This window comes from Eumetopias jubatus, unplaced genomic scaffold (genome assembly GCF_037043125.1).
Source record: "Eumetopias jubatus isolate StellerSeaLion01/CBP00866 unplaced genomic scaffold, mEumJub1_p1.0 scaffold_7, whole genome shotgun sequence".
NCBI classification, from domain to species: Eukaryota; Metazoa; Chordata; class Mammalia; order Carnivora; family Otariidae; genus Eumetopias; species Eumetopias jubatus.
In genome coordinates, this window is record NW_028274813.1 from 117,479,510 (window position 1) to 117,548,180 (window position 68,671).

A 68,671-nucleotide genomic window follows, 5' to 3' on the forward strand; every position below is an offset into this window, starting at 1 on the left:
AACGTTTAAAAAAATGCTTAGAGTTGAGCAGCAACCATATAATCTAGGGTGCATAATTTAAAAGTCTAGCGGAAATCATTTTAGCATTTAAGATTAAGTTCTCTTTAGCAACTACGAAAGTGTGGAATTTTGGTTAACAATCCCTAAAATAATAGGTTACAGGAAGTAACGGTATCACATCAAGTGAGCACAATGCTTGAATCCAATTGCTAGAATACCAGGTGAGGCCGGCCAGTGGGCACAGGAGCAAATGAGTGAGCGCGGTGGGCTGTGTGTGTTCACTGTTCAGACATCATGTGACCCAAGCCCCCTGCCGCGTGTGAAGGGCCTGGGCCAGACAGGGCACTAGGACGACCCCGGCTTACACTACAAGCTGTGAACGCCAACCAAGTCCAGCTCAGGTCTGAAAGTCCATTTGTAAATCAGATTCCAACTTCCACAATTTTAGAGTCTAACCTGGCTTCTTACATTCCAACCTGCTAGTCTTAAACCAACAAACAGTGGTATACAGTTTTATGGGTGCCAAACCAAACAAACTTCAAGAAGATTATTCATGTAAGAATCTTCAACACAAGTTCAAATTCTGCCTTTATTTACAAAATGGTCCGTTAAAATACCCGGTACTTACAGGCCTCTCCCACAGCACACCTCACACGTTGATTTGAGCAATGTTAATAGCACCATTCGTAGATTATTTAAAATCAGAAAGATTTCATTTCAGTCACTATGTTGATTCATAATCATTTACACCCATGGTGAGATCGGTGAGTGCACAGGACCGTCTGCAGCTCCAGGGCGAGGCTCCCTGGATCCAGCATAAAAGGCGTTACTCGCAGTTACCAGTTCTCAAAAGGTATCCGTGTGGAGTAGATACTATGAGAATTTTCGTGCCACAAAGTTTAATAATCCTCCATGTTTGTACAACGTTACTTCCACGTCATTTTCAAACGAAGCAATCACGCTGAATACTTTCCCAGTGTTTGTCTTTAAACAAACAGAAACATGTCATGTGAGTGATAAAATCGTCCAAGTGTCCCCAGTGTTCAGACCATCTGTCTTCATACCCCATGACACCACCTGCCAGACTCTGCAAAACCCTTCTCCTGCTGGAAAAGACCTGCTATATCTAAACACAGGCTTCACAGCCAAGTAGAAAAACGGGTATTTTCATCCCTACTTCTTATAGGCTCCACACCCAGTGCAGAGCCCAATGCGGGGCTCGAGCTCACGACCTGCACTGAGATCAAGGGTCGGATGCTTCACTGACCGAGCCGCCCAACACCCCTTCGTCCCCATTTCTGAATGACAAGTCCCGTATCACCTATGACGCTAAACCAGGTGCTGCAGACTCTGACTGACTAGTTAGGGACGTTACACCCACTGCTCACGTCCACTCTGTATTAACCATTCAGCGTGCGTAATGTCTGCTCCCCTGTCCCTGCGCTCCGCCCAGCGCCCACTCCACTCTGCGCCACCACCCCCCCCCCCCGCGGCTGTGTGCCTGGCTGGATTCCAATCCCACGGGCAAGGCAACAACGGGCAGCCAGGCAAAGGCCGTGGGTGCATGCCAGCGGGCAGCCGTGTGTCGTCTCGTTCTCTGGACTAGCTAGCGCTCTGTGTTTCCTCAGAGTCTCCGCTGCATTAAGTCGGGCGTCACAGGAAACAGCCACCTTAAACCACAATGTATGTTCACTAAGTCACGCTAGTGTGCAACGGACGATCATTTCTCTCCAGCTTCCACCTAGCTGGGTAAAGAGTGTGCAATCGCACACTTGAGAATCGGAGAGGTACCTTTATAGTTAACGTAACTCCAGGAGACAGTTCTTCAGGAAACGCTAAAGAAAACGTTTCTCTGCCGGAGAGGCCCAGGGAATCTGCATTTTCTCCCGGAAGGAACTGAAGTGGAGCTATGCCAATTCCAATCAAGTGATCTTTGTGAATTTTTTCGTAACTTTCAGCCAAAACAGCTTTCACACCCTGTAACAAATGTGCATTTTATTTCTTCCACTCAGCTCTTCAAAGTTGCTTTATTGGACGATTTTCAAGGGAAAAAAATTCTACTTTTGGCTCCTTCTATAAAACTTGTTAGCCTAATACCACACACTAAAGGTCCGTGCTGTGTCGAAGTATGTACAGATGATTTTTCTGTATTTTCAGGCAGCTCCCTAACTTCTTCTACCCGCCCCTGTGCCCTGCAGTGCTGAGTCAGCAGCACCGGCCAGGTAAGAGCACCCTGGGGGGGCGGCGGCCTGGCTCCAACGGGGCTCAGCAGGGTCTGTGATCCTGGCAGACCCACATATGTGCTCAGCAGCACTCTCCCTTGGCCTGCCACACGAACACAGAAACAGAGAAGGGCATCCCACAGTGACAGAGGAAACAGGAGACGTGGATTCTACAAATATTTAGAAGCTAAGTGACCCTGAGCAGACATCCAACAACAGAAACCATCAAGTGAATGTAGAAAGCGACACCAGTAAGGTTTGAGTCCATTTGCAACAACAAAACCCTGTCCTCTGGAGAAAACAAGCCAGAGAGGCTCCAGACCCATGATTGTCAAGTTTCCCTATGTCCTCCTATGGAACCTTTCCCGGACCTTCTCCTCCAGCCATAAAATTTCCCCCTGCTGCTTGCCCTAAAATTTTAACGCCACACACACAGACCGTGCATCTTTTTAAGTACTACGTGTTCATCTGTACTCCATTTACAAAGAGAGTGACATGTTGTTACCACCCAGGAATCAATTCTCAGCCCTGTGAGTGCCATCGCCTGACAAGAATGGAATGGATGCCCTGGACTGAGGGGCACTGGGCACGGGGAGGTGGGGGGGAGCACGCCATCGGAAATGCGCATTAAGTGCTGCTCTGCGTCCCTGGAAGTACTCCCAGACACGGCACATGGGGCTCTCCTAGTCCAACAGGTGGGTTACCGTCCACTCATCTACATAAGGCCCATCAACGGACAAAACCCAGCCGACACCCCCAGCCTGGAAGCAGTGTTTCAACGTCTAACTGAATAGACAGTTTAGGAACAAGTATGAGCGAAGCCTCCAACATAAAAAACAAAGACAAAACTGTGAGAAAAAAGGGAACCTGTACCTGTAATTAATATTCACAACAGGGATAATTGTCATCTCAGGAAGACGGGAGAATCTGGCTTATTCCTACAGCTCCTCTGAGTATTTACATTCTGGGGAGGCTAAGGACTCGACAATGGAGTGTGCACGATCCTGAGAGCTGGGAGGGCGGCTGACCGGCCGCTCTGAGCGTCTGTGAACAAGCACCGGGGCAGAGAGCAGGAGCGCACGTGCCTGACGACCCTCTCCAGCAGCCCCCACCCCTTACCACACTTTAGCAAGGATGCAGGGGCCAGACGAGCCTTCCTGACAGGCGGCCAGGCACCATCAGCTCCTACCCCTTGGCCCACCTCTGAGTCTGTTAACCCCAAAAGAGAAAGCTAAAGGCAGGGGGGCAAGTAAAACTCTCAGTGGGCACAGAGAATCAGCATTCCGGAGGGTCCGTTTAAGACAGGGGCCTCCTTTCCCTCCACTGTACTGATTTCTGCAAGTAAGACCGATGGAGATCTAATCTAATCCAGAGTATTAAAACGCAACTAGATCAGTACAAAATATTGTATGTGATCTCACCAAAAGGAGTCCCAAATAAGCAAAAAAAATCCAAATGAGCAAACTAAACTCTGACAGGATGTTACTGACAAAAGGGAACATTTAAAACTCAATTTTAAGAAGATAAAATTGAAGTATCAATACCAGCAGATATGGTCCTTTGGCAGCCCAGTCTCTGGAATTTCCAGAACCATATTTTTTCCCTGCTAAAATGATCAGCGGGACCCCTTCCTTCTGGTACAGCTCTGCAGCCTCAAACACATCCAGCTGTGGAGAAAAGACAAACAGAACATCTTCAGTATGAACCCGGATCCAGGCAGCGACTGCCCAACGGCTCTGTGCGCATCCTTACCGTCTGTCCTGATGGGAAATGGATTGTTTTGGGAGCTGGTTTTCCAAGGAACTTATTAAACAGTTTGATATTCGCAAACGTGCCTCTTGTCATCACAGCGTCGTTGCCTCTGCGGGCCCCGTAGGAGTTGAATTCACGAGGAGTAAGGCTGCGAGAAATCGTGAAGCTGGTTTCATTTCAGACGGAAAACCATCACACATTACTGAATCATAAAACTTACTCAGAAACACTTTTTATAATGGAAAATTTTGAGCACGTACAAACATGGAGAAAACAGGGGAACAGTGAATGCCCAACTGCCCGTTTCTTCTAGAATCATCCCCCAGTGGGTGATTTTGAAGCAAACGCAGGTAACATATTTTCCAGTGCATGTATCTATGTTTCTCTAAAACACCAGCCAAATCTGGAATCAGTCATCTCTCCAAGAAGCACTGGTTGTCTGTACAGGTTTCCGCTGAGGACAGAGCACCCCAGGAAACCTCTCCCACGTCGAAACAGCATTAAGGGAAGAGTAACCACCCCTTTCCAGAAATTCACATTGTGCTGTCTGGCTTTCACCAAAACCCCATGCGACACGAGGATCCTTAGATTTCTTTCAGTTAGTGCGAACATAAAGGTGCAGCATGAGGTGACCTCGCCAGTGGGAGTTACAGCGGCAGCACCGTAACCTGGGCGGGGGAGGGTGCTCGTTGCTGCCTGGTCACAATACGCGTGACCTTTTAGGGACAAGAAACAACGGAGCATAAGCAAGAATCAGCAAACAAAGCGGATCAGTTTCTAAGTCGGTCTTTTACATAAAAAGGCACTAAGTTTTCTAAACTTGTATGTTTAAACTTCTTACTTCAGGACAGACGTGATGAGGAGTTTAAAGGACCCCAAAAAAATCCTGACTGATGAAAACTAAGAAATCTGTATTTATATGTTAGAATGTAGTATACAGCAGTTACATATTTGAGAAAAGTGGGGACATTTTTTGGTGGATACTAGGTCACAATTATGACCAAGATAAAAATCACGACCAAAAAGATTTTATTTCTCACCACCACAAGTAAAAGCCGTGTGTTTCAAGTTCTAGCAAATGGAACTGCTATTAGCAACTTCCACCAAAAGGTGTTTTAAATTCATACCAGACTAGTTAACCAGAAAAAAAATTCCAACACAAATTCCACAACAGCACCAATGAGACTGTGAGCGGAGCCAGGAGCATCATTACGCGAGCAACCACGCCACGTGCACCGAAGCGACCGTGATGCAAAGTCGTCGCCCGAACAGCTCTGGCATCTGAATGCTGTCCTAACTCCGCCTCTGGTGTCCACACAGCTTTTGACAACAGAGCAACTCCACATCAATCACGTAGAAACGAGATAAAATCTTTCTAGGCTTAGAGTTCTATCTCCCACATCAATGATGTTTACATTCTCTTCTATTATTCTTGTAAAAGTTTAGGCTCAATGGGCAGAAATTCATTGTCTTCTGATTGGCACAGATCGAGCCTACCTCACACACACTCGCTTTATTGTCCACAAAACACACATTTAAACTCTGCACTCCAAAGACAGGAGGAGCCATCAGGGTTCACTTGGAAGGTCAAACAAAGCTGACTTCTCAATAAAGTCATATTGGGGAAAAAAAAAAAATCTTGTTTCCAATCAGTTGTTTATTTAGACTACCAAGGGCTCGATTTAAAATAGCAATTTCCATTTCTAAAGTTACAGGCAAAAGCAGGTACACCAGGTACCCTGGCTACTGCTGACGTCAGATTCAGTGGTGATCAGGTCCCTGTGACGGCGGCCTACATAGCCGAACCCCAAATGACACGGGGTACAGGCGCCAACCCAGCACACCATCGAAAATCTGGGTATAACTTCTGACTCCCAAAACTGAATACCCTTCTGATGACCAGAAACCTTACCGAGAACATAAAGTCAACTTAACACGTATTCTGTATCATACGTATTACATCCTCTATTCCTACAAGTCAGCCAGAGAAGACAAAGTGCTGAGAACATCACAGGAAGAAAAACTATACTTATGGTCCTGGACTGGGTTTATCAAAATAAATCAGTGTATCAAAATAAATCAGTGTAAGTGGGTCCAGGCGGTTCAAACTCGTGCTGTTCAAGGGGTCAAATCCATTTACTGGGCAGGGAGCGTGACCAGGAGGAGACTCTGAATCCAGGAGGAAGGGGACATGCGCACCCCGGGGCTGCATACCCACCCTCTGTTTGTCAAGTACTTGGCAGCGGCGCTGCTCCTGGCGATGCTCCCCGCGGGCGATATGTGGTCTGTGGTGACCGAGTCCCCCAGATACAGGAGGACATGTGCATTTTCAATGGGCTGCAGGGCAACTGGCTCTTTGGTCTAAAAGGCAGAAACAGTGAAAGGCATTTACTCTTCATGAGGTTTTTTTGTTCAATAACAACCTTGAAAATATCAAAGAGTGAAATCATACTTACAAGCTTATCAAAAAATGAAGGACATCTGATGTACGTGGACTTTAAGTCCCATGGAAACAACACAGAATCCGGTGCTTCTAGGGAATTCCAACGCTTATTTCCCATCTGTGAATGTGAGTTCAGTTGATGAACAAAAAGAAAAGATAAAATGGAGTCAGACAAAAGAGGCTTATGAATGTGTTCAAGGGAATTGAATTAAAAAGTCCTTACGTTAGAAGGACCTATAAAAAGGCCTTCTTCATTGGGAAAGGAAGCTAAGATAGTGCCATTCTAGAACATGGCATTTTTGGACATTTGCTCATCAAACTCCAGCACACTAGATTTTCATGAATACTCTGAGATTAAGTTTTAATATAAACTGAACATGAAAGACTTTAAAAAATCCAATAAAAGGGTTAAGGGTTTAGAAAAAGTGATTCATGTAGTAAAGAAACCGTGCTGGGGGACGCGCTGCTCACCTTCAAGAGCATGGCTGAGAGAAAACCCTCTGCTGCTGTGAGGGTGCGTGTTTTCCCCACACGGTCCCCCCTCAAACCCCACACGACGTCTCGCCGTGGTTCTGCATGGCCACCACGACCAGCGGTCCTGTGCCATGACCACCTCGCAAACGGGACTGCTCCAACCCACCAGCCCAACTCTGTGCATCCTTTTTATTTAAATTTAATTTTTCAAATTTTATTTTAAATAGACTCCACACTCAACGTGGGGCTTGAACTCACGAACGAGATGAAGACTCCCCCACGCCGACTGCGTGGGCCAGACGCCCCTGCTTCTGTCCCTCCCGTACAGCCCTCCCCCGCCATGTTCTCCACATGGACACAGAGCAGCCCTCCTGAGTTAGCAGGCCTCTGTGCACAACCTCGCAAAGGCTCCCGTCACTTCCTTCAAGACTCCATCCACGTTAATCACGGCCTAAAACCTCCTCTGTAATCTCAGTCCCCGCGTCTCCCTAACACCAGTTCCCACCACGGCCCTCACTTCCTGTGGGTCAGACACCCTGGCACCCTCATCAACGGTCCCTCTGTGAGGCCTTCACACATTCGCTCTGCCCGGAAAGCCCTGCTCTTGGTCCAGATGTACGGAAACTTGGTCACCTCCTGCAGAACTGTGCTCAAGACACATCCTGTTTTCGACCACTCTAAGTAACTCTACTCCTCAGACTGTGGTCAGCTGGCTCTCTTGACCCTGCTCTGCGGCTCTCCACACCACCTACCACTTTTTAACGTATTGTGTGATTTGCCTCACAATTCTGTTTACAATTCCCTGCCCACCTCTCCCCATGAGAATTTTGTGTTTTGTTCATGTATCTATTCCAAAACATCTAAGAGTGCCTGGCATGTAGTAGGGGCTCAATAAATACTTGTTCAGTGAATACCTTTGCAATCTCATTATCTATATTCTCAGTTTTGTTTTTAAAAAGTGTGAATATATGTATTTGCTTGTAGGTGCACAAAACCTCTCTGGAAAGATGCCTGAGCAAGTGACGTGCCTCATGGCCCCTGAGGAGGCAACACAGGCAGCCAGGGGGCAGGAGGGAGACTCCATGCTTGCTCTTACTTCTTCTGAACGTTGAGTCATCATCTAATGGGAACAACAAACAAGGTCCGTTTCTATGAATTCTGCCCATATTCAGGATGCTTGCTACCCATTTCTAATAAGTAAATAAGACCATTTTTTTTCCTAAAGATTTTATTTGAGGGAGAGAGTGAGCGAGAGCACAGCTGGAGGAGGGGCAGAGGAAGAGGGAGCAGCAGACTCCCCGCTGAGCAGGGAGCCTGATGTGGGACTCGATCCCAGGACCCTGGGATCATGACCTGAGCCGAAGGCAGACGCTTCACCGACTCAGCCACCCAGGTGACCTAAGATCGGTTTAATACTCTAAGCTATTCTCCCAGATATTAGAGATTCCAAATACAAAACGATTATCACTTATTATAACCTGCATGTTCAAAATAATGTGATCAATTTTTATTAAATCCAGAAAGACCCATGAAATAAACACTGCCATTTATTGAACTACTTAAGAAACAAGTGAGCCTCTTACCTCCATTTTCTCTTTCAGTGCTTTAAACATGGACAGTACGACACGCTCTTCCTCCATCTGGTGGACCTCCTCTCGGCTGGGCCAGATGTCCTGCAGGTAAATGCTCTTGCCAGTAGCGTCGGTGCCTGGAGAGAGCATTGTAACATCAAAGTCAGTATAAAAGTAATTCCCTCCAGGGGCACCTGGAGGGCTCAGGTGGTGATCCTGGGGTCCTGGGATGGAGCCCTGCGTTGGGCTCCCTGCTCAGCCCGCTTCTCCCTCTGCCTCTCCCCCCTGCTTGTGCTCGCTCTCACCCCCCCCCAGATAAATAAAATCTTTAAAAAAAAAAAGTAATTCCCTCAAGGTGTTCACATCTTTTCAAAAACCTATCCCAGAAACCAAGTAAACCACTCAATACCAGACTGCTTCAGGCATAAGCAGCTAAAAAAACAAAGCCTTTGTACACTTTATATTCTTCATATGAATACAGAAATGAATGACTGCATGACAAGATTTCCTGAACTAATTCAAAGAGTGGACAGTCTAAGAAGCATTTCAGAAATACAACAACTTCTGGAGCAAAAAGCGTGTGCGGGTACGTTTGTGTGATAAACGAATGGTACCTAACGGCTCCGTCTGGAAGTCTATATTCACTGTGCCTGCTATGGCGTAGGCTACCACCAACGGTGGGGAGGCAAGGTAATTGGCACGAACACAGTCACAAAGACGACCTTCAAAATTTTTGTTTCCAGATAAAACTCCACAAGTAACCAAATCACCCTGAAAAAAAATACATATACTCAATTTAAGAGATGGTACAAATTCGGATAATCACATGTATGCAATCTCAAATATTCTATGTCTGAGGGCAAGATAGCCAAAGAGCATACTTCTAATTATTAGACATAAAACTATCAAATCCTATGAATGAACTAATTCACTACATCTTTAAGGGATTATTTCAAGGATCTAAAAATGATTCTTTTAATCATTTTAAGATTCACTCTTCCTAAGAGGTGTAAGAACCACAGAAATATAAATACATCAATATGTATTTTCTACCATTTAACAACACAATATATGGTTAAGAAAACCCCTTACCTGTTTGACTGCATTTAAAACTGCTTCTGATACGGGTGCTGTATTTCCCACGCAGGTTGAACAGCCATAGCCAACTATTTCGAATCTGTATTTGGATAAATACACGTGATTGAGTGGAAGGTCGTTAACGACTGTAAAGAAAGGGCCAGCCGGGTCCCTCACTGCCATCCCAGGGATGAGCTGCCTGAGCGCACACACCCACCACGCGGATTAACCCCCCTCAGTCTGTCTGTCTGACCGTCAGGCGTGCTGTCTGTACTGAGCGCAGGAACTCTGACAGAGCATCCCCAAGTGCGATGTGGCTGCCTAAATCCAACACAAAACCTGTACGCCGCACAGGATAGCTCCCCACATACAGCTGGAAGATGACCGTTCAAGAAACGGATACAGAGCTTCCATCCAGGGGTAACCCGGCGGCAACGGTGAAGCCTACGCCTCAGACAGATGGGGCGGCAGCTGGGAACGCCAACGCCAGCAGATCTCTTAATTCTCAACCCGCCAAAAACCCAGAGAAAGCCCCTGACAGAAATCCCACGACGGTACAACTAAGAAATTGCAGGTATAACTCTCAAAATTACTTGCAGCCCCTCTTCTAAAAGCAAAAAAAGTTTTCTTAATTTACCAGTCTTGCAAAGGAATTGATTTTTCTAAGATAACAGGCTCCAAAATACACAGCCGGCACCAATTATTTCTTTTGAGTCCATGAGAAATGGTAAAGTTAGTTTCTACAAAGTTTGGGGACAACTTAACCCATGCTTCACAAACCCAGTAACCTCACAAAAAGTCAATTAAGACAATTTGGTCCATTAATGATGCAGCCATTTTGCTCTTGATGCTGTCACATTTTGCTCTTTCTGCAAACTGACCTCCCCGATCAGAAACCACGCACCCCCTGGAGCCGCTCCTGAGGCACATCTGTCTTTACATCCGCACGCTAGAGGCCGCGCTGGGCCCTGCTGCTCCAATCTGCTCAGTCCATGACCATGGAGGGCTGAGCCTCACACTGCGACATAGTGGAAAGGTAACAAGTACAACAAAGCCTATGTTTCCCATCTTGTCTCTGCATGTGAAAAGGCTCTGACAGGGGCTTCCCTCCCTGCGGAATCCCAACATCCACGTCAACAGCAGTGACCCGCACTTACCCGAGCTGACTGAGATACGGTAACACGCCACTGGAACTGAGATAATGGGTCACCATCCCACTGCCTGGAGATAAACTTGTTCTTATGTATGGCTTAACCTGCAGACCGGCGTCCACGGCCTTCTTAGCCAGAAGACCTGCACGGTGAACAGTGACGCAGGCCAGGTCAATCTCGTGCAAGGGTCGAAGTCCAAATGCATGAATTTACAGTCATTATTTTGTCCATTTTACTCTATTGATGTGTTTCATTTAAAACACACACAAGATTATACTGATATACTAGCCTTTACTTTGCAAATTCAGATACAGCCTGATGTCATGGCATCACACACACACTTGGAAAACAAGGACATGTAACGATATTATGTACACGCACGATATCACGACCCTTTCAGATGCCATCGTGATGGCAACTGCACACTTATTCCACACGACTGTATACTATCAGTGAGCGGTGTCCACTTACAACCCCCGCCAATAATCTCTTCCTTCTCTTCTCAGTGGACTCGAGTGCACTGCTGTGGTCAACCGTCAAGAGATTCGCTGACTGACTACACTTCTAGATTAACAGAAGCAGGTAACAACCGAAAACTAACAGACATGTAAGTTGTAGTAAAAAAAATTTACCATCCGTGTAACGAAAACAAAATTAATAACATAAATCAAACTGAGATTCCTTAAGACCCAGTTAAAATCTCGGAAAGTGTCTCAATATTAAACAGACACCGGTATCCATGCATAACCTAAGACACAAGGTGAGTGTGGCACAAGACTACAAACTCACTCAGGAAAGGGAAGGGACAGCCTACCTGCGGCGAGCATGACGGACGGATTACAGTTGTTGGTGCAGCTGGTGACCGCAGCCATGACCACAGACCCGTGAGACAGCTGGTACTCACTTCCTTCGTAACGAATAGAGACGTTCTCCTTCTGCTTCTCGGCCGCAATCTGGAAGCCTTTAAATCCCACCTACACAAACATGCACATAAATACAAATATTCTGGGTACGCTCAGACAAACTTGCAGTTCTGACCACGCGTGAGAGGTGCTGAAGGCTGCAACACTCAGTTGTTGGACGTCGGCTGGAGTAGGAGCCTGAATGGTCCCGACACAAGTCTGGTGGTGTTCCTAACTCCCCGGGATGTGGATCTTACCGACCGCGGTTCTCAACAGACGGTACAGTCACGGCCCTGTTCTGGGGGTGTGTGCAGAACGCACGGGGCGGGGCTGGCTGCAAGCCGGCAGCTCTGTGCTCATCACGCTACGTTACTCCCACACAACACGACAAAAAACAGGGCAGAAAGCAAGCTCTGGAAAGAGCACCAGATCCTGCTGCTCCCAATAAAAGAGTTCAGGTTTTAGCTGTGATTCTCACCAAGTACAGACCCGGAAAGTCAGAGGTCACGGCTGTTCAGTTACATTCACCAGACGTTACGGGCGTGAGCTCACAGTGCAGAGTTCGACAACAGTGCTCTCCGCCACAACGCGAGAGCCATGACCATGGGCAGCAACTGAGCGCCTGAAATTAGGCAGCTGTGATTACGGACACCACTGATGTCTGACCCTCACAGCAGCCTGGGGACAGTGCCAGATGACTAGCTTCCGACAGGACAGGGCCGACGGGGCCTCTTGTATGTGCCTCACACACAAGAACACAGCAGCTGCCTGAGGCTGAGGCCCATGCTGGCCCTCCGCCACCCAGCACGAGAAGTACTTGGCCCTCTGCCACCCGGCACAAGAAGTCCTTGGTCCTCTATCACCCAGCACGAGAAGTACTCGGTCCTCTATCACCCAGCACGAGAAGTAGTCGGTCCTCTATCACCCAGCACGAGAAGTACTCGGTCCTCTATCACCCAGCACGAGAAGTACTCGGTCCTCTATCACCCAGCACGAGAAGTACTCGGTCCTCTATCACCCAGCACGAGAAGTAGTTGGTCCTCTATCACCCAGCACGAGAAGTACTCGGTCCTCTATCACCCAGCACGAGAAGTAGTTGGTCCTCTATCACCCAGCACGAGAAGTACTCGGTCCTCTATCACCCAGCACGAGAAGTAGTTGGTCCTCTATCACCCAGCACGAGAAGTACTCGGTCCTCTATCACCCAGCACGAGAAGTAGTTGGTCCTCTATCACCCAGCACGAGAAGTACTCGGTCCCCTATCACCCAGCACGAGAAGTACTCGGTCCTCTATCACCCAGCACGAGAAGTAGTTGGTCCTCTATCACCCAGCACGAGAAGTACTCGGTCCTCTATCACCCAGCACGAGAAGTACTCGGTCCTCTATCACCCAGCACGAGAAGTACTCGGTCCTCTATCACCCAGCACGAGAAGTACTCGGTCCTCTATCACCCAGAACGAGAAGTACTTGGTCCTCTATCACGCAGCACGAGAAGTACTCGGTCCTCTATCACCCAGCACGAGAAGTACTCGGTCCTCTATCACTCAGCACGAGAAGTACTCGGTCCTCTATCACCCAGCAAGAGAAGTACTTGGTCCTATCACTCAGCACAAGAAGTACGTGGTCCTCTATCACTCAGCACAAGAAGTACTTGGTCCTATCACTCAGCACAAGAAGTACTTGGTCCTCTATCACCCAGCACAAGTACTTGGTCCTATTACTCAGCACAAGAAGTACTTGGTCCTCTAACACCCAGCACAAGAAGTACTTGCCCCTCTATCACTCAGCACAAGTACTGACAAAGGCGGTGGTGCAGGAACCTGCCTTTTCATTCAAGCAAGCTTGGAAATCACGTTTCATGTCCGTCACAGCAACTCTATCCTGAGGTCTCTTTGGACCGCTGACAGATGCAACTATTGAATTCAGATGAATCCGAATCACCTAAGAGACAAGAGGGAAGAGAAAAACAAGGAATGAGAATTTGTTAGGTACAGACTGCAATTTAGCACTACTAAGGCAGAATAAATACATCCACATTTGTTGTAATGGTGATCTACACTCCCAGAAATAAAGATTTTAAAACAATCCCAATTAATTTGTGAAACAGAACATACAAACATTGGCTAAAAGCGAGCTCAGATCAATATGCAAACTGCCCAACACCAGCCGTGTAGTCTAGAGTATCTTGTTCCCCCGATTTCTTTCCCCCTAACGTCACAGATGCCTGATGATAAAGCAGATGCCTGTGACAGCTATTGGTCTACTGCCCCTGAGCTCCAAATTCACCCTTCCCTGCTCTGTGACAACTGAGGTGGGTTCAGGAAACACTGCTCCTTCCTCAGCATGCAGGGTGCCGAGTCTGGTCAGCACAGGTGCTGGAGGGACACAGCAAAAGGACTCTTCTCTTCCTAGTTCCAAGGTGTCTAGCTGGCCAGGCTCCAGCAAAGACACGCTTTTATTCCTTTGTTAAAAAAAACCCCGTATTTTCTTAAAACCCAACCTCCCAAACTAGGTTTCTGTGCATTTCTTCTGGCATTTCTACCATTTTCCTCTGTCCATTTTATTTGGGTATAATCAGTTCAAATGAAGATTCTCTTCACTATGGGCTTCACCAATATTTCACAGTCCTGTCTACTCTGACTGACCCTAACAACAACACCCACTGCACTGTAGTTTCACTTTACGGATCCAGATGATCCCTGTCTTTACACCTTAATGAGTTTGTCTTGAAATCAAAGTCCTGATGGGCTTTAGTTTTATTTATCTGGTCAGGTCTTTAATAAGCAAATTTATTCCTTTTTACTATACAATGCGAGAGTTTTCATTTTTCTTCTTCTTTCCCTGTCTTTAAAAGCACTAAATAAACAGAGCTGAAAGGGACCAGAAAATGATGAGTCAAGTTAAAGATCTCCCCGAAGTTCACACAGATTCAGGTCCTACAGGCGCTACACTGGCCTGCACTATGCCTGTGTGGCCTCGCTGGGTCCACCCATCACATCTGCTGCGCGCCGGGCACTGCTCTAGGGGCTGGAGCTGCAGACCACACACACCCGACAAAGCTCCTCTCCTGGGAACTTATTTGCCTTCTGGACGGGGGGAGAGGCAAACAAGTACAGAAATGAGTTCAGGCACGGATACATGTTACGAGGAAAAATAAAGCTGGATCAGAGAATGATTCCGCCCAAGAAAACAGCTTAACAGTTAACCAGACCTTCAACAACACCAAGTAATTTGAGATGTTGACACACTCCTAGAAAAGGTAGGTCACGAAAATTCAAACTGCCCTAAAAGTGAACTTTACAAATTTCCAACAGGTAAGAAATGCAAGCCTAGATTACAGAATATCTTTAACATTTAAGACCACATCACTGTAAACTCCTTACATGGCAATTTCTACAGAACGCAGATGCTAACCAGATGCAGGTATCCCTGGAACAGACAGGTTTCGAGCACATCATGGTGCTCTTACCATAAAGTAGAAAAAGATCAGAGTGAGAGATGAGGAGTCAATTTTGTGTTTTAAATATTAAAAATTTAGACTTAATAAAATGTAAAATTCGTTAACAGAAATCTACGTAAACTTAATGCATAAAATCTAAGCGGAGTCACAAGTAACGTTAACAGGTTAAATGGTAACGATAGTCGGCATTTGCTGAGCACTTCCTGGGCGCCTGAAACCACTCTGATGCCTTCCGTCTGATGTATCTGATCCCTTCCGTCTGATGTATCTGATCCCTTCAGAACAGCTTCCTATTTCCGAGCTGAGCACACAGAGGCAGAGAGGCTGCACAGCTGTGTCCCGACCCAAGTGGCCAGGTGGTGAGGGGCTCCTCCACACACACCTGGGAGTACATGGGTTCTCCTGAATTATCCTGGTCATGTCGAAACAATTTCACAGCTTTCAGGTATGTTTCCATTGACTCGAGTTTGGCTTTGTCAAAACCTAGAAAGAATTAACAAGGACAAAAGTACAGTAAGAAATTTTGAACTCTTTGGGGGTGAGGTGCTGAATTCCAATGAGCAAGAGACACTGCATGTTACTAAGTACTCAAAATACAGTTCTTTACAAATTGCTAACTGATATTACTCTCAAGAGTAGTAAAAATTCTACCCTTCATGAAAACTTGTAGCCCCCCTTTAAAAGTTACTCAATCAGAGACAAGATGAGAAACACTGAGCCCATTCTATAAAACTCACAAAATCTATACTGTTTGTAGAAGATGAATCAGTAACATTGAATATAACACCCATCACAAAGGACACTCATTACTTTCCAGTATGAATATAAAAATCAAAATGAAAACATAAATGAAGCTTAAGGACGTCTCATGAGCAGAAAGACAGAGGTCTAACAAGATCTTCCAGAAGGTAAAAGAATCTGGATGTTAACTACAGGCAGTTCTCTGCAAGCCTCGTGGGGAGTACACAGTAGTGGTGGATCGTATTTTCCAGCAACTGACCTAACAGTATACCCCCCGAGTTGTATGTTCTTCCTACAATGTGACAATGACATCCCTCCATCAAGGGGCAGAATCGACCCTGTGGACCTGAGCTATGGGACCCTTGGCTGGCTAGCTGGCGCACGCTCACTCTCGCAGGTCACCCTGCCCTGGAAGAGCCACCACGTGGGAGATGTGGCCTTTCTCAAATCGCAGCTCTGGCCACTACGAAACACCCGTTGACGGGTGAGTGACCTTCAGGACCCCGGGCCCAAGCTTCTGAGGCTCGCGGTTGAGGCTGCAGACATCATGGAGCAAAGACGAGCTGTGCCGGCCATGCCACCTACATTACTGCCCATGGACACCGTGCAGCCCTAGGTGATTACTGCTGTTTTAAGCCATTAAGTTTTAGGAAAATTTGTTATACCAACAGATCATTAATACATAAATCATATTAACATGCAAGAGAGGAGGCACCTCCATCATTTCTCTCTAAATGTTCTATCCACCAAATCCCCTTTAGAGAAAGTTCTGCACTTGATGAGAACCGTTCCAACGTTCCAAATGACCAACTATCCATTTTGCCATCTGACCTATTAACTTCTAAACCTGCCCCCCCAAGTGAAGAATACTAGACTCTATCCCCCAAATGTACTTATGATCAGAGACCAGTAGTTCGGCAAGGTCTCTCACAAAAGGGACATGGGGGCTGTGAGGGGAGTACAGGAGCACCTTCTGGTTTTAGAGATCTTTCTACACTAAGTCCTCAATACAAGAGGATCCAATCTCCTGTTTATCCCCATAAGGCTACAAAAAAGATCTAGAACCTGGAACCCTATGCTGCTCACAAAATGGTGTTACTCTTTAGACAGAGCACGGGTCCCCAGACCCTTTTGTCTGGTGGCCCCTCTCCTCCCGTTACAGGGACACCGTGAGTCCGCACACGCCTGCCCCCATCAAATTGCAGCTCTGGCCGCTACGAGGGCCATGCATCCTGGAAGCAGTGGACCGAGACCAGTAGCGGGACTCCTCCCTCAAAGTCACTGTAAATCAGTCACACGGGAGGGACTAGGTTTGGAGGGCACAACACTCTTTAAAAGACATCTGAGGCAGTTTATTTGAAAGCCACTATTTCAAAATAAGATAATTTCCTGAACATTAAATACCATGCACATGGTAGTTGTTTATTAGGAAATATTTCAGACAGACACACTGGACGTGTAACACATTTATCCTAATGATCTTTCATCTTCTTACCTGTATGTTCTAAATGTTTTAATGTCACATTGTCAACAGGGAAAAAGCTGAGGATAGCACCATATTCTGGACACATGTTTGCTATTGTGGTCCGATCCACTATAGATAACTGTGAAACTCCACTTCCAAAAAACTCAACAAACTTTCCAACCACTCCTACTTGCCGGAGGTGCTATATAAAGGGATACACAGAAACGCACACAAAATTAGTAAGATTAACATGGATTCTCTGAAAAGCACAAAATCTAATTTTTAACCCCTACCAGCGACACTGGATGAAAGAGGTTCTCTGCTGTTCTTATCAAATGTCAACTCACTCTGGGTTTGCAGGTATTTTAGGACAAACACAGAAGACCAGCCCAATGTCACCGTCGGGCAGGACAGAAAGGGCTTAAGGGCTGAAAATGGCTAGATCCACACGTGAACGTCAAACGCGACAGTGCATGTGGTAGCTGGCAGCCTTTCTTCTTTCTTAGAGGACACGAAACAGTGCTAACCACTGATGCCATCTTAGATGTAATGAAATACGAACATGCTGATGAAACTGTATTTAGACAAAAAAATACCTATTGGCTACAAAAATTCTTCGAATTCCAACCCTGGTCCACATATTTACAGCATCGTTCATTACTGGTAAATTTCATTTTGACAGGATTTCACACTTGTAAAGTGTCCTTGTAAAGTCACGTTTCTGAGTTATTACCGAGTGACCACAACAGCGGCTCGCCTAACTACAACACGGCCTTAGACTGGGGGAGGAGACGCCTAGGGAGGTACCGCGAACGAAACCACCTTCAACCCAAGAGTAACATTCAGCTCGAACACTGCAGAGGTGCGAGGGGTCATTTAATCCACTCCTGGATAAAAGGCTGAGATGTTTCTTTATACTCATGGTTGTGCTTCTGAGGATCAAAGTGGCACACATAGGATACACTAAGCTAAAGGCTGTTTCAACAAATTCATAAGGTGCCACAATACACATTTTGAAAAATAATATGGGATTAATCCTATAAAGATAATGAATAGAACAGAACCTCCGGGGAGAAAATATTTAATAAATGTGAACATACGTGATAAATTTAAGTTTTGTATCAACACGCCAAAATTTAAAAATAGACATGTAATCTTGTTACAAAAAAATATAGCCAGAGGGGTCTAAAAAGTGGCATTACTTCTCAGGTTACCCAAGGGAAAATACGGATTTCTCTAAAACCATATTAAGATACTCCTTTCCTTTAGGAATAATCCTGCAATTCTCAATTTAATTTCTTATCTTTCTGTCCCATACACCAAATCAATGACTTCTGCAAGGTGTCAACATGTTTTCAATTAGGGAAGAAGGCTCCAGGCTAAATGCCGACAGGCGGCTGGATCCTTTCTTCCCCTCCAGAGAATCTCGAAAGCCTTCAGACCAATAATCTAACCAGAAAAGTGAAGACTCCAGGATCCAAACTGACATTGTATGCGGGAGAGTTCCCACACTCATGTATTTAACAAAATGGACTTAATCATTAAAATAAAGTTACTGAAAACCAGAAATTTAGGATGGAGAGTTCACTAGGAAACTCCAGAGTACATGTATTAAACAGCATGCAGTCAATATTTTAAAAATACAGGTTAAGTTTTTCCATAATCCTTTAGAAGTATTAAAACAGCCAAGAGACAATCTTGACACTGGCACACTTCTACAGTCCACATTCTCCAGGAGAGAAACAGTTTCTAAAGGGCAAATAATTCAGTTAGGTATTAAAAAAATGCAATTACTTTTCCTAAACAGGACTCTCTAATCCACACGATCAGCAAGTGTTAACAGCTAGGAGCCTGAGTGCGTCCTGTTGAGCACTCACTGCTCAGCCCGGTGACCCTCTGCCGCAAAGTCATTAAACCTGACCGTCTCTGTTTTCTCAGAACTGATATGGCGCTGGTCACAGTACCGCTCTTCCAGGCTTGTAACGAGGAATGAATGAGGCATCAGGTCAAGGAAACAGCACGGCACGCACTTTTGTACTTCCTAGTGCCAAGGAAGGGTTCTGTATCTGTGGCTGCTCCCATGATGGTCACTACAAGGCCGTGGCCAAGAAAGCCACACGGAGGAAGCGGCGCAGAACCCAACGCCGCCCTCACAGGGCCCCTGTATGCAATGTCCACTACATCTCACGGTTGACACAATTACCTTTGTAATGCCAAGCACGACATCTATGGATGTGACAAAAGGGTTGGATGAGCCGGTCAACTCACACCCAACCACCTCCGGCAGAGTAAGAGAGACCGGCAGGCCCAGCATGACTGCTTCGGTTTCAATGCCTCCAACCCCTGAAGTGATAAAGACAGACGGTGAGCACATCTGAAGATTATGTACTGTCTACGTAAGGTCTCCGTGTAATATCTAGTCTCTGAGTGCCCCATGAGCTCGTCTTACTCACGAAGCACCTCACAGCCACCACACTGCCGCTATTACTGTGGACATGGACCCAATCTCCTCAAAAGAATGACTCCACTCACATGGTTGAAACAAACTGGTGTTTACCTTTCTATTAAATTCAGTAAACATTTTATATTTATTACGCTGAATACTGTACTGTGCTTGTCAAGATACAGAAAGAACAGAAGCCAGGACCTGTGACCCTCAGGAAGCTCAGTCTAAGGATAAAGACAAAAGAGTCAACAATTCTAACTCCCTGTAAGAGACTGAGAGCATTCTGCCAGATGGAACAGCCCAGGCCAAGCCGATCCCACCCTCCAGGGGATCCATGACTCGTCTTTAAGGCGCGTGCGTGGACGGCCAGGGGCAGCAGGTTGTAAAAGGCCTTGTATAAAATGCAAAGGAATGTGGAGCCCTAAAGAAGGCCAAGAGAAGCCCCACAGGACTTGGACCAGGGAGTTGTCGTCCCCAAGATCACCCCACAACGGCAGTGCTGCGTGGGGCACACTGTCCACAAACATCCGGGTCCAGAGTCGTCCTGTCGCCGCTGTCACAGGGGAGGAAACCGCCTCAAAGAGCCTATGAAGACCAGCTACCTACGCTCCTTTACAATGTTCCTGACACCCTCTCCCCTCAAATCAAATATAGTTAGTGGTTTACTTACCCCACCCCAGAATGCCCAAGCCATTCACCATGGTTATGTGAGAATCGGTGCCAACCACACTGTCTGGGAAGAGGAAGTCGTCTTCTTCAAAAACCACTCTCGACAAATACTCTAAGTTTACTTGATGAGCCATTCCAGTTCCAGGAGGGATTACAGCCACGTTCTTAAAAACTCTTGAACTCCACTATATCATGTTTAAATTTAAAAAATCCAAATGTTGGTATATCAATTTGTGCTCACAATCAAAATATAAGTCAATACTGACACTAAAAACATTTTACCAATGTTCAATATGGTCAAAGTTTACAATAGACACACGAAGACAAATACAAAGATACCAACCCTAAACATACTCATTTTGCAGATTATTAAAGCAAAATTAAGTCAAAGACAAATGTTCTACTAGTCCAGATAAATGATAGTTTTCAACCATGCCCGCCCCAAGGACTGTTGGACAGGAGTGGGGGGGGGAAGCACAAGGCCTTCCCACAACCTCAAATGATAGCCACTTGGTTTCATCCTATTTTATATACTGGGGTTTCCAACAAGATTTTATCTGAAGGGAGAAAAGGTTCTACTGCCACAAAGCGGTTAAAAACTACTAATTTAGGGGCGCCTGGGTGGCTCAGTTGGTTAAACGTCTGCCTTCAGCTCAGGTCATGATCCCAGGGTTCTGGGATCGAGCCCCGCATCGGGCTCCTTGCTCGGTGGGGAGCCTGCTTCTCCCTCAGCCCCTCCCCCTGCTCATGCTCTCTAATAAATAAAGTCTTTAAAAAACAACAAAAAAACCCAGAACTCAAACTTACCCATATTTTGTGAATTTCAATATAAAAAAAATCCCCCCAAATCATGTGTACCTTAAAAAATTGAAGCCTCTCTCGATTTCTGCCAAATTCTACTTCTTGGTTTTTTAACACTGTTTCAGGTCTAAAAGGAAGAAGAGCCTGCATTAAATGTATGTATCACAGAAAAGACTTACCTTGTTTCTAAGTATTCGTTCTTACGCACACACAAACACGTTTTAAAAAATTCCTGGAATAGCAATTTACTAGACTTCTCAGAATTAGCTGTTTTCTTTCAACAAAGAAGCTCTGCTTTAAACAGCACTCATGGCAGCCACGTCCAGGGCTCATCCATCCCCGGGCCCCCAACTGTACTGACATATGTCAGTCGCTATGTGAGTTGGCTGCAGCGATCAATAATGCAGCAGGCTCGTGCACTTCCTCCCACCTGGGCCTGCTGTACCTCTGCTCGGCACGTGTAGAAAGCTTCGAGCAAAAATGCTTACATTCATCTCACCCAAAACGGAAAGCTCTATTTTTTGCATAAATGGCAGTTTACTCTGTGTGGAGTATAAACATATTTTATGTGCATTATGTAAACTAAGAGGTAAAAACAATCTACCTCCAAGCAGTAAACACTGTCACTTTCAGAAAGCTATTTTTATCTAATGGACATTTAAAAGATGATTTCTAGGGGCGCCTGGGTGGCTCAGTCACTAAGCGTCTGCCTTCGGCTCAGGTCATGGTCCCAGGGTCCTGGGATCGAGTCCCGCATCAGGCTCCCTGCTCCACGGGAAGTCTGCTTCTCCCTCTGACCCTCATCCTGCTTGTGCTCTCTAATAAATAAATAAAATCTTTAAAAAAATAAAAAGAAAATAAAAAATGATTTCTAGCAGTTTTAAGCTGTTTCCTGCCAGCTGGTGATCAAGTGTTGACTAAGATATCAATACAACTTAAATTATATGTGACCTCCAGGGTCCAGACAATTACAGATGTTCACTTGTCAACTTTTTTAAGATTTTATTTATTTGACAGAGAGAGACACAGCGAGAGAGGGAACACAAGCAGGGGGAGTGGGAGAGGGAGAAGCAGGCTCCCCGAGCGGGCAGCCCGATGCGGGGCTCAACCCCAGGACCCCGGGATCATGACCTGAGCCGAAGGCAGATGCCCAACGACTGAGCCACCCAGGCGCCCCTTGTCAACTTCTTTAAAAAACACAAAGATTCCTTGACTAATTCACTGCTGAGTGATCCCTTGAAGCCACAGCACATCTCGATGAGATTTTCCTCAGGACTCAGGGAGCCAGTCCGATTACTGTACGTCCCATAGCGCATACGGCTACAAAGTGCCCCTCGTTCATGAGCTCAGAACCCGACTTCAGATTAGGCAGTGATTTCCAGGCCCATTTCCTACCCATCCATTCCCTGTCTGGGTCTGCAACGGACACTGCACCGAGGCCCCGCAGCACCAAAGGGAGCCACCGGTTTCCTACATTCCTACAGCCAGAGACTACAGTCCAACCCAACCAAATGCTTTGTGATGTGGAGTCAAAGCTAGGGGGAAATGTTACACCTGATTGTACTGTAATCAGTAAGTCGCCCTTTTCAGGAAGTTAATTTCTGTGTTAAGAAGGGAAGCTTGGGGTGCCCAGGTGGCTTGGTTGGTGAAGCAGCTGCCTTCGGCTCAGGTCATGGGATCGAGCCCTGCACTGGGCTCCTTGCTCAACGGGAAGCCTGCTTCTCCCTCTCCCTTGGCCTGCTGCGCCCCCGGCTTGTGCTCTCTCTCTCTCTCAAATAAATAAAAATCTTAAAAAAAAAAAAAAAAAAGAAGGGATGCTCATCTCAAATGTCAACATGCACCTAACAACCAGGACAACTAGGTAGCAGGAACAAGGGCTGTTTACATAAAACTGTCCTAATCTGATAGCAAGGAACCTACAGATTACACTGAATTCCCAGAAAGGAAGAGCGCGTGAGGTCACTGTGACCGGAGGCCTCCCGGAAATACTGAGCCCCCAACTGTACAACCACAGAGAATCTGAAAGAACCAGTTTACGGACACATGAATTAACGTATCATGTGGCTCTTAGGATAAGATATGTGTGGATATTATTCTTAGGTATTCTAAATCTTAACTGTGTTACGTTTTTTTAATTTGAAAAAGGATGTCATTTTCTTACTAAATTAAAAAAATTTCTGACAGTCTACTAACAATGGGGTAAACAACATAACTTAAATATAACAGACTTTGGAATCTTTATAGCACACAAAAATTCAAGTCTAGAATTTTTTTTTTTTTAAACTACCTATTAGAAAATTTTACCAACTCCTAAAAAGAGAATTCTTTTCTGGGCAGGTTCACTGCTTCCCATAGCACCAGAGAGGCAACTGCTTAACTCAAAGAGCTTTTTATCATTGTAATATTTATAACATCAAGCTCTTCATGCAATTGGAAAAAACAAGAAATCCAGTAGGAGAGAAAAGCTAAAACTATAAATAGGGAATTCACAAAAGCAACGTTGAACGAATAAAGAACATGTGAACGGTGCAGAGTCATTAAAATAAAAAAACGCAGAGTTTAAGATGGATCCCATTTTTCTGCTTATATTAGTCACAAAAATTAAATATACTTATAGAAAAATCTTAAGAAAGGCTTTCTTCCTCCGGAACAGAAATCAGTAACGGGAATACCATCTTAACTGGCTTCATGTGGGGCAGGGGGAGGCCGCGAGGTCATAGGAACCAGGAGGGGAAGGGGACAAATGACATTTCGGTAACTGAAACATAACCCAGCACTGATCAATATTTAAAAAAAAAAAAAATCCCATACTCAGGCACTGGTTGCAAATGAAAAGGACAGAGAATGGGTGTGTTCTCAATCTGCGAAGACAATTTTCCTGAGTTTCGGCCCAGCTCTCCAGAATCGCACGATCCTCGGCAGGTGGTCTGGCCCCTGCAGGGGAGCTTCTTGGGCTGTGCTCGGAGTGGAGAGAGCTTTCCTGCTTTCTGCAGGTCGCCACCTCCAGGATTTGGAGCATTCTGTATTGCACTAGCATTCCAAAAGAGGAAACAGAATAAGACCATTTAAGTGACAGAAATTTAGCTTTTCAAAAAGCACACACTTGGCAAAGTCATCTGGAACTAAGTATATGTTGTTCAAACGTTAATACAGTATTTAACTTAGGTTTCAAAAGCGAATCTTAAGATTACAAAAAAACCCAGAAATAGGTCACTTAAATTTATGGAGATGAAAACACAATCCTATGTGCCCAAGAAAATCATTTTCATCTACTTCTATGACAATTTAAATGACTTTTAGCCAAGCACCTAAGTGGGTTTTTCCCCATGTAACAACTGAAAAGCAGCACATAGCCACAGTGCTAATCTAGAGGGCAAAAGCGCTCACGGGCTGCAACAATCGTCTTGGTCCGTGTGAAAGATCACAAGAAAATTAGGTTTTCTCTAGTCTGACCTTGGTCACAGGGACTTTCTAAATAGACGTGTATTTCAGTGGGAGGAAAACATAGTTTTAATACGCACTGTGATTTTAATCACCAATTAATTAAAGACATTCATGGCTCCCGTCTTTAGATTCTCTCTCGAAGGCAAGTAGATTAAAAAACAAAAGATAATGAAGAAAAATTCACTAAACAAAGCAGGTTCTGGCTCATAATTTTAATCAAAAATGGCAGCAGAAATCTACAAACATGAACACCATTTTAAATTCAGACTCCGTTAAAAAAATTCATCAGTACATAAACTTCACCAGCTGTTCCTACATCAATGTATACTAAACGTGGCAGCCTTTACTCAGGCACCCACAGTCTCTGCTCCCTTTCCTCTAACCAGGGCGGGGGCTGGATGCTGGCTGGCTACCTCGCACAGCTGTCTTCACAAATACCTGTACTCACGTACCATTTACTGAAGTCGATCTGTAAAGAATGGTCAACTGTGAGATCTGTCGGGCAGGCAGGGTGGACCTTCTTCGGGTCACCTCCAAGAATTTTCACTGCCTCCCTCATAGCAGCAAAGTCCACCATTGCTGGTATTCCACTAAAAAATAAAGAATGATGGAATTATGGTCTGAATTGTACGTTCATATGCTCAAATAAGATACATTTATTCAGTTTTACATCTAAGCGTATCCCTTTCTAGTTTGCACTCGCGTTAGATTACATACTTGTTATCCAAAGTTGGACATATCCTGGTTTCATGAGAATTAGCATTAATGTCACTGAGAACTTGAGTGTCACAAATAACACAAAAGAGGACTTTTAGAGGCAAAAGGAACCTTCCAGAAAACTGTCTATGGAATTCTTTCCCTGTCTTAAATTTCATGAGACTCCCCTCCCTCCCAGAGGCTTCTTAGGACTCCGGGCTCTCGACTAGATTATGTGCCTCCAGACACCGGAGGCACGGCTGGTCAGAAACAGGAGGCTGCAGGGAAGATGGGGTCGTGACCACAGAACAGTATTGTAAATACTGTAATAGCAGCGCACAAAGGGTATAAAGAACAGTGGCATGCAAACCAGATTTGAGGGGGTGAGTGAGGGGGGCGCTGTTATTTATCTACCTAACTCCTACAGCTCCTTCCAAACACTTCCAATAGACAATTCCTGGGGACTCAGATCAGACTCCGGATTTTATTCCAAGTGTGATGGACATTCACTGGTGTACGGGGGAATGACAGGCCCTGGTTACCATTTATAATTAAGTCACGTGATCTACCGTGAAAAGACGACACAGACTGTAAGTGTGCGAGGAGGGGACTGGCTAGAGACACTGACAGCTGTAGTCCCGCTGAGAGCGCCCGGCGCAGGACCGGGACAGGGTGGAGACAGTAAGAGGTACGTGGGCTCAGGACACGTCTCAAAGGCAGAGTCCACAGAACTTGCTGACAGACTGGATGAGGAGGGAAAGAGAAGAGTCGGGCATCTCTTGTGATGGGGGCGGCGTGGAGAGGCGCAGGTATGGCAGCTGGGCAATAAGGCTTTGAATGTCTGAGAAGCCCACTCACCAACTGGGGACAACAAGCAGGCAGAGTCCCGCAAAAGCAGATTTTCAACAAACAGTGCAAGAAACAAGCGCCTCATTTTTAATGAATGGCTTTAGTTTAGAAAGGACAATTCTTTAAATTTATAAACTAATCTTCAGAATTAAAAACAGAGCCAACAATCAGGGAGTCTGAATTTTAAGAAGGAAATGCTCTATCACTCACGTAAAATCTTGAAGAAGAACACGGGCAGGGAAAAAGGGCACTTCGACATTGCTTTGTTTGGTTTTCCAGTCTAAAATGTTCATGACATCTTCCTTTTTCATTAAAAAGCCATCACAGTTCCGCACAGCAGCTTCCAACAGGACCCGTATTGAGTAAGGCAGCACATCTGAGTCAGAGACAGTATTCCTGTTACTAAGAGCGTAGTCTTAACTACATAGAAGTCACAAGAGCAAGGAGATAAAGACAGGGCTGCACTGTTTTCTCAGTCTCAGTAAACACGGAGGAAAACACCGTTTATGTTAATATCAAGCTTACTATCAATCTGACTTTCCCATATGTCAGCCAAGGTGCTGAAAAAGCAGAGATTAAACATTCTTGAAAGAGCTGCACATTTCTGAAATGGGCACATGAGACTGACCAATACTTAACATTCAGGAAGACACAGAAAATGGGAATTAAATATAATAATGAAAACATCCCTAAACTGTACAGAAATCTGTAATAAATTTTAAAGATTTCCATCAAAAGTGGTTAAGTTTAAATCAGGGTGCTTACATGAGTCAAATTCAGTTCATGCTAATTGTCACTCACCCTTGAGTCCTCGTTTAAGTGTATCAGAGAGACACAGACCCCAACACCGTTAAGTTTTCAATCATACTCAAGTCTCACACCAGATTTAAGACTGACTCAGCATGGGGCTGGCTGCAGACTCCCGGCAGCCCACACAGCGGCCCACTATGCAGCTGTCTAAAGGGATGAAGATGTCTGCATGTCGATAAGGAGTGATCTCCAGAACGTACCATTCCGAGAAAACGCAGTGCAAAACCATGCTTACAGCACCCCACCATTTCAGTAAGAAAAGGCATTAAAAAAGGTGTAAGAATACAAATTACTGCATAACAAATACAAAATTTTAAAGGATAAATTAAATATGTACTTTAAAATATTACTAAATATTTTCAAAGTATAAAAATATATTAAATAAAGGGCGCCTGGGTGGCTCAGTCGTTAAGCGTCTGCCTTCGGCTCAGGTCATGATCCCAGGGTCCTGGGATCGAGTCCCACATCGGGCTCCCTGCTCAGCAGGAAGCCTGCTTCTCCCTCTCCCACTCCCCCTGCTTGTGTTCCTGCTCTCACTGTCTCTCTCTGTCAAATAAATAAATAAAATCTTAAAAAATATATATATATATATTAAATAAAATTAACATATACTCCCCCCCAACCCCAAGAAAGAACAATGAAAGGACAAACTGAAGAGTTAGTATCTATTCCCACAACATTTTGGCTGCATCTCCCTGGCAGGATGTGTAAAAAGGACAAAAAGATCCACAAAGAAAACAAAGTATGTTCAGGTATTAGTAGTACAGAGGGTGCAGCTTGAAGTCCCACGTGTGACGAGAGGAGGCAAAAAGCACTTGTGTTCCTGTGGCTGGAAACCAGGATTTTTAAGAGTAATGACACAGAAGTATAAAATCAGAGTGGCTAACTTAAAAAAAAAAAAAACTTCCATTTCAATTGGAATCCTAAGTACAAACTCAGTTTGTTTCTCTCTTTCTAAACAATAAGTGTTTCCAGCTCTGTTGAGTGAAAATGCCCCAGTGACAATCCACCAGGGCCCCCCAGCCTCTCGGCCTGCTGTTTCGCTAACTACTATTTTCCCACTAGGAGGAGAGCACCCGCGTTCCCCCCAGAGTTCCTCCCACGTCTGGGAAAGGGTAGAAATAGGCCCAGGACATCCTGTGTCAGAAGCTGCAGGGAACGCTGGTGGGTCAGTGTGAGCATCCAATTCACTGACATGCATCAAACACAAAAACAGCCCTTGTTCATAAGGACTCTTTAAAAAACCCTTCATCGATGCCATGCAAGTTCCTAGAGCAACTCATGACCCTGAAAACTCACATCGGGGGAAACGATCAATCATCGATCTCGTCCTTCCTCATTCAAGGAACCAAATAGCCAAGAGCAAGCTCCTCACAGAGGAGTGGGAGCTAATAACACAGAAGGGGAGGGTGTCATTCGCAGCATCTCCCACGTGCAGCCCCTGGACAGCGCTGGAATATTCGGTGAGACATGGTCACAGAACTTGGAACGGATGGAGCCCGCGGGCACCAACGACAACCACCAGCACCTCCAAATGCGGGACAGGAGAGACACTGTCTGCTCTGAGGAAAGCAAAGATCCAAGCCCCACCACCAGGGTTCTTGCAAACGTCCGCACGTCCAGACAGCCAACCCCACCTCCCACCGACAGCAAACAGGGGCAGCGCAGCAGAAAGGGGACCCTGTGAAGGAGCGACCGGACCAACACACATGGCTGCCCCCACACCCAAATGGCACGGAACACGGAGAGAGGGCGAGCCTGACAGACCGCCAGGGACTTACGAGGTGCAGCAACCAAGTGCTCCGTGCGAACCTGCCTGAGACACGGGAAATCTGAATATGCACCGGGTTCTAGATCACAGGAAGAAATTACTGTTAATTTTATTAGATATAATAAAGGCACTGAAAGTATTACTTTGGGAAGTCCTTTCACACATCAGTGCTGTATGCTAAAGTGTATTTATAGGTTACGGAGATGGTGAAATGTTTTATTTTATTTTAAACGTTTTATTTATTTATCTGACAGATCACAAGCAGGCAGGCAGAGGGAGAGGGAGAAGCAGGCTCCCCACTGAGCAGGGAGCCCGATGCAGGACTCAATCCCAGGACCCTGGAACCATGACCTGAGCGGGAGGCAGACGCCCACGGACTGCGCCCCCAGAGATGGTGGAGTATTTTAAACAAAAGGTTAGCAAATGTCGTTAACTGGCGGACAAATACAAAGTGGGTTATGATTTTGTCCCTACTTTTAGGACTGAAATTTTAACTCACACAAGTTAAAGATGAATGAGGTTTTAAGTGTGGAGACAAAGGACTACATAACCAGAAACACTGGACTGAACGCCTGTATTTGCCATTTACTACAGGTCTGACCTTGACAGACGGACTCAAGCTGATTCGTGTTCTTGCCTAAAACAGGCACACCAGCCACCTAACGGAGTGAGTACCCAATACTCATAAAACCCACAAACACACATGAGTTGTCATCCTACCTCAATGAGAAACACAACAAAGTCCTCCAAAGCAAGGGGAACTGCAGGGGAGAGATTTTTTGATAGAACACTTGGAAATAATGAGGAGGAAAACATCACAGAAGCAAATACACAGACCAGTTTTCTATGTGGTTAACTGTCCTGGAAAAACAATATCAGGAATACTTTTTGTTTAAAGATCTTCACAGAAAGCATTTACTCAATTTCTAATAAAATATGGCAAACTCCAGCAATTATGTCCATTCACTTTTGAAACCCACTAAGAGAATAGTAAAGAAATAAAGTCACAAACCCACAGGAACAAAGAGAAGCACAACTCAAAAGATTTTGGCCAACAGTGCATGGATGACCGTTGCCCACATGGAAGAGGGGCAACCGAAGGCGAAGACGGGGACGCAGGGCAGCCTGGGCTGCTCGAGGGCTGGGTGAGGGGCTAAGAGGCCACGGAACAAGGCCTTCGAAACACCAAGGGAAAATCATTTCCAGCCCAGAGAGCTCTGTCCGTGGGCAGCCGCGCGTCAATCACGCAAGGCCTCCAACACTGTGCTTCCTGGGACGGACGCTATGGGAAGAAGTGGAGAGCAGAACAGCACACAGGCTAGGACACAGTGGGGTCCCCCGTGCGGCAGGCGAGGAAGTCCAGGTGAGACGCTGTCAACAGAAGAGGGAAAAATGAACTGCCAGACTACCTGATTCTACCGGGAGTTAGTTCTTCTAGAGAATTTGGAGAGGAATTACTGATAAAGACACAGCAAACTTAGCAAACAGAAAAAGACAATCATTACTTCAAGGAAAAAACACAAAGTTGTAAGAGAAACAAGATGCAATCGTCATTTACTACACGGACTGGCTGGGAACATTTAGGGCCATCAAAATATAAACATGGAATGCTGGCTTGATAACTAAGGAAAGGCACCTGGGATATATGTAGAAAATTGCCAACCTCTTATTTTCCACAGTAGAAAGTTAGAAGTCTATAACTGAAAATCAAAACACAGGCGTATAAGCTAGGCTTTTTAGTAACATAGAGGAAGGTACCGTAAGAAACAGCCAAGAGTATCAGAAATGGTATTCTCTGCAGAGTAGAAATTCAGGGTAGGGCAAGGGGCTACTGTTTTGGTTATTATCTCAGTGGTCTTACTGGGTTTTTAATTCTAAGACTTGAAAATTCAGTATTAAATTTATATATTTTTTAAGATTTTATTTATTTATTTGAGAAACAATGAGAGAGAGAGAGCACATGAGAGGGGGAAGGGTCAGAGGGAGAAGCAGACTCCCCGCCGAGCAGGGAGCCCTATGCGGGACTCGATCCCGGGACTCCAGGATCATGACCTGAGCCGAAGGCAGTCGCTTAACCAACTGAGCCACCCAGGCGCCCATTCAGTATTAAATTTAAAAGCAACTATCAAATAAGCATGCTCTAAGAACAAAATGTCACTGTTAACTGGACAGTTGTCGTTAAGAAGCACTAACTTGCAAATGTGCCTAAGCCTGTCGTAACGCCCAGCCGCCTACAAGGAGCGACACAGAGGCACACCAGCCGTCCCTGAAACGTTCTGTGCCCGGTGGCCTCCAGACAATACGATCACCTTCCCCTGCTGGCATTCGCCGTCACACCACCTTCCACAGGGCTGTCGTGTGACCAACAGAGCATGGCGGAGGCAATAGCACGGGGCTCCAAAGGCCATGGCGTGAAGTCTCCCAGCACCAGCCTCCCTCTCGTGGACCATTCACTCTGGGGCAAGCCAACAGCACGTCGCAGGGACGCTCATGGGGGTAACACCAGGGCCTGTGTGCCAACGGAGCGTGGGGCTCCCTGCTCAGTGGGGGGGGGGCTGCCTCTCCCCGATGCTTATGTGCGTGCATGCGCTCTCTCCCCCTGCGGAGCTCGATCCCAGAACCCTGGGATCACGACCTCGGAGCCACCAAGGCGCCCGTCTTTCTCAACTATTCTAACGGTAACACCTGCAGTTACTTATTTCGGACCTGCTGGGGAGTAGATGTCGAGGTGCTCCCCCCACAACGGTACTTAACCCGAGGTGACTCCAGAGGCGATACCCCAGAGCCATAACCAGCAAGGACGGCAGACACTCCAGTGTCCCTCCCCCAGCACAGAACCGGCCCTCATCGCTCCTTCTTCCCTGTCCGACTGTCCCACCCCCACGCGCACTCTCCTGCTCCAACCAAACCATGCTGCGAGTCCGCACACCTGACCCCCAGAGCACCGCCCGTCGGCCTGCTCCCTCGGTTCCACCGTTTAGGTTCCGGGTGGTTAGACCTCTCGCTCCCCAGACCTGCACTCCCCCCCGTTCCTTCATTCTCAGTCCATCAGTACGCCCACCTGTGTCAGGCGGTGAACCCCACGTCACTTTTCCTGCTTAAAAACTTTGTTTTAAAAATAATGCTATCATGGCGTATTCTGCCCCTCATGAAAGTCTCCCTCCCCAAGCTGTGCTGTCAGCACCACAATCTGCCAGGTCTCTCCCGCTCACCTGCAATCAGCCCCTCCCTGCCCTCTCCCACCACAGGAAACCACTTGGCTACTGGGTCTCGACAGCTCTGTCGTCTCTGGCTTATTTTGTGCAAACGCAATCGCACAAGGTCCCTCACCGCGTCTGGCTGCTTTCACTGAGCACCCTCCCGAGTGTGTCCATGCTGTGGTCTGTAGCCGGACTCAAGCCCTATTCGTGCTGAAGACTATTCCATGGTGTAGACCTACCACATTCTGCCCATCCACTCACCCACTGAAGGAGTAATGCTGTCCAGATCACTCATCTGCAGATCTTTGTGTGGATAAGTGTTTTTATTTCTCTCGGGTAGATTCCTCAGAATGGAATTGCTGGGTCATATGGTAAATTTGTATTTAAAGTTTTAAGAACTGCCAGTTTTCCAAAGTGGCTGCACAATTCTATGTCCCCCCCAGCAGAGTATGAAGGTTCTTAGTCTATTTCCTATGTACTACCCATTCTCGTGGGAGTGAAAGAGTTCACGGGGGTTTTAATGGTGGTGACATGTGGAGGGGGGATAAAAGAAACCCTCAACAACCAGAGACCCCGGGACCGGCATGAACCCATGACCACGGCGTCAGCTGCACCTGCTCCCCTTCACGCCCCACGTCCACCTTCCTCCTGCGGGACCCAGCCCTACCTCCCACCTCCCACCTCCCACCTCCCCCTCCTCCGGCTGCACCCATGCACCCAGCCGCCCTGGGGCTACTCCCTCCCCATCTGAGGAGGCAGCCGTGAACCCACTAAGTGCCCGCCTCTCGGGAGGGGCTCTGCATCCCACTCCTGCTGGCACACGGCAGGCCCCTGAGTCATCCATCATCCTCTCTCCCGCATCTGCAATGCAGCCCGCAACCGGACTCTTCCCATTCAACGGCCTCTAGCCCCAGGGAAATGCACGCAGCTGCCACGGGCCGGCCTCTCAGTGTAGCGCACGCAGCTGCCACGGGCCGGCCTCTCTGTAGCGCACGCAGCTGCCACGGGCCTCTCAGTGTAGCGCACACAGCTGCCACGGGCCGGCCTCTCAGTGTAGTGTACGCAGCTGCCACGGGCCGGCCTCTCGGTGTAGTGTACGCAGCTGCCACAGGTCTCTCGGTGTAGCGCACGCAGCTGCCACGGGCCGGCCTCTCTGTAGCGCACGCAGCTGCCACGGGCCTCTCAGTGTAGCGCACACAGCTGCCACGGGCCGGCCTCTCAGTGTAGTGTACGCAGCTGCCACGGGCCGGCCTCTCGGTGTAGTGTACGCAGCTGCCACAGGTCTCTCGGTGTAGCGCACGCAGCTGCCACGGGCCGGCCTCTCAGTGTAGCGCACGCAGCTGCCACAGGTCTCTCAGTGTAGCGCACGCAGCTGCCACGGGCCGGCCTCTCGGTGTAGTGTACGCAGCTGCCACAGGTCTCTCGGTGTAGCGCACGCAGCTGCCACGGGCCGGCCTCTCAGTGTAGCGCACGCAGCTGCCACAGGTCTCTCGGTGTAGCGCACGCAGCTGCCACGGGCCTGTTTCTCACTGTAGCACACGCAGCTGCCACGGGCCGGCCTCTCAGTGTAGCGCACGCAGCTGCCACAGGTCTCTCGGTGTAGCGCACGCAGCTGCCACGGGCCTGTTTCTCACTGTAGCGCACGCAGCTGCCACGGGCCGGCCTCTCAGTGTAGCACACGCAGCTGCCACGGGCCTGTCTCTCACTGTAGTGCTGCCACGGGCTTCTCAGTGTAGCGCACAGAGCTGCGCCTGTCTCTCAATGTAGCGCACGCAGCTGCCACGGGCTTTTTTCTTCAAACTCTCAACAAGGTTTTTTGAGAATCACTATATTCCCGATGTCCATTTTTCTATACTTCCATTCACTGTTTCCACACTAATCTGATTTCTATCCTTAAACACCAAAGAAACAATGTCCCTCAGCAATATTCAAGACAGCTAATCATTCCGTCCCTCGTCAAACTCTTTCCTCCCAGCTCCCCCCTCCACTTCTAACGGGCTGCAGGAAGGCCGTGTCCCCATCTCCCACCTCACAGTTCAGCATGACTTGCAAGCATGGGCAGTAACTGCCTTTGTTCCAGGACATTCTTTAAACAAAGTTAATACAGTGAATGGCCTTGAAGATACTGATAGCGTCTCCTTCTGGAGCAAAAGGCAGGTATGCCTACTGTCCATTATGAAAAATCTGGGTCCCCTAAGTCTGAGCTCCTTTCCTGTAACACAACCACTGTGCGTGCTACACGCGTTATCTGGCCCTCTTCAAAATAAAGAACTGACCTGTTTTTTTTAATTTAAAAATATATATATATACTGCCACGAATAATCTAAGAAAGCAAAAAAGAGAAAACTTCTTTCAGATGTTTTCCCCCACTCACTGACAAACACGGAGAAAATAAGAAAAATCGTACCTATTACTGATGAAAGTGGAGAAACACCCACTCTTCCCATTCACTCCTGGTGAGCATGTAATCTAGCAGCAGCTGCTAACCCAGCAGATGCACCCTGTGGGGCCTGTGCAAACAGCCACCCATGGAACAGGCAGTCCTCTGTGTCCCATTTACCTCCCTGGCTACCGCGTGGAAGCCACAGCCAATCCTGGGCAGGGGTCAGTGGCCAACAGCCTCAGGAGGGAAAATACACAAGGACAATTACATTCCTCTCCCAGGAACTTGCAATCAGGACACAGACTGAACCAGAAAGGTGTTCAGAGATAAGTGAGGGGCCGAGGCTGCCATTTGGGGCCCCACGTAAAGTCAGCAGGCAGGAGGCTGGGCTGCAGTGCAGTAGAGGGCACAGAAAATCTGAAGCCTTGAGAGAGAAAATACAGAGCTTCCTCAATTCTGGCCCATTTTTTTGGAGATACAGCCACATTTCATTGGCCTGGGAGCTCGGTATCATGACAATAAACCTTTCTTCACTTGAGGTAGCAGGTGTCTCTTCTTGGCCACCCAAAGGGCTAAATCTAGAACAGAAAACGTCAACAATAGCAGAGATAAAATCAACAGAACCTTGGACAAATGTGGAGGGTTGGTGACTCCATGGTTGTACCTGGAACAGTACAATCATATTAGGTAAAAGTAATCCTTGGAAAGGTGTGCACTGTGTGTCGACTCTACAAACGAACTATTTCATTGCTAACCTGACACACAGCCCATTCCAGAGTCCAACGCAGGACACGATTAGAAAAGAGGGACTTGGGTTCCTTCTAGCAAGGTAACTGCCCCAGCAACAGACACGTGACAAGCCCAGTCAAACTAGGCCAAAGCAAGAGGCAAAAAAGTCAGCTATGGGGACAACCAGTCTTAACTGGCTGGTAAGACAATCACAACCTCATGGCCAACAGTGGCTACCCTGGGCATTCCACAAAACGAGTAAGTGGGCCTGGAGAGACAGATGACTAGAGGGTAGACGGCAAATGGAAACAGGGATGAAGAGACCAGGCAGCCTTCAAGTGACAAAAGAAACAGTCCCTGGCTCAGAAATCCTGGTCCCCGTGAGCACTGTGCTTTCCGCCTGCGTCTTCGGACGTCTGCAAACTGCCACATCTTTCCTTGAGTTTCTGTTCCTTATGTCAAGGGTGAAGACTGAGCACACAGTATACAGTAAAAGTAGAAAAGAAAAACGTTGACAAGGGTGGAGGGAATGCTATAGAATGACAAGCTCACATCAAAACGGAGATGTGACACATACAGAACAGCTGCGTGTCAACAGGGACGAGCCGGTGACGACCTCCACACTCAGAGCTGCTAAGCCGTGGTGCACCCACACGGGCCGTCCTGTGCGGCCGTCAGAGGCTGCCGCGAAGTCGCGCATCCCCTGCTACCTGAACTCCCGCTCCCTGACTCAGACACCGAGCAGAAGCAGCACGGGGACTAGTATTCCAGGACATGGAAAGATGTTCACGAGGCTGCTGAGAACTCCCGCTCCCTGACTCAGACACCAAGCAGAATCAGCACGGGGACTAGTATTCCAGGACATGGAAAGATGTTCACGAGATAGCAAGTAAACAAAAGGTTACAAACCAACACACACCGCGTTTCTGTTCAAAGCAGCACATCTACTTCGAGTTGTACCTACACATCAACAATGAGACTGTTTCTGCCTGTACTGTGGTCTTTCTGTGATTCCCAACCCCAATCTAATTTCTTATAAATGATAAAAACACTCCTAAAAACAGACTTTTTCAGAGGCTGCAAATTAGGATTTGGAAAACCCAGTCTTGGCTTCACTGCAGGTCAGGGAGGCAGACGAGTGGCTGGGCTGAGCTGAAGGACAGCAGCAGCCCCGCTGCTCAGGGACAGCTAGTCTCCACAACAGGCTTCATGACAGCCAGCCCTCCCACGTCCTGCCCTCCACACCTTCCCTTCTGCCTATACAAGGTCTGCCCTGCCCCTAACTCCCTGAGCATGGACTGTCCTCTGTGAGCCCTCTGCTCACCAGCAGCTTAAGTCCTTGCTCCTTCAGAAAGCAGCCTCTGACTCTCTGGGAGCAGTGATTTCTCCCCCTCAGAAACAGGTCTATTTTCACGGTAACAGTTACTCGACATCTCCGTCATCACCGTCAGTGCACTTGAGGGCCACATGGGCAGCTCCAGATCCCTAAAAAGGCGATTTGCTGTAAGTGAAATTATATAAGACCAAAATGGAATCGAAGTGCACAATGTGTCCACTTCCGTAAAGATCCTGTGAGTGTAAGCCTGGGAAGCAAAAAGATAAAATGGCAGTAAAAGAGCAGAAATCAAATGATTTGTATTGTGCCCCATGGAAAGACAGACTGAGGAAGGGGAGGTATGCAGGGAAGGAGGAATCCAGGCTGGTTCTCCCTGCGCTGTCCCCCATAAACGCCAGAAGGCTACTCCCTCTGTCCTCCGGCCTCCTGGAAGTGGAGAGCGGCCAGGGACATGCAGGCCCATGCAGCGGCTCTTCTCCCCCTGTTGCCCTTCCAGCGGCCTAGAACACGGGCAGTGCCTGGAGGTGAAGTGAAGCAGCCCTTGCCACCAAAAGAATGAAAGCAAAACTGAAAACAAGAAGTCTGGCTCCGGGGTCCTTGCTGACGCTGGTCAGCCCCAGTCTGCCAAGTCTGGATTCCTGCTCGTGAGAAAGATAAACCTCCATTCGTTAAAGTCATTGTACAGAAGGTTTTCAGTTCCCCATGCTGCAGGCATTCCTGACAGGTGAGCAGGGGGCTGACAGGAGTTCACCCCGTCTTTCCTCCCCAGGACAGGAGAGGACGGAGCACACTCCCCTCCACTAGCAGGGAGCTCACCACAGCTGGCTCTCCAGCCAGCCGGCACTGGCCCCGAACCCCAGTGACTGCCTAAGCAATGCCCCCCTGAGCACAGGTCCGCAGGGCCACTCAATCTGGGTTCCCCAAAAGGGCACACACACGTTCTGTTCTGATGATAAACAAGCAAAACAACCTGCTACTCAAGTTACTCCTCTCTCTCCAAGTCAATTCTTCTTTCAAATTTTATTCCAAGTAATTACTAAGAAATTGCTCTAGTAATTATTAATAAGCCTTTCATAATAACCACTCCATGAATAAAACAGGGCTTTAATCCCATGGAAATAAAAACCAAATTTCTGTTTTGAAAGCATTTATATTTACAGGTGTGTTATTACTGTATTTACCATGGTTATAAAAACCTGGATACTCTGAAACTCAGTTATCTCTAGATGCCCATGAAAACTTATTTTCCAGAGAAAATTTAGCTTTTACATCATGAACCATTCTCTTTCAATGCACTTTAATTATTTTTGAAAGTTTTCTACTAATTTTCCCCATTTCGGAAATATAGGCCATCTCAAGTGGGCATATTTCCACAAATCATCCACAGAAAGAACTTAGGCCCAATTTTTAAAATATCCTCACATATGTTCTTTTATTATTTATTAAGCTATAAAATATGGATTAAAAATCTTCTAGGCCAGAATCACTAAATATTAGAAGTGAAATAAAAAATCTTTCTTATGTATAAGCAATTTAGATGTTCCGTTTTCAAAACTAATGCGAACTCATCATTGGTGAAAGAATAAAATAAATGTGAATTAAAGATACGTGGCACTTAGGAAAACCACCAATCTCTCTCAATACAAATAATGGCACCTAAACACGGAAGGTAAAGAAAACTGCTCTCACTTTGGTGAACCTCTTATTTTTAAGGGCAGCCTAATTCTAAGACAGGTTTCTTCTCCAAAATATTGAAATTTTCTCATGATATATAACAAAAACTGCTAGTGGCAGGCTACAATATTTAAATACATCAAAATCTACAGAAAAATCACAAAAGCAATCTTCTTAAAAGAGTACAAGATTAAAAGCTCTCTCTAAAATTTACTGCAATAGGCGTGCCTGGGTGGCTCCATCATTAAGTGTCTGCCTTCGACTCAGGTCATGATCCCAGGGTCCTGGGATCGAGCCCCACATCAGGCTCCCTGCTCAGTGGGGAGCCTGCTTCTCCCTCTCCCACTCCCCCTGCTTGTGTTCCTTCTCTCACTGTGTCTCCCTCTGTAAAATAAATAAATAAAATTTAAAAAAAATAAAATAATAAAATAAAATAAAATAAAATTCACTGCAATAGACTTGGCATTTATCTTTCCCACTAGTTTTCCCAGGAAATCCACACAAACAAACAAAAACCACTCTTCCAAACAGGTCTTCCCTTCATTGGCTGGTTCAGGTGCTCCACTGTCAAAGTCAAGACTTCCATCCAGTTCCCTAGGGTTGAGCCAAGTTCTCTCTTCTGAGATCTCAGGGAAAGGTTTGGCCCCAATCAGGTACCTGCAAAGGTCTGCTGAAAGCGTTGGCGCACAGGCCCGGCTAAACCATGCCCAGTACTGGAGCACCACTCAAATCAGGGGGTCTGCTGACGATTCCTATACAGGTATGACAGATAAAGAATCGTGGGCACTGTTCACTTGAAAAATTAAAGCATGCATATAATAGGTGTAGAATATCACCAGTCAGGCTTTTTTGTTGTTTTTAAATTGCCTTAGTTTCTCCGCAGGAAAAAAAATCATTCTTAAATTAACTTACATTTGTAAATGAGAAGTTTAAGTATGGACTTGCATCCTCCTCAAACAAAACTTGTCCCAAGAGGAGTTTTTAAAATGTTAAGAGGTTATGTGTAGGTTTGCCTGTTACAACACGGTGGGAGTCAATTATTTCTTCAGCTCAAATTAATAAATGCATTCTTATTACTACAAACTAAACAAACCCCCCAAAATTTAAGCAACATTACCATACTTGGTGCCTCCAAGTCTAGGTACATTGAAGAACTTCTTATGCGAACTGTCATTCAATGTTTCAATAAGGTACTCAAAGGCGTATCCTGAAAAAAAAATTATACTTTCATTAAACACAGCTACAAAGTACCTTAATTTAAAATGAAAATAACTGGAAATCCACTTTGTCCAAGAGAATTTTCTGCCATGGTGCAAATGTTCTCTATTTGTGAGGTCTAGTAAGACCGCCATTGGCCACATGTGGCTACTGAGCACTTGAAATGTGGCTATAACCAGGGAGGAACTGAATTTTAAAATTTAACTTTTATTAATTTAAAATTAAATAATCACACATGGCCAGGGTCCACTGTATTGGACCAACACAGCTCAAATCATGACTCTTGTCAAATAAAAACAGGTAAGATAATTAACTCCTGAAATGTGGTAACAAAGAATACCCGGGAAGGAGAAACAAGAACGATTTAAATGATGTACAGGCCTTTTAGGAAGTACTGAAGTACTGAAAAATGCTAAGTACAGACAGAACAATCTGAGAACCTGACAACTGTCAGAAGGATTGATTTTTTAAAAAATAATCGAAAGACAAATTTTTACAGAGCATTCAACAACATGGACAAAAGCAAAACCACACCAAAACACAAAACTTAGCAGGAAGACTACTAGGTCTTAGACTGAAGGCAGAAATGAACAAATTTATCTGGGTAAATTAGCAGATTCTTGCCAAGGGAACAAGTCTTTCTGGTTTTGCACATGAACCTGGGGGTCTCACTGGAGCGCTCCCCAGCTCCCAACGTCCGGGGCGGGGGGGGGGGGGGGGGGAAGAGTCTTCAGGTCAGGTCTTTTGTGCAGACTCATCGCTGTGCGTGGGCAGGACCCTCCGTGAGGGCAGCCCCCTGAGCCCAGGGGAGAAGGCAGCACGGCCGCCTCAGAGAGCATGAGTGTTCCCTCTCTTGTTGGGGGTGGGGGAAAGGGGGGATAGGCGGACAGAGGAGCAGGGGGCGGAAGGGCACGGGGGAGGGCAGCAGGGGCAGGAGAGGCAGGGGGCAGGGGAGCAGAGGGGGAAGAGGAAGGGCAGGGGAGCAGGGGAGCAGGAGAGGCAGGGGGCGGGGGGGGGGGGGCGGGGAGAGCCAGCGCCGCAGCGCACAGTCCGGAGCCGGCTGACTCGAGCCCGGCCTTGACCGCCCCCGACCCCGGCCCGGGGACCGCAGCAGAGAGAGGGGCTGGGGCCGGGCGGCGGGGCCCAGCGGCGGCCCGCGGGACCCCAGCAAGGAGACGCTGCCCGACCCCGCGGACGGGGGCGGCGGGGCGGCGGGCGGCCCCTCCCGACCCCGGCCGGCCAGGGCTGCCGAGCAGCGGCCGCGGGCAGCGGCGGGCCCCGCGCAGGCCCGGGCCGGGGCGAGGGCGGCGGGGGGCCCCAGGGAGCGCGGCCCGAGCCCGAGGGCCTCGGCCCAGCTACCCCCGGCGAGGGGAGCGAGCGGCGCGAGCGGCGCGGCGCGGGGCGGGCACTGACCTGCACCTGGGCCGTCCATCGCCGGAGACCATAGTACCCCTGCGCGGAGGGGGCCCGCGGGGGAAGGCGGGGGAGGCCGGGCGGGGAGAGGGCCGGAAGGCAGGCGGGCGGCGGGGGAGCAGGCTAGGGGCAGTCTCGCGCAAACACCGCGAGAGCCGCAGCGCCAGGCCGGCCTGCGCTCGCGAGATTTGCCGCCCGACTGTCGCGAGATCTTCGGACGTGGAAACAAAGAAAGACGCGGGGCGGTGCTCCCGGGAGGCGGTGCTCGCGGGCGCCCGGCGCTGGCTGCGGGGACGAGTCCCGGGGGGCCCCGCGCCGGCCCCCTCGGACGCTCGGCTCGGCCAGCCGCGGAGCGAGGGCTCCCCGCGTCGCTGCGCCTCAGCCCCCGGCCCCCGCGGGCCCCCCAGCGCCAAGCCGCCTCGGGTCCGGGACGCGTGGCTGCGCGGGCCGAGCCGGGTCCCCAGGCCTTCCCCTCCCATCAGCTTCCGCGACCTGACTGTTGGCCTGCTTTTTTCCTGCCTGTCCCGAAGGCTGCTCAGGCTGTGCCCGCCGCTCGGCGTCGGGGTGGCCGTAGACCCCAGGGCTGTGCCCTGCGCCCCTGCTCCCCGAGCCCCGGCCCGTCCCACCTGGTCCTCTGGCCTCGTTCGGGGTTAGCTGCTGCTTCCCGGGCTACAGCTCCCGAGCCCGGATAGGTGTGTGCTTTAGGGCTCGCGTCTCCCCGCCAGACCCACGAGTCCTGTCGTCGTGCGTGCCTCGGCGGCTGTCCCAGCCAGGAACCCGCGCATCGTCCTTGACCCAGGACCTGTCCGTGCAAACCCCAATCTGTTTCCCCCTTATTCACCTCTCTAGCCGTACCGCCGGTTCCCACCCCGTTCTAGATTTGAGCCCTCCCTGTCTGAACGACAGTCTTCTCAGAAAGGACCCAGGACGTGAGTCCTCTTGTAATCTTCATCTTCGCGCTGATGAACACACACAGTTCAGGAACTTAGCCAGCGGTACACCGCCACCAAGTGACTCACTCAGGACTTGAACTCGGTTCAAATGGATGAACAAGCCCACAGGTTCAACTTAGTCCTCCATGGACTGCTATCTCACACCTACGGTTCCTCCCCTTTTCCAGGGAACCTCTTTAGGCAGAATCACCTCTCTCACTGTGATAACGTCATGCCCTTTCTGGCTAAACCCTACTCGTCCTCAGTCCTTAGTCCAGATATTATTTCCTACAGGAAATATCCGCTGACCTTCCCCAACCCTGAGTCTGGTTTGGGAACCTGATGAAATGCTTCCCTCCCAGGGCGCCTGGGTGGCTCAGTCGCTTAAGCGTCTGACCTTCTGCTCAGGTCATGATCCCAGGATCCTGGGATTGAGTCCCACAAAGTCCCCAGCTTCTTCCTCTGTCTCCTACCCTGCTCATGCTCTCTCTCAAATAAATAAATAAAATCTTAAAAAAAAGAAATGCTTCCCTAGCCTATATTGTAGATAATGCACTTTTATTACACTTGATTGTAATTGCTGATTTACGATATTCCCCACATTCCAGTTAGGTGCTTTTAGCTGCATGCAAGAATACCCAACGGACAGTGGCTTAAACAATACAGACCTGTAATTATCTCCCATGGCAAAATCCATAGTAGACTGTTCCGGGGCCGCTGCAGCAAATCAGTCACATCATCAGAGACCCCATCACCTCATGGTTATAAGATGACCACATCATACAGAAACATGATGTCCTACAACGTCCCAAAGCAGAACGGGAACTGGTGCAGATCATCTCTCTCTTTTTATTACTATTTTTTAATGTCTCCACACCCAACATGGGGCTTGAACTCACAACCTCAAGATGAAGAGTCACATGCTCTCCTGACTGAGCCAGCCAGGCACCCCAGAGCATCTCTCTCTTTTTACCAAAGAACATATCTTCCTGAAGATCCTCTGCAGACCTCTCTTTGACCAGAAATTAGATGAGTTCTTCTCCACCCCATCAAGCCCAACACTCGCTTTCAAGGCATATGATTTCGTAATGTCTCCTTTGCTATCCTGGCATGAAATTCACAGGTAATATGACTTACACAAAACAATAAAATAAACTGCATGATGCCCTAACTGTAATATAAAGGAAAAATAAAAGGGAAGGAACTTATTAGAAAACATTATTACAATATATAGGACGCAGGCATGTCATTACTACATGACATAATGATGTCATCAGATGCTTGCATCTACTTATAATGGTTTTACAGAATATAATATTAAACGTTTTCTATTTGCATTTGACATTTCAAAATAAGGACTAAATATATTGTGCATAAATATATATCATGAAGGCATAAATGATAAATGCACATACATAATATGATATATGTGCTGTGGGTGGAGACTAATAAAAATATATCGATGACTCAAATATTGGAAGCATTGTCACTGTCGATTTTCTGAAACAGTGAACAATTCTTGGCAAAGTGCCAAACAAAGTAAATTACAACCTCTCCTCTTTATACACAACATTTGCATACCTGGAAAATTCAGTGTACATTAAAACCATAGCCAAATTACTTTTATTTGTAAATGGCGTTAAGTTTTAGGCTCAGATAATTGTAAACAAATCTGTTGTTATTGTTTTCCTGTTTGTGTGGGTGTGTTACCCACCGAAACATTTGGCAGCATGTTCGGTGGGGGCGGTTGTCTGATTCTTTTTGTGCAGCTGTGTCTTGTGGAGTTCAGGCAGCCTGACGTTCGTTAACTGCCAAAAGTGCTCCCCCTCCACGGTAACAACCAAAAACACCCTCCCGTTTTCTGAATGTCTTGATTCCAATGAGAAGCACTAACTAAGATCAATCACCGTGTGTCCTATGGCTGGACTCATTATTGCCTTTAAAAACAAACAAACAAACAAACAAAGTTTAGGCTCCTGGGTGGCTGTTGGTTAAGCGGCAAATGGTGGCACAAGCATATGGTTAAGCAAATTGTAGTACATTGGAGTACTACTCAGCAATAAAAGGGAAGGAAGTAATGATACAACAACCTGGTGGACCTCTAGGGAACGAGTTTGAATGAAAAAAAGCCTAAAGCCTAAAGCCTAAAAAAATCCGAAAAGGTTCTATACAGCACGGTTCTATTAGCATAACATTCTTGAAAATGTGGAAATTATAGAAATGGAGAACAGATTCGTGGTTGGCCAGGGGCTCAGGGATGACAGAGTGCAACCGAGAAGGAAAGTGGGTCTGATTATAAAAGGGCAACGAGAGGGATCCTTGGAAATGGTTTGTATCTTCACTGTGGCCATGGTCACGTGAGCGATAAAATCACATAGAATCACACACACACGCCCACACCTGGCAAAGGAGCGGAAATCTGAATGAGGTCAAAGGATTGTATCAGTGTCTACATCCTGATCTTGCTCTTGTGCTATGTTACATTGGGGAAGACTGGGTGAAGAGTATGCAGCGTTTCTGTTACTTCTTACAGCTGCATTTAAATCTACAATGATCACAAAATACAAAGGTTTTAAAATGGGTTAATTTCAAGACCTCAATGAACTTGTTTATTTAGTTTTTTAAAGATTTACTTATTTACTTGTCAGAGAGAGAGAGCACAAGCGGGGAAGTGACAGGCAGAGGGAGAAGCAGGCTTCTGGCTGAGCAGGGAGCCCGATCCCAGGACCCCGGCATCATGACCCGAGCCGAAGGCAGACACTTCACCAGCTGAGCCACCCAGGTGCCTCCAAAATTGGAGTTTTTATTAGCAAGGAAGACGAGGCTTACCGGTGGGGTTGGCAACCCCCAGTGTCTGCCACATACCACTAGACTATACCCTCTGGGAGGGCCCGTGCTATCCCCGGAATCTAAAACAGTGCCTGGCACAGAGTAGGTATCAAATAAATGTCTGCCTAATGAATGAAATGACCTGTTCAAGGCTGTACAGCTGGTAACACCAGATTAAAAAGAAAGGCCAGTCATTTGGTTCTCCTTTCAACATTGAGAAAATATGTTTTTAGTTTTTATTTAGAAGAGAGATGAAGAAGTTCACAGGTGAAGAGCAGAGGAGGACCTTCCCGAAGAGGCCACACCCTGACCGTGACCACCTGTGGGCCCTGCAGGTTGCCCTTGGGAAACTCATCTCTCCACCGAAGTCCCAGCCGCATCAGCATTCTCCAAAGAGAAGTTTTAATAATACATTTTTTTTCAAGTTACCTCTCTGCTACGATTTTTAGCACTCTGGTGATATCTTAGTGGCTCTTAGATCAACCACCTGCACAGGTCCATTTCTTTTCCTTTAATTAAACTTTTGATTTTGGAAAAAAAGTTCAAGGATACAGAAATTGTGAGAAGATTATGATAAACTTTCTCACACGCGTCACACACGTTATTTAGTGTTAACATTTTGCCACATTTGCTTTATCTCTCTCTCTATATTTATATATTGCATAAGATCCTCAATATTTGGGGGCATTTATTTACTTATTTGTTTATTTTCCAGCTTGAGGTGTAATTGACTGTAGAGGTTTAAGGTGTACAACGTGATGATTTGAGAAACATAAATATTTGGGAATTACAATAAAGTTCGTTAATACGTCTGTCACTTCACATAGTTATGTTTTTTGTGTGAAAACTTTTAAAATCTACTGGCTTAGCAATTTTCAAGTAGCAACACAGTATTGCTAAGTATAGTCACCCATCTTCATTATTTCTTAGTCTAGTTCTTCCTGAACCATTTGAGAGTAAATTACAGAGATCACAACACCTCAGCCCCAAATACTACATCACGTATCCCGAGAACAAGGAAAGTCTCATACACAACCACAGTGATGTGATCAAGTTCAGGGAAGCTAACATTTTGCTACAATACTATCATCTAACTTATAATGTATATTCAAATTTTGCCAACTGTCCCAATATTGTCCTTCCTAGAAACTTCTTTCAATAATCCAGAATCCAATCCAGGATCAAGCATTGCATTTAGATATCACCCCTCTTTTGTCTCCCATAATCTCGAACCATTCCTCTGCTTTTCGTTTTCCTTTACGGCACTGACATTCTTGAAGAATACCGGCCTATTGTTTGCAGCATGCGCTTTAGTTTGGGCTTGCCTGACTGCTCCAGGCTTATCTCTCCGTCCAGGCAGGACACAGGCTCTCTGACCCTGTGTCCAAAGAGCCAGAAAACAATGTTCCTGGGAGGCAGTAGCGTTTGAGCTCAGAAACTCTGTGGTCAGGATCTTTCTCAGCCAGCGCTATGGACATTTGATATCCATTTTCTGTTTCTTCTGCCCAAACGACTAAGATTTTCCTTTGGGTAGTTTGACCCTTCCCCACTCCCCCCACACACAGGTCCACCACTGGACTCAGATTTTGGCTCAGGAATTGGAAATTAACATCATTAGAAGCAACAAGGCACAGCACTGTTGCTGAGAAAAGGAAGCTTCCCTTTCTCCTCCAGGAGTTGTGGGGAGTGAGGTGGTGAGGTCCGGGGCTACCGTAGGCATTCCACCACCACCATGGTGGGCTTGGAGCTGTGGGGTCCGCTGAGGGGACAGAGAAGAGAACCAAGAGTGTGGAAAACAGAAGAGAGAGTGGAAAACAGAGAGAAGAGAGAGTGGAAAACAGAGAGAAGAGAGAGTGGAAAACAGAGAGAAGAGACAGTGGAAAACAGAGAGAAGAGACAGTGGAAAACAGAGGGAAGAGACAGTGGAAAACAGAGAGAAGAGACAGAGGAAAACAGAGAGAAGAGACAGTGGAAAACAGAGGGAAGAGACAGTGGAAAACAGAGAGAAGAGACAGAGGAAAACAGAGAGAAGAGAGAGTGGAAAACAGAGAGAAGAGAGAGTGGAAAACAGAGAGAAGAGAGAGTGGAAAACAGAGAGAAGAGACAGTGGAAAACAGAGGGAAGAGACAGTGGAAAACAGAGAGAAGAGACAGAGGAAAACAGAGAGAAGAGACAGTGGAAAACAGAGAGAAGAGACAGGAAAACAGAGAGAAGAGACAGTGGAAAACAGAGAGAAGAGACAGAGGAAAACAGAGAGAAGAGACAGGAAAACAGAGAGAAGAGACAGTGGAAAACAGAGGGAAGAGACAGTGGAAAACAGAGAGAAGAGACAGGAAAACAGAGAGAAGAGACAGAGGAAAACAGAGAGAAGAGACAGTGGAAAACAGAGAGAAGAGACAGAGGAAAACAGAGAGAAGAGACAGTGGAAAACAGAGAGAAGAGACAGAGGAAAACAGAGAGAAGAGACAGAGGAAAACAGAGGGAAGAGACAGGAAAACAGAGAGAAGAGACAGAGGAAAACAGAGGGAAGAGACAGGAAAACAGAGAGAAGAGACAGAGGAAAACAGAGAGAAGAGACAGAGGAAAACAGAGAAGAGACAGAGGAAAACAGAGAGAAGAGACAGAGGAAAACAGAGAGAAGAGACAGAGGAAAACAGAGAGAAGAGACAGTGGAAAACAGAGAGAAGAGACAGTGGAAAACAGAGAGAAGAGACAGAGGAAAACAGAGAGAAGAGACAGTGGAAAACAGAGAGAAGAGACAGAGGAAAACAGAGAGAAGAGACAGAGGAAAACAGAGAGAAGAGACAGAGGAAAACAGAGAGAAGAGACAGAGGAAAACAGAGAAGAGACAGAGGAAAACAGAGAGAAGAGACAGTGGAAAACAGAGAGAAGAGACAGAGGAAAACAGAGAAGAGACAGAGGAAAACAGAGAGAAGAGACAGAGGAAAACAGAGAGAAGAGACAGAGGAAAACAGAGAGAAGAGACAGAGGAAAACAGAGAAGAGACAGAGGAAAACAGAGAGAAGAGACAGTGGAAAACAGAGAGAAGAGACAGAGGAAAACAGAGAGAAGAGACAGAGGAAAACAGAGAGAAGAGACAGAGGAAAACAGAGAAGAGACAGGAAAACAGAGAGAAGAGACAGAGGAAAACAGAGAGAAGAGACAGAGGAAAACAGAGAGAAGAGACAGGGGAAACCTGGGTCCTTGGCATCAACTTTTAGCTTGTGTGTCAAGCCTTTCCTGTTCTCCACAAGAACTTCTAAAAATATTTTTCAGTTATGTGAGTCAGTAAACCCCTCTGTAGCTTAAGCCAATTTGTGCTTTTGTTCATTTTTGGTAACTTGTATCAAAAGATCTGATAGCACTTGCTAGCTGCGCAATTTAGGGCGAATTACCTAACTTCTCCGACCTGCGGTTTCCTCAGTTGTAAAGTTAGGACAATAACAATGACAACAATGACAGAGGATTGTGCCTGTCAAACGTACGTGAGGCTTGTGCCGGTTTTCGATAGTGGCTGCAACAAACTCAGGGCTTTAAGACAACACGGTTGTATTATCTCGTCGCTGGGAGGTCAGAATTCTGACACGAGGCTCACAGCGGCGAGAATCCAGGTGTCCGTAGGGTTGCGTTCCCTTCTGGGGGCTCAAGGGGAAAATCATTTCCTTGACTTTTCCAGCCTGCAGAGGCCACTCTTACTCCTTGGCTCGGCCCCAAGCATCCTCAACGCCCACGGCGGCGTCCTGGGACCTCTGCTTCTCCCGCCTCCTTCTTTCACTTACAGGAGAATGTGATTATCCGGGGCCAGCTGGATAATCCAGGATAATCTCCCCTTCCCCAGGCTGGATGACTAGCAACCTTCATTCCATCTGCAGACTTAACCCCCCCTTGCCATAAGGTATGCACGGGGTCCAGGGATCAGGACGTGGACATCTTCGCAGGGGAAGTCGGCCGGGATTATTCTGCATCACAGGGGCCTATCCTGGTGCGGACATGCATCCTGTGCTCAACGACATAGATTCTGAAGCACCGAGAAACATTTAACCCCACTTGGTGGGACAAAGAGAGTCTCTTGGGGAAAAGGATGTCTAAGCTGAGTCCACGTTAATGTCTGACGTTGACCCAATACCTCAGACACTGCCAGGCACTTCGCAGCACCCATTTGCAATCTTCATCCGATTCAAATTGAATCGCAGGTAAATAATTGAAGATAAGTAACATTAGCTCTGTTTTACAGGTTAAAAAACAGAGGTCCTGGAATGTGGGAACTATGGCCCCTCGTGCGCTGGTAGGACTAGAGAGGTTTCCACCAGCGAAGGAAGAAACGAAGGTGGGAAAACCGGGGTGTCAGGACGGGGGGGCCCCGCGGGGGAGGCTGCCAGAGGGGGTCTGCAGAAACCATACTCCGTTGATCGGGGGAGTTCATAATGCTCTCAAGAGTGAGAGGCATGAGAAGCTGGCCCGTTTCAGGGCTTTCTCTGCAGGCTGGGTCAGGTTCCGCGGCACATTTCCAGCCTGAGGCGGAGCGCTGGCCCGGTCCACACGGCTTCTGCGAGCACCGGCCGGCCGCAGGGTCCGTGCAGACCGACCAGCCCTCGTCCTCAGTCCCTGCGGGCTCCTGCGGGCGGCTCTGCCTGCAGCGGCGAGAATCCAGGTGTCCCAGAAACCCCCGTCCCGGTTTGGGGGTACAACTCGGGTGCAATAGGGCACATGGCCCCTGGGGGCCTCGCTCCCACAAACTTCTGCTCTCCCCCCACAGATGTGGTACCTCTCCCTGATCCCAACAACCGCTGAATTACTGCAGCGGCCTCCTGACCAGAGGGCTCTGTTACAGTGGAGGCCAGCTCCGGCTCTGGCCGTCGTCCCCTCAGACCCGACCCCTGACCTCAGCCTCCCAGCCACTCTCTGGCCTTTGCAGGTGCCTCTGCCTGAAACACCCTTCCCATACGTCCACACGGCTGGCTCCCTCACATTCTCGGGGTCTCTGCTCCAAGGTGACCTGCTGGGTGAGGCGTTCCCTGACCCCCAACATAGACAGCGAGGCCAGCCCCGCTCACATGCATCTTTCTGCTCCTCCTCACAGGACTTCCCATGATCTCATGCGCTGTACTGTCCACCCATGGCCTGTTGTCCGTCATCCACGAGGACAGGGATGGACAGGTGTGTTCCCTGATGAATCCCCAGTGCCCAGAAGTGGCCCATGACATGTGTTCAATAAATGTGTATCGAGTGGACGTGCGAATCACATCACCCCACAGGCAGGCTCCAAGTCCCTCTGCACCTGGAGTGGAGAACATCGGAGGCAGGGACTTCTGCGGATCTCGGGCCCGATCTACGTCTGTGACTTTAGGGAGCGGAGCATTTAGAATTTCAAATCGGAAAGGTCATTCCTGGCTGCGGTTGGGCCTACCAGGTTGACATCAGTGATGGTGGGGAGGCTCCCCGCAGCCCTGGGGAAGGGCACAGGTCACAAAATCCCAGTCTCTCTGTTTTAGGACCCAGCACATCTTTGTGTGTTGTGTCTGAGAACGTGGTGACTCGGTCCTGCGGTTCAGAAAGCACTCCCTGCGACGACGCGGCGTCCGTAGAAGGGACGCGCCCCGGTGCCCGTCCTCCTGCGTCCCCCCACCCCACCCCCATGCTCTCATCGGAGCTGAGTTACCTCTAGCCTGGACTCCTCACTCTCCCCCCAGCCCTGCCCCCACTGCCCAGCTGGGCTTCTGGAGGCATCCATGAGGATTACAGTAATTTTCCTGCTCAAACCCCCGGTCTCTGCACAAAGACCAAAGTCCCAGCTCTTTGTCGTCCGTTTCCCCCCTTGTCAGCGCCTCACCTTCCTCAAGCTGTCCTGTCACCTGACAAGGGCTGAGCTTCCCGGCCTCCCCCAGGTCTCCAAGGCCAGAGTGCCACCCCCTCTTCCACAAACCCTCCAGGGCCCAACACCCTCGCTCGCTCTCCTGCAGGCCTCCCCAACTTCCACGCCTTGGTGTGAACGCTTCTCTCTCAGTGTGGATGACACCATTATGTGAGCCGTTCCTGACCATCCCCTGCAGACCCAGGAAGGGCCTTTTTTTTTTTTTTAAAGATTTATTTATTTGACCGAGAAAGAGAGCGAGAGTTCACAAGCAGGGGGAGAGGCAGAGGAAGAGGGAGAAGCAGGCTCCCCACTGAGCAGGGAGCCCGATGCAGGGCTCGACCGCAGGACCCTGGGACCATGACCTGAGCCAAAGGCAGCCGCTTAACTGACTGAGTCACCCAGGCGCCCCAGGAAGGGGCTTTAAGACAAGGCCGTGCTGAGTGGAAGGGCGCGGGGCTGGGAGGGTTCAGCAGGGCTGCTGGGGACCCCTTCGGCACACTGCTCCCCCCACCCATCCTGCTGGCCTTTGACCTTTCAGAGCCTCAGCCTACACCCCCCCACTCCCCCCACCCACCCCCGCTCCTGGTGTCCGGGACTCTGCCCGTCCCTCCTCCGGCTCTGGCTTTGCCTGCCCAGCCCTTCATCTGCCCCCGTGGAGCTGACCTCTCTCCCAGCACCCGCTGCGTCCATACGTTGAAAGCTTTCTACCCCGCAGCCCCCAGACACAGGCCCCTGCTGTATCTGGTGCTTCCCTGTCCCAAACTGCAGGAAGAACTGATCTTATGGAAAGATGATGTCGCCCTGCCTTGGAGATGTCCAAGGGTATTTGACTCACCAGGGTTTTTACGTAAAGTGCTGACTTTAAGAACCAGCCCCATGTAGGCAGAGACTCTGCTGCATATGGTTCCTGAGATTTCCGGGGATTAGGACTCGTTTGGACAAGAGCGGCTGCCGAGAGCACTCTGCAGACTACCTCCTGAGAACAGGATGTCTTCCCCAGTAGGGGGTGAGCCCACCCTAAGCCTCGGGGTCGGGGGGGGGGGGGGGGGGGGCGGGAGCTGGCAGTCTTCTATCCTTCCTGTTGGATAAAGCAACTGAAGCCCAGAGAGGGAAGAGCGTAGGTGAGCCCCATCTTCCCAGGGATTCCTGGGGCAGAACTCTTTCCTCAGAGCCCCACCTGTCACCCTTGGAGAGAGTAACGGGGAACACAGAGCTCCCGCTCCCTGGGAAGCATCTGACCGAAGGGCTGCTTCAGGTCAGCCCCAGACCGCACACCTTAGGGACGGTTTCAGGCCACGTGTGCTCCTGCAACCGGTCCTACTGTCCTCTCTTCTGCTTCTTAACACATATGCACCACGTGCTGGGAGGGGCTCACCTCAGACTTGGCTGATCCGGGGGCATCTGCCTGAAAACTTTCTGTGGTGAGAATGGGCCTGAAGATGTTTGCAGGCTTCTGCGGCAGCTCACGGGTGACGCTCCCGAGTGAATGTGGACGAGCCTTACATTCTCTTGCTCATTTAGGAAACACTACCTTTATGTGGCACAGAAATAGAGCCAAAGCGTCAGGGAAAAGAGAACTAACATCTGTTGAGCGCTTACTCTGTGCTACATGCTTCTGACTCTTCATTCTTTATGAAAACCCATTTGACAGGCGTTACGATTAATCAGTTGGCTCGAGGAAATGGCAGCTCAGAGAGGGTGAATGACCTGCCAAGGCTTCACAGATCGTGGGAGGCAGAGTTAGGACTTGAACCCTGGTTAGACTAACTCAAAGGAAGGAGATTTTCCAAATCCCAAGACGCCTTCCTTGCAGGGACCCTTGGACCCTTGGACACTAGGCCTGTGTGGTCTGAGCTCCCAGCAAATGCAGGAATTCCTTCCGCGGAGTCTGTCGGGTACACGGGGCACCAGCCAGACGTGTGGGTTTCGCCTCTTAACCAGCTGTGATCTGGGCTCTGACTTGAACAACCCAAGTTCATCCGCCTTTGAAGGCTGAACTAGTCTACACTCTCAAATCTCCCCCGGCCTGAAAGTCAGTGATTCTGTAGTCAACCCCGTGGCCTGGCTCCCGTGGTACCTTCCTGAACCACGCAGGCTGCACCACGATGACCACATTTGCAAGATTCCCTGGCAGGTCAGATCTGGCTGTGATTTGTATTCTGAAGCCCTGACTCAGAACTGAACTATGTGGAGAAATGGGCCTGTGTTCTGCTGGAGCAGAATGGGGTAGAGGGCTAAGCCAGCGAGGACAGGCCCCTGGTGGTCACGTGCCTTCAGCTCCCCTGGTGGCCTAGTGCTGTGAGCTGTCCCCAGAGCCCCAGTGATTCGTGAGGTTCTCCGCGCCGCTCCGGACCAGCCAGGGAGGGGCTGCAGGGAATGCTGAAGCAGGAACGACTCCCCAAGGCCCACGGGAGCTGCCAGGGCTCCAGCACCACACCGAGGCTGCTTCTTTCCAGAAGCTTCTATGATGATCCAAGTCTCATAGTCAGGGTGCCACAACAGTCAGAAAATGCAGCCACAGCTACGTCCAGAGCCATGCTGGGCCTGCCACCGTCCATACCAGCGAACACCACGTGCTCTGCTTCCTGACACACATGATGCTAGTGGTTGCACCCCGGCCTGTCTGCAAGAAGATCAGCAGATGCAACACAGCCGGGGCTCCTCCTCACCTCTGCCTCCGGTGCAAGCCCGTCTGAGCTCCCCTAAGCTGGCTCTAGCTCTCCAGCCTGGTCAGCCGAGGAAGGAGGGGAACTGAGGTTAAGCACCGTCCACCATGACGAACTCTTCTGTGAAACCCACTGGGACAGATTGAAGTGTCTGCAAGCCAAGAACCCTGACCAACACCTTCTGTCTCTGGTGGTAGGGCCCTCTGCCTTCAGAAGACACCTGGCCCGCACGTGGCCGTCCAACCACGGGCACGTTCGCTTGTCCTTTGAGCTGAAACATGTGCTCGTCTGGCTCTCGCCACTCCTGCTTTCTACAAACAAACAGAATGAGCCGGCGCTTGTGTCCACGTACGTGCCCTTCAGAGATTTTATGATGGCGACTGATGTCCCCCAGAACTGGGCTCGGCTTTCAGGCGGAAACCACCGAGGACGCCAGGCCCCAAAGTCCAGCCACAGAAGCCAGGGCTGAGGGGCGACAGGGACCACCCATCACCTCCCACGGGACAAGAGCGTAGTCACACTATCTTAGCAAAGGCACAACCCCTTCGGAATGTACCGTAAACAGTACAGGAATCTGGTCGCCAGAGGGCGTCTCAAGGTCACTGGGTCTCGGCGAGAACCGTCAGCACGGACCCGCCGCCTTTGGAGAGCTTCTTCCTCCCTCTCTCCAGGCACTTGGCCACCACCCACCACCGCCTCATTAAGGAGCAAATGCCTCCGTGAGCTAGCAGGTGGCCAGCTCATTACCCCACCTTTGAAAGAAGGGCACCTAGAGGTCAAGTGACTTTTTTTCACATCACGCTAATTAAAACCTTCTGTAGCTGTTATTTGCAAGTTCATGGGCTCCTTAAAAGCGGTGTCGGTGATTTTAAAAGCCCAATTCCCTCCCTGACTGCTTTGACACTACCATTAAGAAGAGGAGCCAAACAAGAAAGGAAGAGGCACGTCCCCCTCATTTTGGTTTTGTGTGACCGTCAGAGGGTTTGGTGAAATAAATTAACTGCCTTTGGCACCAGAATTTATTTATCCATAATTCTTCTTGGTGTCCTACGTTGAGTAAATATTATGAACTATAGAGACACCGAAAGCCTGACCCCAAGAAACAAGCAGCGCAGCCGGGCAGGGCCGTGTGAGCCAGTCAGAGGGCGAGGGAGCCGCTCCAGCGGCGGCACTGGGCAAGCGCTTGCAAGCCAAGGCAAAGGACAGGAGAATAAAGCAGTGAGTTCCATTCCTTACCATGAGAGCCTGCTGAGGAGCCAGCCGGGAGTTCTGGGCGCCCTGGCCCTTGTCGCGGCTCTTCTGTCCAGCCTTCCCGCACACTCCGGCGCAGCCCAGAATCTTCCGGGTAAAGTCCATCTTGGCTGAAGCTTGCCTGAGTCGTGGCGGATGAAGAGCACTTTCCAGACCACGACTGAGCAAAGTCCTGAAGGGAGGGAAGACCAGGCGTTTCGCGGGGGACGGAGCAGATTTGCAACGACAAGTGTGAACCTCTGATCGTTCCTTTCCTACCAGGTCCTCGCCCTGAGGGTCACACTCTGACAAAGCGTCCTGCTCTGGTACCAAGCGTCCCCCTAGGAGGAAGGTGGGTGGCGTGGACACAGCGCCTCCTGTATTATTTCCCCAACCTTCTGTGCATCTGTGATTCTTTTAAAGCAAAGGTTTTTTGTTTTCGTTTTTTAAAAGTTCGTTGCCGTTGATGTTACCAGAGGAGGCAGCGTCTGATTTCCCATCTCCTCTCCGGAGGTGTGTGATGGGGGAGCTTCCACAGCCCGGGGAAAGAAGAAGCCAACACCGGGGGTGGGAGTTAAACCCAAACCACGCTGGGGGGCTGGCTGGGGGCCGTGTGGGGAAGTGGGGGAAATCCAGGAGCCCAAGGCACAGACTAGCGGGCGTTCGGAGGCAGGGAGAGAGGAGACAGGGCCGGGGGCAGAGTAGGTGGGAGCTTCAGCGGAAGATGTGAGCATGGCCTCCTGGTCCCCCCAAGTCTGAAGTTTGCCCTTTCCAGCCGCTGGGGCGTGACATCGGGTGTGCGGGCATCAACTGAGACGAGCCAGGGGAGAGCTGAAGGGACAAAGACAGGAAGAGTGATACACAGAGAAATGGGAAAAGAGGAAACCTTTGCAGCTCACTGGCCAAGCTTGCTGGCCGAGCACTAGACACGGAGCCGGAAGCCTCCTGTGGGTCTCACTTCACCTTCACGCCAACACTTCATGGCAGGTGACATCCTCTTCAGCGAATTCCAGAGGAAGGAAGCTCAAAGAAGCGACACGACTTGTGTCCACGCAGCTGGTCGGTGGCAGAGCTGGGATGGATGTGCGGGTCTGCCGGACCCGGAGCCCGAGCCTGGAGCACCCTTGGCTGCCAGGCCCCCACCCCCCCGCAAGCCTAGTGGGAGTTATGCCTCAGTGTACAAAAGATGCTCATCAGGTCACCTCCCCTACACCCACCCTCGGGTGGACGTGGCACGTTTTGCAGCACAGTACCCCCTCCTGGCCGGCTGACCGGGCCCAGGGTGGCCGCCACACTTGGAGGCCGCAGTCCACAGCTGGTCAGCGCCCCCGCTGCGATGGCCGGGCCCAGTGGCGGCACATTACTAATTGTGGTGAATCTTGTCCGTACAGCCCTCTGCAGAGCGTGCTCCGGATTTCCCCGCACGGGCGATGCCCATCTGTTATCAGGAGTTTTGATCTTTACCAATCTCAGGGTAGTTTTTAGAAAACCAGCTTTTTTGAGGTATGATTTACACAGGATACTCAGGGTGGTTTGATCCACACTTTCCCTTCTAACCAGTGGGCCTCTACTTAAGACGTTGAAGTGACGGGACGGCCTTAAGGTCCCTCAGAGAGAAGGAGTCGGAGTCTGTGTTTGTGGAGGGCCCCAGCTCTTGTCACTCGGGTCTGTACTGGTTTTAAGCCTGAGACTGCACGAGCTTCACGCACGTCATGCTGTTTGGCGCCCACAGCCCCTGAGGTGGTTGTAATGACCCCCCCCCCCGCCCCCCGTTCCGTGCGTAAGGAAGCAGAAGACACAGCGAGCCAGGGGCATGCTGGGTTTAAGTCCTGGTTGTTGGGGCCCATCCGTGGCCCCTTATCTCCTAACTCCCGCCCCGGCTTTGCAGACTTGGAGCCAGGCCACCGGGATTCGCACCGCAGCTGCCCTCTGTCGCTGCGAGACTTTGAGAAAATCCCTCACCCTCTCTGGGCCTCCGTGCGCTGAGCGGTTGGAGTCGCTGCCTCCCATGGCCCGGATGGGAGGACAGGGCAGGGAACAATGGAGCCGGCCTAGGCCCCAGTCTTTTCACCGCCCATCAGAGTGAGTGAGAAGCAACGCTTGGGCAAAGCAAGACCCCCACCCCCGACCCCTGCAGGGCAGGGCAGCAGCTCCACCCGACCCTCCCCACCCCCAGCGGTTCTGAGCCTCGGGGAGGCTGGGGGAGGGGAGGAGGCCCATATTTCGAGCCTTCATCCAACACATGCAAGGCAGCCCAGCCCTGTCAGGAGGATTTCCTCATCCCAGGAACAAGTCGCACAAGCAGGTGGAAGTGGTTATCCTTGCTGAGAGAAACAGGGCACAGGAACTCTCTCAGAGGCCCTGCAAGAGGACGAGAATGAAAACCAGACTGCGCAGGGCTGTGGGCTGCCACAGCCGGAGGGGGGTGGGGTGGGGGGCTGGGGGGCTGCTGCTGGGAGGAGGCCTGACAGTCTGGCTCAAGGTCACACAAGCTTTACGACGTGAACACAGGCCTGTCCGTTCTGTGTCGCGGCTCCCTGCCCCCCCCAGGCCCCCGCAGCCGGCCAGCCTGCTTTCCCACCAGCCCACAGGGCAGGGACACTTGGGAACACCCCAACCGCCCGAGAGGAGACCGTTAGATTTAAGTCTTGCTAACGCCCCTACCAGGCTTCCTCTGGGCTTTTATTACTTGCACATTGAAGATGCCGTTGCGAACATGACCTCTGGATGTTCGGCTAAGATGACTGTTTTGCTCCACAGTTTGCTGGAATCTGCAGACACAGAGCTTTGCTATAAAGGGGATAAATGGAAAATTCCAAAGATGTGGCTCAGCTCAGGAACACATGATTTTCACCCAAAGCCTGTAGACATCGCCAACCTTCTGAGCCTCTCTCGGCTGTGACAGGACTTGCACTCTGCCTCCTCAGGGAAGAGGCTCTCCGCTGTGGTGCTCCCTGCGACTCACAGATCTGGCCAAGCTCACACTGCAGCGGGCCGGTGAGCGGGGCCGGGAGCATCCAGCGGCGCAGGGAATGGCGGTGGGGAAGACCGGCCCGCGTGCCACTGCCACGCACTGGCTCAGCCACGTTGTGCCGCTGCTGACCCGGGGACAAGAATACAGACTTGGACCAAACCAGGACACAGAGGCTGAGTCCCACGGCTTTCGAGTCCACGTAGAGCAAGCTGGGGTTGAGTTCCAGCTCTGCTTATCAGCTGTTGTCCTTGCGCAAATCACTCCACTTCTGCATCTCGGCTGGTTAGTGCATTCGCAAAGCAAGAACCGTAAGAGTGCACCCCTTACAGAGCCGCTGAGATTACATGAGACACCGTGGTGTCTGACTAGCAGATCACGGACCTCGGCAAGTCAGTGTGACCATTGCACACGTTCACCACATCTGTGACCCGACAGTGGCAAGAGGCTCTGCCACAAAAGGAAGAAACACTGCAACTTAACCACGGCACAAGGCTTTCCTATCATGTAGAGCGTTCATCGCGTTCTTGTGAAAAATCTGTCAGGTTTACGTAGACATCACTGTTGGAGGATGTATTATTTTGTAGACACATGAAAAAGAAAATGTAAGCGTCATGGATTCACTTCAGCAGGGCACAACTCGGCCGAGTCACTTTTTCATTCGGCATGATTGCGGAGGGGGCAGAGGGAGAGAGAAACCCAAGCGGACTCCACACCGAGCACCCAGCCCGGAACCAACACCGGGCTTGATCCCACGGCCCTGAGATCACGAACCGAGCTGAAACCGAGTCCGACGCTCAACCAACACCCTTACGATTTGACTTTTAAGTAACCTCTACCCCCAACGTGGGGCTCACACTTACAATCCCCAGATCAAGAGTCGCAGGCTCCACTGAATGAGCCCGCCAGGTGCCCGACATGCCCCTCCTTAAGAGGGGTCTTCTCTACGGCATCCAGGATTCCCCAAGCCGCCCATCCCCAGGGTGTTATCACACGTGCAGACAGCGACAGCTGTGTCCGATGGCCACCTGCCAACCGTGACTGTAAGTCCAGTCCGTCCTGAGTCCAGAGGTGTCAAAGTGCGGGAAAAGTGTGCATTTTAGAATTCCAGTGTCACAATCAATCGTGAAGGGTATTGTGAGGCATTTGTAACTAGCAATGATTAGAGTTTTGGCATCTGTGAATGGCTTCCCTAAACACTGGGGTGTTTGGTGTTCCTCTTCCTCAGAGATACTGTTCTTACCGTGACACGTAACATTCTCTAAGAGCCATTCACTGGCCTAAATCACCAACACATTTAATCCTCACAACCAAATGAAGTCGATACGATTACTATGCTCATTTCATAGATGAGGAACCTGAAGCACAGAGAGGTGAAGTAATTTGCCTGAGGTCACACAGCTACACCAGGTTTTCTCCACTTGGACCCTATCGACACGGGGCCAGACGAATCTTTATTGTAGGGGACTGCCCTGTGTACCGCAGGCTGTTGAGCAGGATCCCTGGTCTCTAGCCTCTCGATGCCAGTGGCACCCCACATACAGCAGGTGTACAACCAAAACTGTCTTAGACGTTGCCAAATGCCTCTTGGGGGGCAAAATCACGCCCGTTGGGAGAACCACTGCATGACACCCGGCCGCCGAGGAAGCCAGGCACCAAGGCCCCAGGCCCTGCAATAGAGTGTTTCACCTGAGTCCTGAAAGAATGGGAGAACCACAAGATTCTGGGCATGTGTCTGGCCAGTCTCAGGTGGAACCGCGTCGGCCTGCAGAGGTCAGTGGCCGTGGCAGGTGCCCGAGGCAGAGCAGGTGGTCAGGGCTCTGGAGAAGCCAAGGTCAAGAGAGATGCAGCTGACACAGCAGCCTTCCAGAGAAAGTGAGTTCGCTTTGTCCTTCGTCCTACAGACCCATGCACACCCCCAGCCCCCCTCCCAGGGACAACTGGAATCCTGCCCACCTGCCTTTTACGCTCTTACATTTGTAAACACGTACACATCTATGATAAGTACGTAGTCCTGGTTTCTCTATTTGAAAATTTACAGAACAGGATTTTAATTTTGTATCTTCCAGCAATTTTGAGGTCTACGCCCACAACACATGTAATTCATTCCTTTTAACTGCTATGACACATCCCATTATATGGGATATTACCCTTCTTAGCTTGGCTTGTTTCCAACTGTGCATGATGACCGACAGCCGGGGGTGACCGACAGCCGGGGGTGACCATCCCCGGAGGGGTTTCCTGCGTGCAAGCCGAACGCCTCTTGGGCCTATTTTGAAAGATGGAATTGCAGGCCTACAGACAAGACAATGCAAATGACATGTCCCCGTTCACCGGACGCTGCCAGGTTGTTCTCCGCCGGGTCTGTACCCACTCACCCCTCGCTAGTACTGTGTCCACGGGAGCGTCTTCCCCATCCGCACCAACACTCGATGCCTCCAGTCTTCACAGTGTTTGCCAACCCGAGGGAGTCCGTTCCCACTGGGGGTGGCCCCAGCACGTGGACAAGCATCGTGCACCATGTGGTCTCACGGGGGAAAGGCTGAGAGTCACTGGATCCCTGAGAACAGCCACGTGTGACTGCAAACGTCACACTGAGGTTTAAAATTTGATGAATTGCTTAACGACCCCCCCATGGTAATTCACCTTAGCCCGTGAAACACAAACTGCTCTTAGAGCAAGGCGGTCATCACATTAACTGCAGCAATGACAGAACTTCCCCACGGACGCCATCAGTGTGGTCTGAAGTCTGGCCCGCGGGTCCCCGTGGGGGTGCCTTGGTGTTGGAGTAACCGTGAACCTAGGTCCGTGCTCCTTCACTCCACGAGGCTCTGCCTGAGGGCAGGTGGGACATGGGGGGCCCTGAGCGGCAGCTCTGGCCTCCCCCCACCCCCCACCCCCACTGCTTGGCCAGCTGCAGGGGCAGGTGGGGGATGGTCTGCACCCCAGCCCACCGGGGAGAAGCCAGGGTCGGCCCTGCACGGCTGCCTCAGGAGGTAATGTCTGCCTGTTTCCGGATGACCTCCTGCGCTGTGCCTTTTACACCTGCCTTGCTTACCTCCTGGCCCAGGATCTGGCCGGGGGCTGACTGCACTGTGGGGGCGATGCGTTCCTGGGGTTCCTCCTGAAGCTGGTGCTGGGCAGCGCATAAGGTGCCACAGGTGTGGTCTCACGGGGGAGGCTCTGCCCCTTAACTAGCAGGTAACTCCAGGAAGTCTCCTCCTCTCTCTGGGCCTCGGTTTCCCATCGGTGCATGAGCGAGCTGGACTCTGGCATTCCCCAGACTGTGTCCATATGCTGCACGATCAGGGGGCTCCATGGCCCGAGCCCGGGAAACGCTGAGTGCCGTAACCAGCCTGGAGGCTGCTTTGGAAGGTGGCATTTAAAGGTTGTGAGCCATCTCGTGGGGAAGGCGCTGGTGTTTCCCAAACATCTTTGGCTTTGGAACCCTTTTTCTGTTGAATGAGTAATACCATTGTAACATCTCTGAAATCGGGGCTGTGTCTCCCAATGGAAGCGTTTTAGAGTCTTTGAGACGTGTTTTGATAACAGCTAACGTACGTTGGGTGTCGGCCAGATGCGGCACGAAGTATTTAACGAGTATTTTATTTAATAATCACAGTGACCCTGTAAGTGCCAATTCCCACTTGGCACATGGGGAAACTGAGTCACAGAGGGACTAAGAGACTCACCCAGTCCCTTTATGAGCCTCGTGGCTCATAGAGCGTGGAGCCCGGCCTAAGCCCTGACGACCCTTGGGTCCCAGGCCGTGGTTCAGTGACGACAAGTGATATAGCCACGGTCATCAGAGGCCTGGGGATGCCATGTCCCGTTAGAAAGAGCAGAATCATCCGGAGGGAGAGCCCCACGCTAGTACCGGTATCGGCAGGCAGGACAGCGGGCCCATGGTGCCCCCAGTGAGTGTGAGGAGCAGAGAGCACAGGGGGCACAGGGAGGGACTCGAATCGGGCCTCTCAAGGTGGGGCAGCGGGACCAGGCACCTGGCTACCGAACATAAGGGTCATGTCCTGCTCTGAGCCTGCAGACCATTTCCCACCTGGAGGTCCCAAGAGCACACCTATGAGGGAAGTGAGCACCATGATCACCCTCACCAGGAGGGGCTGCTGAGGCCCAGGGAGAGAGAAACGCAGAAGTACCCTCTTGCTGCTCCTGTCCTTGGGCATCCGCGGGACCCCCATTCTCCAGAGTCTGCAGGAAAAACACAGACAGGTCTTCGCCCGGGCAAGGCTGCATTCCGGGCCAGCCTGGTTGCGCCGATGGCAGTCACAAAGGCACACCCCTCCCTCGTGTCCCTCTAGAAGCTGGGGGCTCCCCAGAGAGGACCGAGTACTTCCTGCCCATTGAAAGGTCCCAGACTGAGGCCAGTGGCATCCCTCGTGCGAGGGGGACTTGCAACCAATCCTGGGGGTCTTGCTCACATGCAGAGTCTGAGTTGGTACATCGGGGTGCTGTCAGTGATGCTGAAGTCGCTGGTCCCCAAGGACTGCACGCCGAGTACCAAGGGCAGAGAGCTGGGCTGGAGAACCGGGGGCTGGGACGCCCGGCTCTTCTTCCCACCACCTTTACTCTTGGAAAGCCACCTAACTTCTTCTAGTCTTGGTTTTTCCTTCTGTAGAATAGTAAATATCTATTCGTATTCAGTAAATACGGAAACATTGGCAGAGATGTAACGTAGTGCCATCTACCTACTGGGATTGTTGAGACAATCAAATGACAAAGTGCATCCACAGTACGGAGCCCTGAGCCCAGCACATACCAACCCTCACTTGTAAATATTAATGAGCAGCTCTTCTTAAGGGGAGTGGAAAGGCCGAGCACAGAGAAGCCAGCAGGGAGATGGGGAAGGAAGGGATTCCCTCTGGTGTCAGGGCAGGAACCATTCAGAGCCATCCGAGGCCACTCCCCTGTAACTCATCAGTGCAGCTCTGCTGGTTTCCCTGGAGGGAATGAGAGCCCGGGTCACCCTGGGCAGCCGCCACCACAGGTCACGGGTGCGGCCTCCGCCTCTGCAGCTTTGTCCTCGGGACCCTCTCTGCGGGTTGTGCGCTTGCTTGCAGCTGCCCTCAGAGGCTTCACTTAAATCATGCCCGCCTCGCCGAGGCCGGGAGCCTGCCTGCACCGCTGGGGCCCCAGCTGTCTCCCATGGAATATGAATGGCGCCCGTTGGGCCGTTTGTCTTGTTGCCTCTGCAGTCTGCCTTCTGCACAATATCGGCGATGTGCATCTTTGCAGGCTCAGAAGCCATTATTCCTTTTTTTTGGTGACATTTTCTGGGAGTAGACTGGGTTCATGAAGACCCGAGGACAGCTCTGGCCAGCGTCGGGAACTGTACGGGCCCCGTCCCCACCGCCATCCGTCTCTCTCTGTCCCTCAGACCCGTTCGTACCCAGGCCGAAGAATCGCAGGCCTGGAGCTCAGGTGTGGCCCATGTCAAACACTAAGGCGCAGGCGGCCCCCCGGGGTCTCGTTAAACTGGAGCCTGGGACCCTGCATTTCCAGCAAGGTGCTCTGAGGATGCTAGTTTCCGGACCACACTTGGACAGCCCGGCGGCTCTCGGACTCGATCATGAATCACAGTCGCCACAGGTGTGTGTGTGCCGACTGCTGGCTCCCACCCCCAGAGTTTCTCCTTCTGTCGGCCCAGGGTGGGGCCTGGTGATCTGCATTTCTAAGAAGTTCTCAGTGGGTACTCATGCTGCTGACCAGTGTCCTCTCGTGGCCGGGACTGCGGTTCTCAGAGCTCCGTGACTTCTCCTGGAGGCCTCCAGTCCAACGCCTGCCACAGCCCGGCCTCGCGGCCCCTCCGGTCTGCCGCCTGCTTGGCTGACGACACCCGCACACTCTTTACGCTCTGTGTTGAACGGGTTCCTTGGCGCGCCTCACACTCTGCCCTCCCCCCCCCGACGGACGCTCCCGGGGCTTTGACCCAAGCCCGCCGTGGAACCGCCAGTGTCAGTCTTCCTATCTGTGTCCCTGGACTTCCTGCGCCCTGGCCCACTGCCCCGGGTGCCCTCCTCTTTTCCTGGTTCTGCTGAGGGCACCGAGCATCTGCCAGGGGCCTGGCATGCGAGGCTATCCCCGAGGGGGGCAGGAACCATGGAGCTAATTAAACCAACATGGACACAGGGTCCTGGAACTCAGCGCCTGCCCTCTCCCACCCCCTGCAACCAGAGCTACGCAGAGCTGGAATGAGTTAGTTCGACCCTCTCGACTGATGCAGTTAATGAGCTGGTTGTGCAATGCTTTCTTTAGCAGGCCTGGCTTCTGGCCCCGGCCCAGGGCTCAGCTGGACCCTGGCAGGCTTCCGGCCCCATCCCTGCCCGCTCCCCTGAGCCTCACGCTACGTGCCTGGGGCTGGCATCTCATTACCAGCTGCCCCGAACTCCTTTGCCCCCCTGACAAAACCGGGGGATGCTCCCTGGAGCCCCATCTCGGAACAGCTTTCTGTTTTACAAGCTGGGCCTTCTTGCCCAGAGAATCTTGTGTTTATAGTCCGAGCAGAAACGGGCAGGCTTTTCAGGCGCTGCCCAGCGAGAGTGAGTGACCGCCTCAGGCCTGGTAGCCATACGTCTGTGACGAAGAGACTTTGGCCTCAGAACGCACGATTCTCTCTTCCTTGCTACAGTTCCCGAAGTTTTTCCTAAGCCTCTGTGACAGCGCCGGCCTCATCCGAGCCCAGCACGCTGGAAAAGTGAAGGCTGGGAGCCAGACTGGCCTCCGTGGGCACGTGACTTAACCTCTGGGAGACATAGTTGTCCCACCCGAAAAACAGGGAGGGCAGGTCCTACCTCCGCCCAGGGGTAGTCCAGGGAGTGCGAGGACACTGGGGACACAGCCCAGTCCCCAGGCTCTTGCTGGTCTCCCCAGCCCGACCCCAGCGCCCATCAAAGGGCGGGGCTTCCAATGGCTCTTCAGACAAGGAAAGGGTGGGTGGGATTCTAGGCTGGCTTAGTTCCCTCTCAGCTCTAATCTGGGCTCGAAGACAGCCGCAGGACGGGGGCCTGAGACTGGGGTCTGGCCGAACTCCCCTGGCCGCCATCCCCCTCCCTCTGCCTCGGTGGTCTCGCCCACGGGAGGCAGCTTGCCTGTGAAACTCAATCTCTCTCTGATTTTACAGCAGGTACCGAATCAGCTCAATACACACCTTGGGGCTGGCGGAGGGTGTGGGGAGCGCCAGGGCCATTCTGGGGCTCCTCAGTCCCTGACCCCCTCACCCCAGGGCTGCCTTCAGCGCCCCCCGCCCCTCATCACAAGATTCCCAGGCCCTACTCTTGAGAATTGGGCTGCTTCCAGCTTCCCGGTGAGCCGGTGAGCCGGTGAGCCTGTAGTCAGAGCTGCGAAAGCTTCCAGAACCTGCAGGTGGTCCCTCCCCAGTGGGCTTGTAATCACTTCCCGGATTCCAAAGGCTCATGATGTGAAATCCAAGCTGGAAGGCCCAGCGGGTTCTCCTCTCCTATCTGCACTCCCAGCGGGCGCTCGGATTGTTCTGGGATGGGAGGTGCTGCCCCCGCCCTGGGGTGCACCGGGCCTCACCCACAAGGACCACAGTGCTCAGCTGACTTTGCCACGTGCCCCCATGAGGCAGAGGCAGCCAAGCGGGCGGGGGGCAGGGGGTGATCGCTCCCAGTGAGGGTGCCGGAGGCGGGGGTCCTCCTGGACAAAGTCCAGGGCTGTGGCTGGAAGGATGGAGCATTCTGCAGCCCGAGCTAGAAAGGAGGGGGGCCTACACACGGCAGCAGGAGAGGAAGGCGGTGGGAAGGTAGAAACAGCAGGACGTGCCCAGGGACCAAGTTCACTACCAATTAACCAGGATAGAGTCCCCTCTCATAGCTGTGTGGTCTCGGGCAGGTCACTTACACTCTCTGGGTTTTACTGCTTTGGGTATTCAACGCTCAGAAGGCAGAGACCCCTGTGAGGGCCCTTTATCCTACCCTTCCTTTCAAAGCAGTGACCAAGACAAAGTCCTTGCTCGGTGGAGTGCAAACAGAAGAAACAGGACATGCGATGCTACGTGTCTTGGAGGAAAGTGAGCCAGAGAAGGGAGCGGAGGGGGAGGAGGGCTGGGGTAGTGGCTCAGAACTGCAGGATCAGGGAAGGTCTCGCTGTTAGGGTGACAAAGACGATCGAAGACCAGCAGGAGGTGGAGGGGCCGGCCCTGCGGATATCCGGGGGAAGGGCTGTCTGAACAGAAGGAACAGTGAGTGCAAAGGCCCTGGGGTGGTGGCCGGCATGGCCTGTTCAAGGCCCAATAAGGCGAACAGCATGGCTGGAATGCAAAGGGGAGCAGGAGGTCTCCATGGAAACTGGCTCCAGAAGGACGTGTGAAGCTGGTCTTTCTGCCAGGGGCAAGTCCGTTGTGTGATCAGAAGCAGCTTGATTGGGCTGGTTGGCAGGAAGCACGTTCAACGCCAGCATCAGCATCTGGCAGAGTGCCCGGGGTGCCAGGTGTACCTGGGGGCAGTGGTTGGCTGGACCAACTGGAGAAATCAAGAACATGCTTCCTGACACATGGACTGTGGGCGTTCTTGGGCACGCCCACCTTTGACCCAGCGGGCTCTGCAGCTGTCTTGGGGCGGGCGGGGTACAGCCCTCATACCACTCTTCCCAGGACCAGGCACCAGCCCTGGGATGAATCCTCCCTAAGCTGACAACTCAGCGTGCAGAGAAAACACTTGACGTCTCAATTGTTTGCCCATCCCGGACGTTTCCTTCTGCCCCTTGACCGTCCCTCCATATTCCACCAGGGAAGGGATCTGTCCTGGCCACTTGATGGGCGAGATGTCACAGCAGAGCCCCGAGAACAAAGGGTTTTTTTTGTTGTTGTTGTTTTGTTTTTGTTTTTGTTTGCTTTTGAGTCACAACTGCCAAGTCCCTGCGGATGCGCTCAGCTTCCCAGAGGAGAAATAGATGATGGCTGGGGGGCGGGCGGGGAGGCAGAGGGGAATGAAGACCCTCGGAGCTGGGGGCCCATTGAAAGGGGTCTGAGCTCTGCCCCTCCTAGGTCAGGGTGGCATGGGTGCCAAAGGAGTCGCTGTGGGGTGTGTCCAGGCTGACTGGGGTCTGAGACGGCCTTCCCATGCTCTCTGGGTCCACTGAGTTGAGGTCCTGCTTGCCGATGACCTGCATAGGACCGGGTGTCCTGGGAAGGGGTGCGGGTGACACTGTACAGCCCCCATGCAGAGGAGTGAATGTGTGTCACAGAAAGCACCTCACGGGCATTAACTCATCGAGTCCTCTCAACAGCCCAGTGAGGCAGGCAGGGCTATTATCCCCCAGGAATCTGGGGCTGTGAGAGGTGAAGTGACATCTCTCAAGGTCCCAGGGCCAGGAACAGGACGACCGGGATCAGATCCCTGGCAGCCTGGCTTCAGCACCTGCTCCCCCATGATGCGGCTAGACCCGGCCGCCAAGGTGCATGAGGCCCACGCGGACCCTTGAGCACACGGAGGGCCGGAGGGCGCTTGCACCCCAACCCCTTGACTCTCCCTACGCTTCCACAGAGCTTAGGCACAGATGAAACACGCAGGGGAAATCCCAAACTGACCGAGATCACGTTTCGCTCACCTGCTGTGAGGGGGCCCCTCAGCGAAACGTGGTTCAGTTATGGACGAATGAGGAGTCTGTACGCTAAGGGCCATTCCTGTTACAACGGCAGCCATGTCCTCCTGCTACTGCCACGGGCACCACGGTCAGCCAGGCCCTGCCCCGGGCTACGCCAGGGAAGCCAGTCACCACACCCGGGGGGGGGGGGCGGGCGGACAAAGACACACCGGCAGCTGGGAACACGGTCAAGGGATTCCCTTCCTGGGTTGAGCCATTCCACACGGGTGAGGTCGCCCTCAGAGCGGCAGGGTCATCGATACCCCACTCACTCGCCCAGTCCCGCCTGCGGGCCACCCTCATCTGGAAGGAGTGAAGGCACCATGGTGGCCTGATGCAAACTGTTTGTGCGGTCAGAAGGAAAATGGGCGTGATGTTCATGGACACTTGCAGAGAAGGGCATTTCCGGTCAGCCTGGATTCCTTCCCCCATCACCATCCCCGGACCTCCCTGGGAGCCAGGTCTGATCCATCCCCCGTCCCCCGCGGAAGGGCTCTGCGTGTGTGAGGTCAGTGGCTTTAGAAATTCCAGCTGGATGAGGTGGACGCCACCTTCGTTTCTCAAAGGGCACAGCCCCAGAGGCGACAACGCATGTGACCCACCCAAGAATATGGGAGGGGAACTTCGGCGGTCACCATCCTGTCTCCGTGGATGTGAGGCGTTTCTGGTTGGTGTGGCCTGCGGCACCTCGCCTCCTTCCCTGTGCCCCTGACTCTGCCATTCGGCCACGCCAGCCCCGCCCCTGTCCCCACAGTCACAAGTACTCTCCTGCCACAGGGCCCTTGCACACGCCGTTCCTACAGCCTCACTGGTCTCCCCTCCTCCTGAGTTTGCCTGGTCAGCCTCTTGGCTCGGTCCGCGCATCCTCGGGGAAGTCGGCCCAGAGTACGACTCCCGTGCTCCAAAGCACGCCTTGTTCTGTCACCGTGGTCGTGGCAGACATTTTCACACATCTCTGACCAGCGTCTGTCTCCCTCTCACGCTGTCAATGCCCTACGAGTCTGGACGGGGGGGCTGGCGTTCCCTGGGCACCAGCAGCTGAACAACCCTGAAAGTCAGGTATCCCCGTCCTCCTTTGACCGAGGAGTTGACTGAGGCCCAGAGGCAGGCTCTGAATCTGGCTCTTCGAGCCAGCACCCTCTCCGCCCGAGTCGCCAGCCACACACCTTCTGGTCAGCGGAAGGGCTGGCCCTCCTGTTTGGACCTTGCCTGTGAATTTACAGATGTTGGGCTGTTGTTCCAGCGTCAGCAAGGTCCTCGTCCAAGGAAGGAGGTCCAGTCAGCCCCTCACTGCTCGGCCGGGGGCATCGGTGCCCCTGCCAGACTGTGAGGGGCCCCGGCTCTCCAGCCCCTTCCAGCCTGCGGGGCCCTGAGCTCTGAGGGGGTGAAGCAGGCACGTCCTGGGCCCTGAGTTCTGGGCCTCTCCCCGTGATGGCCACAGCTGGTCACTTGTCCCCCAGCTGCACTTTGGGAAATTGCCCCGGGGGCCTGGTTCACGGAATTGCCGGGGAAATGACAGCTCTGGGTCCACATGAAAGGCATTCTTAGAAAATCCCTCCACCCTCCCTCCTTCCCCTGCCGCAGCACTTTGTGCTGCCGGGGAACCTCGGAGGGGGGGAACCAGGTCTCACCACTTTATTGCTCCAATGTGTGTGGAATCAACTCTGTTCCCTGGAAACTTCCCTTTTCCCCTCCTCCTCCTCCTCCAGGAATGAAGAGAGAATGGGAAGCAGCCGACAAAGGGCCTGTCAGCTCCCCTCCACTCTCCAGACCCCCTAGCCAATGAAAAGGGTGAGAGGAAGCACCTGGGGGCCAGGTCACCCCTGACCCTGAATCACCACCCCTAGTCTCCCACATTTCCCACCGTCCT

The 68,671-nt window shown here is 50.3% G+C and overlaps 1 protein-coding gene across 2 annotated transcripts; it reads right to left on the bottom strand.

Moving 5' to 3' along the window:
- Nucleotides 1-575: 575 nt before the first annotated feature.
- On the bottom strand, nucleotides 576-40,797 carry IREB2 (iron responsive element binding protein 2). 2 transcript variants are annotated; one of them, XM_028093806.2, is made up of 22 exons: nucleotides 40,699-40,797; nucleotides 39,185-39,274; nucleotides 26,375-26,540; nucleotides 25,072-25,209; nucleotides 23,987-24,205; nucleotides 21,233-21,302; nucleotides 20,376-20,559; nucleotides 19,463-19,602; nucleotides 17,290-17,461; nucleotides 15,436-15,536; nucleotides 13,418-13,534; nucleotides 11,505-11,664; nucleotides 10,697-10,832; nucleotides 9,555-9,639; nucleotides 9,077-9,233; nucleotides 8,475-8,599; nucleotides 6,431-6,535; nucleotides 6,193-6,335; nucleotides 3,975-4,122; nucleotides 3,767-3,889; nucleotides 1,792-1,977; nucleotides 576-984 (listed from the first exon to the last, which is right to left on the bottom strand). In XM_028093806.2, the coding sequence occupies exons 1-22, from the start codon at nucleotides 40,715-40,717 to the stop codon at nucleotides 874-876; spliced, it is 2,895 nt and encodes a 964-aa protein (XP_027949607.1). In that variant the 5' UTR covers nucleotides 40,718-40,797; the 3' UTR covers nucleotides 576-873. The 2 variants fall into 2 exon arrangements, with proteins under 2 accessions (XP_027949607.1, XP_087881042.1); XM_088024916.1 differs by lacking the exon at nucleotides 40,699-40,797 and having other exon boundaries at nucleotides 39,190-39,232.
- Nucleotides 40,798-68,671: the final 27,874 nt, after the last annotated feature.

Excerpts from the sequence above, each read along its gene's own strand:
- IREB2 (XM_028093806.2), bottom strand. Across the intron at positions 26,541-39,184 it reads ACTTGGAGGCACCAAGTATG|ATGTGCTGCCTTACTCAATA; the intron begins GTAATGTTGCTT and ends TCTCTGACTCAG. Across the intron at positions 8,600-9,076 it reads CTTCCAGACGGAGCCGTTAG|GCACCGACGCTACTGGCAAG; the intron begins GTACCATTCGTT and ends TGCTCTCTCCAG.